Source organism: Lonchura striata, chromosome 2, assembly GCF_050655825.1.
Source record: "Lonchura striata isolate lonStrDom1 chromosome 2, ASM5065582v1, whole genome shotgun sequence".
NCBI classification, from domain to species: Eukaryota; Metazoa; Chordata; class Aves; order Passeriformes; family Estrildidae; genus Lonchura; species Lonchura striata.
The window spans coordinates 89820283-89892371 of record NC_140704.1 but is presented as its reverse complement, the minus strand read 5'-3'; the positions used below and the strand labels follow the sequence as shown (position 1 = coordinate 89892371).

The following is a 72089-nucleotide window of genomic DNA, read 5'->3' as shown; positions in this document are numbered from 1 at the left end:
TGATGCTTGTGCAGTGTTTGTTTTGGTTTTGTTTTTGTTGGGTTTTTTTTTGTTGTTGTTTTTTTTTTATGTGCTCTTGCAGTGGCAGTGTTTTGTTTACAGGTATAGATGTTGAAGCTTTCCCCTTCTTTCTTGAGTAGTATTTCAACATAAAGTGGGATAGCTTGACCCAAAATATAAATTATGATGACAGTAAACGCACTGAATAGACTACACCATTTCCCTGCCATCCTGCAGAATATGTAGATCATGGATGCAAAAAACAACCAAACTTGTTTTTCTTTCCCTTGTGAGGTAACTGAGCAATTCTGGTATGATATTGAAGTGTCCTAAGTGGGAGTGGCTTCCCTGACACATATTGAACAAACTCCTGGATTTATATGAAGATCATATAAACTGTTCTACTATCTCTGTTCAATCATCCAAGAACCCAGATACTTATCCTGGCATACATTAGAGCATCAAATCCTCAAGAAATATTGTAGCAGTTAAAAAAAAAAAAAGCTGCTGACCATTGTAGCATGGCTATGAGAAAAAAGTTGTAGGGTGGTAAGAAATAGTGCACCATTTTTAATTACTTAGTTTAGAAGAGCTAAATTTGTAATCCATCCATCACCAAAAATCTTAACCCAAACTCTTAATAAACCATAGCTCTTGCTTTTCTTATTATCCTTCTGAAATTGTTCTTATTTATTTGCCGAGCAGTACACTTTTATACTATTTTCCATTGTAACAGCATAGAAAGCAAACTGAAATTACTGTCCTATTAACCTACTAAGGCTATAATAATCAATATGACTTATGCCTGTAAATTCTTGGGTTTGTCCTGAAAGCCTCTCTACATTAATTCATCTCCTTGCTCTCATGAGAGAAATTGATAGCTGCTGCTGTTATTTTAAAAAAATGTTAGAAGACTTTGCCTATTGCTTTGAAATGGTGATAATTTAGAGGGAAAAAAGAATATTCAATGCAGAAGAAACAAATCTTTAAAATACATAAATGGATGCCAGTGCTATGCCTTTGTTGGATCCCTGAAATATTCTGTCTGGAAACATAGTTAGCATGTTGCTATCTATTGCTGTTTACCAGTGTAGGGCTCTTTTTAAATGCATTTCCTGCTCTGTCTTCATGTTTCTTTTTTCATTAGTTATAATTTATGAGCCATTAAAGATGTTGTTTGATGTAGGTGCAGCATAGAACAGATTAACTGTGGCTATAAAGCACAAATTTTGGCAGTGTCAATCAAATTATGCTTTCTGCATAGTAATGTGAGTTTTAGGGGTATCTATGAGAAATTTGTTTAACTCATTGCCTCTGTGAATGCCAATAACCGTATAACTAAGATACAGGTAATTGTGATGAAAATCAGAGTTTTGATTCTCATCAGTTGTCAAGAAACTGGCTCTGATTGTGTAGGTGATGTGTATGTGGTGACAAAACTCTTTTAAAACTCCAGCTATTTTCTTGATACTGAAAATATTCAGAGATGAGAATTATCAGAATACTTCTTCAATGATGCACAACAGTAGCTCATCAAATCAAGGCCATTCTCTACCCACAAATAGTTTATAATAGAAGACTTAAGCTAAAAGTGTTTTGATAGAAGAAACAGTAGAATAGAAGAGAGTGGAAGTGGACAATTACCTTTTTGGGATGACCCTGACTTCATCTGTTCCTGAGCAGGAGCAGTAACTTGCATCTAAACCAGCTGATTCCCAAGTAACCACTTGTTAGCTCAAGCTTGCATCTATTACTTTTTCACTGACTGTGGCAGCAGCTCTCTGGCCACAGAGAGCAGGCACAGACATTCCCAGTCATTTTCCTGGGGAAGGCTGTGAGAAGATCAGAGAAAAGAATGAGAAACAATTCTATCACCACTTGTTGCACCTGCTGTTGTGCACATGTGGAATGTGTCATGGAAATTTGCTTACCAAAGGGTGATTTCTTAATTGGACACTGGATGGTGTTTGGATTCATTGACCAATTAGGTCAAAGCTGTATTGGACTGGTGGTAAGGGTTACTGGGTTTCTTATTAAGTATAGTATAATATAGTATAAGATGAAAGCAAATAAAGCAATTGATCAGTCTTCTGCAATCTGGGAGTCAATGCTAATTATTCCCCAGCTGAGGGCCTGTGGCGACAACTGGCCTGATTGAAAACAGTCACTTTCATCATTCATGTCTATAAAGAGGTTCAGTGAGTAACATTTAGAGCTGATCAGGTTAAATCATGTACCTCAAGGACTGCTGCCCTTTTCCTCTGTTCTGTGTGCACTTACCCAGCACATCACTGAGGATATTACCATTTTAGTGTTTAGAATCTCTTGTTTTCTCTGTTTCCTGATGTGTCAAACAACATATGCTTTTTTTTCCGTTACCTTGAAAAGAAATAAACTTAAACATATACAATCACTAAATGATAGAGTTTTTGGTTCTTGGAGAAGTAAGGAGGGGGTTCAGCAGAACTGCCACACTGGATTTCCAGAAGGCACACTTTGGCCTTTTTAGAAGGCTGGTTGAGAATCCCTTGGGAGGCAGCCCTGTAGGGCAGAGTCCCAGAACACTAGTTATGCCTCAAAAAGGTATAGGACATACCTTAAAAGTACAGGAGCAGGTTGTCCCCATGTGCTGAATAATGAGCTGTAGAGGAAGAAGACCAGACTGGCTGAAAAGAAAGCTTTGGCTGAAACTTGGGGTAAAAAGAAGAAAGAAGTGAGGAGGGGCAGGCAACTCAAGAGGGCAATAAGATTGTCATGAGGTTATGCAGGTAGAAAGTTAGAATGGTCAAAGCTCAACTAGAACTTAATCCTGATACTACAGTAAAAGACACGGTAAGTTTTTGTAAATTCATCAGGAACAAAATGCGTGATAATCTACATCTTCTCATCCAGTCTGTAATAATAAGATTAATTCTCAGACTATTCAGTATCCTGAGATGGAAGGCAAGGAAGGGAGCAAATGAAGCTGCCATAATCCAAGTGAAAGTGGTTTGGGACCACACACAAGCCTATGGGAACAGATGGGATCCACCCATGCATACTGAGGCAACTGATGGAAGTGCTCACTGATCATTTACCAGCAGTCCTGGCTAGCCAGGAAGGTCCTAGATGATGGAAGGCTAGCCAATGTGCACCCATCTACATGAAGAGTCAGAAGGAGGATCCAGTCAGTGGATCTGTTGGAGCAGTCAGTCTGTCAGCCCGGCCTGTCAGTCTGACTTCAGTGCCAGGGAAAGTCAAAGAGCAGATCAGCCTGAGTGCCATCATGCACCCCATACAGAACAAGAGGATCAGACACAGCCAGCATGGGCCTGAAAGAGAGGTCCCGCTTGACCAACATGATCTTCTTCTGTAACAAGATAATCTGTTTAGTGGATGAGGGAATGCCTACTTGGACTTCAGTAATGCCTTTGACACTCTTTCCCACAGCATTCTCCTGGAGAAACTGGCTGCTCAGGGATTGGACAGGTGCACTGTTTGCTGGATTAAAAACTGTCTGGATGGCCCAGAGAGCGGTGATGAATGGTGATACATTCACCTGACAGCTCATCAGTAGTGATGTTCTCCAGGGCTAAGTATTTGGGCCAGCCCTATTTATGTCTTTGGCAAACATCTGGATGAGTGGATCAAGTGCACCTATAGTAAATTTGCAGATAACACCAAATTGGTTGTGACTGTTGATCTACTGGAGACACTCCTACCCAATACCTGGAGGGTAGGAAGGCCCTACAGAGGGATCTGGACAGGGTGGATCAATGGCTGAGGCCAATTGAATGAGATTCAAGGCCAAAGGGCAAATCCTGCCCCTCAGTCACAACAACCCCCTGCAGTGATACAGCCTGTAGTGGTTAGAAATCAGCCCACTGGAAAGGGACCTTTGGGCATGTCCTAGATTGCAAGGCAAGATGCATTCTATTTGCCTTCTGTTGGAGGTGTGGAAGTTATTTTTTATTAATTGGGCAGTTTTCTTTATCTCTTCCACAAACCAATCCTCCCCCACGGGGAGACATCTGATGCTAATGGCCTATTGAATGTCACTGCATGACTGATAAAAGTTACAGCATCCCATTGTGAAATGCTCTGCCCAGAGGGAGGAGCCAAGCATACCTAACTGTATATAATCTGAGTTTTTGGGACACCAGAATCAGTCTTTTCAAAGAGGAACAGCTGGGTTTTTCCACTGGATCTTCAAAGGAAGACAACACCCTTCTACAGGATCACTGCTTCGACAGAACCACATCTGGAGGACTGCGGCCATTCCAATTTGGACTGCTACCCTGAACAAGAGTTGAAAACTTTCTGAACATAATCCAGGGTGTACCCAGATGGCCAAGATGGCCAACACCATACCAGTTTGTATCAAAAATAGTGCGGCCATCAGGACAGTGATAGTTATTTCACCCTTGTGATCGGTGAGGCTGCAACTCAAAACCTGTGTTCAGTTTTGAGCCCTTCACTGTAAGAAAGGTTTGAGGTTCTGGAGCATGTCCTGAAAAGGACAATGGAGTTGGTGAAGGGGTGGAACAGAAGTCTTATGAGGGCGGGCTGAAGGAGCTGGTGTTGTTTCGACTCTAGAAAAGGAGGCTCGGAGAGGACATTATCAATCTCTACAGCTGCCTGAAAGGAGGCTGTAGCCAGGTGGGGTTTGGACTCTTCTCCCAGGTAACAAGTGGCAGGACCAGTAGAAAAGACCACACATTGCACAAGGGGGGGTTAGATTGGAGAGTAGGAAAAATTTTTAGTGAAAAATGTTGTCAGGCATCAGTGGAGACTGTGCAGGGAAGTGGTGAAGAAACCATCCCCAGAGGTATTTAAGTGGCATGGTTTAGAGGTAGACTTAGAAGGACTGGGTAACAATTAGACTCAATGTGCTTAAGGGTCTTTCCCTAACTAAATGATTCTATGATTCTATTCATAACTAATATGCTAGGTTTTTAAATATAGGCTTGGGGGAAGTAAAGGCCCATGAGTTTCAAGCAAGAAGAAAAACTTTTCCTTTTATTATTGATTGTATTATGACACACTGTTAAAAATGTGTAAAGAGATTCAGATTAAAACCTGCTTTTGCCAATCCAGTCCCATCTATGCAAAAATTGCTAGCAATAAAAATATTTCTTAAGAGGGAGCTCTCAATATATCTCTTTTATGTCCTTTATAAGTGTAGATTCCTTCATTGTGCCATCTAAAAATACCATAAATATCCCTAATTTATTTTGCATCTCCCTTTCCTCTTTTATATATTAGTTCTTTAACAATTACTCCCTCAGTCATAATACTAGGAAAAAAAAAAAACAAAAACCAAAAAACTGCCAACATATAAAGTGGCAACTAAATAGGTCAAAGTGAAAGATTTTTTTTTTCATTGTCTCATGAAGTTCATATTGTAATTTAACTAAAAAAAAATATAAATTGCTCCTTAAAATAAAGTTTTAGCAGACTATCAGTGGGAAAGAATACTACCTGTATTCTGCCAGCTGTGCTCTCTCTAAATCAATCTCTTGAGTGATTACAGAGGTGATGAAGATTCCTGCCTCTATCTTTATACAGTGCCCTCTCTTCAAAAGTGCAGCAGAAATGGGACTAGAGCAGGGCTGGGGCTTTGTGATCCACCTGGCCTTGGTCCCTGTAGAGGGACACAAATGTCACAGCCACAGCCCTACCAAATTAATGCAGCAAAGGCATTGAGCTGATGCTGTCAGTGACCATTTTCATGATCCAGAGGGGAAAATTGTCACAAATTTTGAATGCAAAAATGTGGAGCCACCTACTCACAAGGACAGTGTTTCTCAGCTCTTTCGGTAAAAGGCTGAAAAGTGAGATATGAACTTTTTTTTCTAAGTGTTCTAATCTTTCTCTGGTTCAACACTTTCCTGAGTCCTTAAGTTTTACATAACTTCTGCATTTCATTCTTTTCAGCTGCAGAGAATTTTCTTTGGCATGCAAATATATCTCTCAAAATTCAAGCACAGAGAGTCATGCATCAGCTGGTCCATGAATTGTGCATTAGCTTTGTGCATGCTGAAGTTGTTGGCAAATTGTTGATTTATTATTTATTGAAGTAATAATGGCCAACAGTTTTAAATAGACCTTCAATTTGCATTGCTTTGTGTGCCTTGGAAAAAAATCTTCGCCATTTAAATTGCTGTAATGTATTTTAGACATATCTTCCTATGTATCCTGTATTTCATATGGAAAAAAAAAGAATAATATGGATGTATAAAATGTACTTACATTATATTCCAGTTTCCTTGATGAGAGGCTAGTTCCTTTATAATTGTTGTGAAGGATTCCATTTTATTGTATTTATTTTCAGTAAAATTGATCTTTCTACTAATTTTTCATTTTTCTGATCCTTAAGCATCCTAATTATCCTTTTCAGCGAATATAAGTTGTTTCTTTTCTTGTTTTATATTGTCTATTTCATCCTACTTACTTTTTTATTACTTTTGAACAAACTACAGCACTTACAGTTTGCCATCTGTTATGATATTTTTCTTCAAAAAACTATTTTTCTTTACAATGTGCTAAATGGTCTTGCATTCTTCTGTGAATCTTCCATTTATTTATGTATCTGCTTCAAACCTGAGAAAAAGGGCTGGTTCATGCTTTATCTCTCCATTGTCTTCCTTCCTTCTCTCTCCTTTCCTCTTTTGCCTCCCCCCTGCCTTTTGTTTTAATTTTATTTTGTACCTTATTATGGTTTATATTTCAATTATTAATCTGTTTGTAGTTCAACCCCATGTTTTCTTACTTTTACACTTCTAATTCTTAGCCTTGTCCATCTTCGTTGGGGGGGGAACTCAATGAAAGGCTGTGTAGTGCTTAGTTGTTTGCTGGGGTTGCACAGCAGCATGAAGAAATTGTGCTCCCTTTTCAGCTATTTCGCTAAACTAATCTGTCTGCTATGTTTTCAACCCTCTTGAGAACCTAGAATATGAAGCAAAACAAAGCTAGTGGGCAAAATCTTAAAATTCTTATAGCACATCCAGTATTTTCCATTCTTTGAGTGGGATTAGAAGCTGACCTGCAGTAATTTTTATTAAGAAAAAGAGAAAACAAAATCTCAAGTCCAAGACATTTCCAGGATAAAAGCTTGAATGGCAGATATAGCTTTTTCTCTTACTACATATATTTTTCCAGGGTCTCCACATTCTCTAATTCAGGGAAAATATTGAAATGCTACACCTAATTGTCCATATTTCATTACATTAAATGTATATGCTCTTTTATGTTTTTAGTCCAAATTCATGTATACTAAAGAATACAGGACTGAGTTCTATATGTGAGCACCCTGATGCCTGACTCAAAGCCAATGATCAATACCTGTAAGGCTACTCTCAAGGAAGACCATAACCTCTCTTCTATTGCAAATTAAGGAGTCACAAAAGAGAAAATATTAATTTAATGGTGTCTTGAGTAGGAAAACATTGCATTACCCTTATGCAGGACAGTCATCTTTCTAAGTAACATAGCATCTGTAGCCAGCTGACTTGCACAAATGTTTGGACACAAGATGCAACGATAAAAAGCAGCTTGCAGAATGGATTTGTAACTATTCTTGGCTCACTAAAAGGTGTTAAGCAATACAGAATGAGGAAATTAGCCATTTTTGTTGTTGATAATCTAGTTGCTGTGAACAACTAATAATACTAACTCTTGGTAGTTTTTACTGGATATTCCAGAAGATCGTGGCATCCACTCAGGTAGAAGTGAACTGGGCCTCATGGCTATTGGGAAAAGTATAATTTATTATCCAAATTTTACAGATGGGAAGGCTGAAATGTGGAGTGCCAACAGCAAATGTGTCTTTCAGTGCTGTAGCCAAGAACAGAGCCCAGACCTTCTTAATCACATCTGTGCTTTCACCTGGACACAGAGTGATGGGGATGTCAAGTTCTTGTCACTGATTTAAGTGACAATATGTTTTTAAATCTTGGTCACAGTGTACCTCAACCTCTCTGTACTGACAAAAGAGGTATTTCTTCATATAGAGGCATTGAAGGTGTCTGTAGTTGTTGCTGAGAAACTGAAGAAAAGCCATGGATATATTCATTATTGTGAGAATGTTCAAAGCTGTCAAAACCTTTTGAGGCTTTCTGGGAAATGTTTAAATTAGGGTTTTTTCTGAGTGCTTGGCATTATTATTATCAAACACTTTGTCATTTAAAGATGATCAATGAAGAAGCTGCTTTCTTGAATTTGCCCCTTAATAAAGACTAGGGCTATAAAAAATTCCTCCATTTACCTCTCTCCTCTGGGAGAGGTAAATGAGGGACATTATCCACCAAGACAAAGTTCTGGTGAGCAAATTATATTACAGTGTGCAATCACAAGATGGATTGAATCAATTTATGGGCACTTCAGTATTTTGGTTTGTTCCATCTGTTCAGTACACAAATTACAAATTCAGACACAAACACTGTTTGGAGGCATATCATAAAAAGTTAGCTGAAAGTGATTTGTATCACTGTATACTATATGTGCTTTATTCTGCACACCATGCAGCTGTTACATTTGATGGTTGTTCCAGACCCAAAATGCAGCCAAGTGGTGATTTTTATGTAGCTGTTTATTGAAATAAGTGCCGTAATAATTTTGATGTTTTGTGTGGTTATACAATGACATTTGGGTACTGTTTGAAGGACAGAAATGTAAAGTGGGACTACATTGACACTATCTTAAAAATATCCAAGGCCTAGCTAATTCTGTACAAATGCATTTAAAAATCTTGTAACTATTACTCCCAATATTTTCAGGAATAAGTTAAAATAATTCTTTAATGAATAAATTATTAAATTAAGAAATTAACCAGAGTGTGGAGGGTGGGCATGTTAAGAGTTACAGTGTTTCATGAAGACAGAGGTAAGTGCAATTTTTACGTTAATACACAGGTACAAATATCGGCCTGGAGCATTCCAGCACTCCAGAAAAGATATTTTTTTTCTCCCCCAAGATCTGTTATTTTGTCCTTCATTAACAACACCCTCGAAAACACAGAAGCAATTATTTGAAAATAGCTTGTCATTTGCATCTCTAACTCTTATCACTCCTAGATAATTTATTTAAACACTAGTTAGGAATACTTTGTCTCTTTCTTCTATCTATTCCACTTAGTGAGTAGAATCTTGATCTAACAGACACAACACAAAATGTTTGATAATATGTATTTCTTAACCTCTGCTCATCCTGTATACAAATATACCTGTGTCCTTTACCAGAACAAAGGTGTGGGCTGGACATATTTGCCAAAGAAAGGATCTGGACATTGAATCCCATAGGGAGGGGTTTACCTTTCAGCAAGGTGAACCTGCATAAAGTACCTGAACTCTGTAGAGAGGCTGGATTTGTAAAGCATATGTCTTGCATTTCAGTAGGCATGCTGGATCACATCCAGATGTGTTAACATTTTCCTGTAGCCATGGCAGGGGCTCCAGGTACACAGTGCAAGACTGTGCTGTAGGGCACAAGCACTGAAGAGCCTGGACAACAACAATACATTTTACTTAAAATACTTAGTGAGTGTCTAAGTTGGCTCACTTTTACATTGGAAAGTCCATGAAGGAGGCAATTGCCCTTCTCTTGCACAACTCATGTGTTGTGCCCATTTTTCTTCTGTGTAGCTCTCCACCAGGCTTTCAAACATATGACTTCTATCTCTTGAGTGAAAGTCTCTAATTCCAATCTATTACATACTTCACAATGTTGTTTGTTTGAAGACACTCCTAGGTTCAGTAAATATTGAAATATTTCACATCTAAACTGAAAATGCTAACTTCAGAGGATGGAAGTGGTACAACCACTTCACATTACTCTTTAAGAAAAGTTACCAATAAAGTCAAATGTTGAATTTGTTACTTCCCATCTTCTGCCTCAGAAATATGCTATCATTGATGTGTCCCTTCAAAAACTGGAGGATTTATTTTGAAGAGCACTAAATTCCAGCTCATGTTTCATCCCCTACTTGTTTTTCTAAAACATGCTCAGGGGGAGATAGCATTTTGTGACTCATTATTTAGCCTGGTACAAAACACATTACTATTTATAGTTCATTCTATCACTACAAAGAAATTAAAATATCAATTTAAAGATATGCTTGTCATATTATGGAGACATATTTTTACAAGTCTACAGGATGACCTATTATATGGTTATCCAAGTGTGCAATAAATAAATCTCATTGTAAGAAATTTCTCTTTATCTTGAAAAGAAAAAAACCCCTAACAGTTATATTTGGATTAGCTAAACTAACTAGAAGTGTCCCAAATGTTAAAACATATTTTCATATGAAATGAGAAAATTTCTGTTGGAAACCTTCAAAATTCCATTTCCAATTTGATATTATTTATAATTAATTGAAATAATCTCTGTATCAATTACCAGGAGTTGGTATAAAAGGTACTTTGATTTTGATCTTGAGTATTTATCTGGAGCTATGTGTGAAAATGCAAAACAACAAAAAAATGATTGATGTAGATAGAAATAAACTGAGAAATGCCTTAGCATGTCAGAAAGTTCTTATAGAGATTAAGAAAAAGAGAAATCATCTAAATGAGAGCATGCTGAAATAAGGATGGCAAAAAAAACCCTAATATGTAAGAACTTCAGAGAAGTACCTAATACTTTTTTCCATTTTCATTTTTTTATTTACATTATCTGAACTGGCACTTCTAACCTGAATTTCCAACAAGCCAGAGCACTTCAGCAGGAAATACTCAGTGTCTAGAGCTGTTCAAAGTCATATAAGCATGGAACATCTTGAATTATTCACTTCCTTCACTCTTTTGCAAATTGTAGCCAACAGTTGACTTCACACTTGTGTTTTATACAAAATTCTTCTACCCTTATCCTCTCAACAACAGCAAATGAGAAAATGTTTAGAAATGGAGAAAAAGGGCAGAAAAATTTTTGGAAACTTCCAGAGCAAAAAAAATTGCTTCAATTCTAGTATTCTTCTGTTTATAGCTTAAATATGCTGAAATAAAAGTTACATAGAAACTGGTTCATCCCATCTAAGTGTAGACGTTTATTCTCAAATATCTAAATTTTCTAAATAAAGCACAACAGTCACTTAGGGAGTGAAATTGAACCTGTGTCCCAAATCCCCAAACAAATAGTGTGGAAAAGCCTATGGAGTTTGTTTTACTGATAACATAGTAGAGGTTGAAGATAGAGCTGCAGTTGGCTATCAGGACTGTGCACAGGTGCCTGTGCAGTGTGCATTCTCATCACTTCATTGGGTGGGTCAGGTGTTTGCCAGCTGTTCTGCACACAAAGGAAGCAATGGGCTGACTTGAGACAGGGTCACTCACTGAATTTCTGACTAGCTTCCCAAGGAACTATGCTTAGAGGGGGCACTTGAAGTGGGAATTTGAAACAGTCCTGTAGATTCCCCTAGTTAGTTCCTGCTGTCCACAAGCCAATTGACAGGCATGATTTATATGCTTAAACATGCTGATTAACATCCTGAGTGGAGGACCTAGCTGTTACAGCAACTTCCCCAGGCAGCTCATACTGTAGAATTATGCAGGTAGTACACACGAAAGCTGCTTGTCAATACTTTGCAGAAACTGTTTTTGTACTTGCAGACATGCTCACATAGAACAATCTTTGGCACAGAGAAAATTAAAATATTTTGTTTATAGTTTAAGTTAATTAAGAGAAATTGATCATGCATTCCCTGGAGTGGTCACATAGGACCACAGCTCAGCTTGCTTATAAAAATTTAGTAGTACTAAGAGAAGTCTTCTATGGACTCTAAAAAGGGACTCCCATCACCACCTGGACAGACTGACCAGGAGGTAAAATTCCCCACTTGAGTACAATCTTATGTTAAACGTCCCAACAGTATATATGGATTTTTTTTGCTGATGGGTGTTTTGTTGTTGCTGTTCAATTTGGTTTAGTTCTTTTGCAGTTTTGTGGGTTTTTTTTTTTTTGGTTGCTATTGTTGGGTTTGATTTAGTTCTTTTGCAGTTTTGTGGGGTTTTTTTGGAGGTGGTAGATTTTATTTGAATAGTCTGTCTGCAGCTGCCATTGGAATAGTATCCTTTTCTGACCTTTTTCCAAATTCTAATTGGCATAAATCACAATAATTCATCTTATGTTTTACTTATGCTTTAATTTCTGTGGGGAGGAGATCTATACTTGAAGCTAGCAGTCGTGGTGGTCTTCAATGACTATTGATGTGTTATAATGCAGATGGAGAGAGGAAGATGAAACACCTGCACAGGGTGGCTCAGACAGGTGGACAAACATCTCGCCTAATAAGACTATGACAGAAAGGCCCCTGCCCTTAGGGGAGCAGATCACATATTTGGGATGGGGTGGGAATAGGCTGGTGTGAGAAATAGTGACTTTGATTGATAATGAGTGGAAAAAAAAACCCAAAATTGTCCATCTCCTTGGGTCAGCAAAATTTGGTTTTGCCTCCTGCCAGCAGAGAATGGAGCATTGACCAGGATTGTCTGGATGAGAGTGCTTCATCAAAGTGGCTGAAATTATGTTATTTGGACCAGTGCCTTATTTAACCTAAGGTCATATCCCATCCTAAGGCAAATCTTCCCTCCCTTACAACATAGCAGTTTGTGGCAGAGAAATATGAAGATCCTTTGCCTACATAATATTGATAGAAATATTCATAGAAATATTCAGATACCAAAAGAGGACATTTTGTGTAGGAAAGGACTAATCAAATTAAGATAAGAGCTTCACAAACATTTTCACAAAGAATAATGTAAATGTTGTGTGTATTTTTTATACACTGTCTAAGAATTATCAAAATTTCAAGGATTCCAAAACAATGCAAAACAACAAAAAATGTAAAGTCTGGAGCAAATGTTAATGTAATACGAAGCTCAGTAGAAGATGTGTTTGAGTGTTTGTGGTTTGATTTGTCAGTCCATGTTTGTGGTTTAATTTGTCAGTCCACGTCATCCTACTTTCAAATATTTAAAAATTCCAAGATAGGAGAAAAACAAATTCATATGACCAAAAGCAGTCAATAGTGAACTGTCAAAGCTGACATTTCATGGACAATCATAAGATGGCATTTAAATTAATAAACTACTTGGAACATGTTTACTTATCAAAAATATCCACAGAAATCAGAATTTATTATTTAATCATATGCAAAGAAAAGATAAGCACTATATTTACACTGTAATACAGTTTGACTAGCTCTAAAATAAAACCTGATATCTAGGGAGATTTGGATAAGATTAATTATGAGGAAAAAAAAAAGGAGAAAAAACAAGAAAGAAAAATCTCTTAAAGCAACTGAATTTATTGTAGGCAAAAAAGGAGCAGAGCTCCAGGTCAAATGTTGTACTAATGCCCAGTCTGGCCCCAGTGCCATAATTCCAGTAGTCAAATACTCTTTATTTATACCATGTCTCTTTTCCACTAGTCTCATGCATACTAAATATTTACAATTCAGTTCTCAATTTATAGCTGTACATTGGCAACAGCTTTTTAAAATATTTAATAAACAAATCTATTTAGCAATTCATATGTCATTTGGGAATAATGCAACAGAATTTCTGGCAAATAATACCACCTCCTAGGGTGCTTCTTCATTGCAGAACAAACCAGACTGTTATGACTCCAGTCAGTATTATAATCTTATATGACCTCTGAGAACACATTGAACTGTTGTTGCTCATAACTGTGGATTCCCTATTCTGATATACTTGTGCATGTTGTGTAAAATGGCTGTGTAATTCATACTACTCTTTTTCTTAAGCAAATATAGACTCTGTTTTTATTAGAATATATAAGATTCAGACATACACCTGAACAGTATCTTTAAAACTAAATTCAGCAATATTTCAGTGTAGAGTCAAGGTTTAGTTTTGTATGCAGAACCTTTAACTTTACATATTGTAGAGACATTATTAATTGAGCAATTGCAATAATAAATTTTGACTAGAAGGGAGCACTTGCTAAACTCTTGAATTCTGTTAGACTGCTCATTCCAAATTATTTCCTTTCTAGAGCTGCAGCATGAATGGAAACATGGAAAGCGACAGAGCACCATATGCAGTAATCTAATAATGTAAAGGCACCTGTCCTCTGCCTTGCTGTGGAGAACAGCCGAATTTTAAGAGCAGAAAATCATCCTGTTCTCAATACTTGCTAATTGGTTGAGCATTTGACTGGTGGTCCACAGGAAGAAAGAAAATAAAAAGGCGGGATTGGGAAAGACTATGCAGAAAAGACATATGCAAATCAACTACAGTTTTTAATTTGTTGGAAGTAGAAATTTTAATGCTCATGACGTATCTATCAGCTCTACAGTATTCTAACAGGTCTTTCAGCTGTAAATTCCTTTTGCCATGAAATCAATTCAAAGTTCAATATTTTACTTGCAAAAGGCCAAATCACAGCAGAACTTTGTTGCCTTCTGCTTACTTTGGAGGGGAAAGCCTGATTCTGCAAATAATTTGTGCCTACCAAGCTGTGGAAGAAAGAGTCTTCAAATGTAGAGTAATAATAAAAATCAGAATCAGGGACTATTAAAAATTAAATTTAGTCATTTTTCAAAAGCTTTAAAAAGCTTAATTTAGCCATTCTTGCACATGTTAAATGTTGGACATGTTTTGCATCTGAAATATTATTTTGCTTCTGGCTCCTTTTAATAAGTCATGATGAATGTTTAATGATGTTTCTTAAAAATATCCACATTAACTAACCATGACCCCTTATCTAGGGCAAAAAAAGAGAACACTTAAGTTAATGACCCAATGCCTGGGAAACCCTATATTCTTTAAAGTACAGAACAAGTAAGGACATTTATAGATCTGGTGGGAGATAATAAAAAGTGCCCGATTTACATTGAAAGTCAACAGCAGTCCTCTTCGGACCTCTAAAACCCTCACCATTTGTCAAGTAATGGGAGTGCACACAGGTTATGTCATAAAGTTAAGTGCACAGATAAAGGTATTTGGGAGGAGAAAAAAGTATCCTGTGCTCTTCCTAGACAAATTTTGACTTGGATGAATTATTTTTTGCTTCGACATATAAAATGCCCCATCAGGTGTCAATAGAGTAATCTAAGATTGCTCCATTTGTGTCCTGAGAACGCATGTAGCATGATTAATCACTGCTGTGTTTCACTGAAGTTTTAGCTTCTCAGTCTGAACTTTCTGCAAAACAAAAGCTGGTAGTTTTTGTGGGGAGAAATAAAAACATGGTTCTTTGGGGTTATAGGCAGCCTTTCCTATCCTGAGGCACTGTTGTCCTCGTGTGTATTCCTTACCCTTTTCTTCAGGAGCTTCAAGAAGAGGTCCAAGCTAGAAGCCTGGTTGCCCTGTGTCTGTTGGCTATGGGCACTGGAGAGAGAGAGGCTCCTCTGTGGGCACAGCAGCCCACAGGTGAGCTTTGACACTTTTTCTGCATGTCTGTCACTCTGGCTTGTTCATGGAGGACTACTTTGGCAATGGCCATGGGAATAACTAAGTTTGATGTATGATGCAGGGTGACACTGGACCTGCTATTCCTCTCCTGGATGACTATAGAGAAAGGTAGGAGGGAGTAACTGATTCAACTTCCTGCTGAACTTTTGGCTTTTACATGTTCAAAACAAGAGTTTAATGGAAATTTACTTCAGAGAATAAAACCGTAACTCTGCTTGTTGTTGCAAAGCACTGCATAAAACTAATGTTTTATTCATCAAAATAACAGCAACCTTTTCTATTTTTTGTCATAGAAAACATACTTTCTTTTCTGCTTATTCCTTATGAAACAATCTGTGGCTCTGTGATTCTAAACTCATTCCATTATTTATTTTGAAGACGGATGTGTATTATTGCTAGTTCCCTTTCCAACAACTTTTCTTTTAGGTCTCATTCTTCATTATTGATTAATTTTAAGATTGAAGTTAACTTATTTAGAAAGTTCTTTGTGATTTCTAAATGGTTTTGCAATTTTTGGGAGATATCAATACCTATACAATCTGTAGGTGGTGGTTTTGATCTATAAAATCTATAGATTTATAAAATCTATAAAAATATCAAGACCACAAATATGGTCAAGAGTATTTAACCTATCTCACATTAACTTTGCTCATGAAGGGCAATGAGAAATATACATAAAGCAATTGAGGGATTTCTCTTCATCTTTACGATCCTGATAAGGTCTATAAATCCATTAATGTACAAGTTCAACAGCCTATTTTAGTTACAATGTATTGAATGGTACCTTAGCAGGACAGAATCCTTTCTTTAAGAGATATATACAAGGTTTTCAGGTTTTTTCTCATCCAGAAAACAGATGTTTTCAGACAGAAACAGAATGTTGAGTTTCATTAGAAACACATACAGTAACTAAGCTGTTTCAAATAAGTAATTCACAGCCAAATAGACCATGTGTCTCTTGTCTTGGTAATTAGACATTTGGGGCAATACTTTCAGAAGTATCTTTAAAAATAGGAAAAAAAAATCAGGACACTCTGTTTTGTCAGGATAGTTACTCCTTTCCTAATAGTTGATTAGAAGTTAATTATAAGTTCACTATTCTGACCAAATGGAATTAATTGAAAACTTTGTCAAAGCATTTTCTTCTTAATGATAAGACAATATATAGTTTGTTTTTCATAGGCATGAAATTTCAAAGCCAGATCTCAAAACTATTTACTGCTTTTATTCCAGCAATTGGCCTCAACACATTATTCATGCACACACTTGCTCATATTTTTTAGGATACATGCTAACACACATGTATATGATATGTCTTTGTCCAAATACGTGTACCACATGTGAACCCTCTTCAGAGTTTAGAGCTATGGTTGTACTCAATAATTTAATGCTCTGTGTTTGAAAGGGTTAAAAAGCTGTAATTTGGTGTTTAGTTTTTGACATGGAGTACTGCATCCAGCTCTAGGGTCCCCAGCCCAGCAAAGACATGGACCTTTTGAAGAAAGTGTAGAGCAGGGTCACAAAGGTGATCAGGGGGCTGAAGCATCTCTCCTATGAGAAAGGCTGAGAAAGTTGGGAATGCTCAGCCTGGGGAAGACAAGGCTCAGGAAAGAATTTAGAGCAGCCTTCCAGTACTTTAAGGGAGCTGAGAAGAAAGATGGAGAGGGAAAATTAGCAAGGAAATGTAGTGATAGGGAAAGGGGGAATGGCTTTAAACTGAGAGTGGGTTAAGACTGGATATTAGGAAGAAACTCTTTGTTCTCAGGGTGAAGCACTGTAACAGGTTGCCCAGAGAAATTGTGGATGTCCCATACCTGGAAGTATTCAAGGCCAGGTAGGATGGGGCTTTAAGCAATGTACTTTAGTAGAAGTCATCCCTGCCTATGGCTAGGGATATGGAAAGAGATGATCTTTAAGGTCCCTTCCAACCCAAACCAATCTATAACTTGACATTTCTGGTTGGTTTTCACTTTCATTAAGGTCAGCTCAGTTAAAAAATTTGTTGTAATACTAGCTGGCATCCATGGAATTTAGCATTTCTTTTAATAAGGCCTTTTTGAATTTTCAGGATTTTCTTTGTCTCTTTCCTCCCTCTTTTCTATTCTGTTGAAGAAAACATGGATATGAACTTGAAGACATCTATGAACTTGAATGGTGCAAAGTTGAAAAACCTGTAAGAGAAGCTCTGGTGAGTCAGACTGAAACCTCATTCCTTTTCTTTGGTATTTAATCTCTGACAGTGGCCATACATAGATACCAAAAAAAAAAAAAAAAAGTAAAAAGAAGAGGGCAAGGATATAGCAAAAAAATTTCTAAATGCTTTCTCAGCCTTCATGTACATGTCTCCATATGGTCATATGTTTAATAATTCCCAGTAGTTTTAATTTCTCTGAATCCACCCATCTGCCTTCTACCCATGCATAAATTTAGCAACTATTATATTGGTGTCAAAACCTACCAGATTCATTTTACATTAAATTATAAATATTTTGCAGTTATGTTCAGCCCTTCCCTGTAGACAGTCTGTAATTTTCTTCTCAAGGGCAACCAGATCGAATGTCACATTCTTGAAAGACTAATATATTATGTAGATAATCAACATGTTCTTTAGAAATCAGCCAGAGTTAAGTCAACAGGTTATGTTAAGGTATCCTGAGGTGATCAATTACAAGGTTATTTTCTGAAATGTAATGGGTTTGAAATATTTCAACAGTTTTAATGTATTTATGTGACTTACAAAATTCAGTTTCTAGATTTCTATCAATTTAGAGGGTTTTAGTATAATTTCATCCATTCCATTTACTTACATTTAAAAGAATACATATGTAAGTTGGCAATACACTTAGAAACTAGTACAAATTCAATTGGATTATGCATAATGTAATTATATCATTTACCTATTGCTTTTTTGTTCCTTTGGGTCCATTTTTCTGTTCATCTACTTTTCAGCCTAGAAATTAAACACATTCTTGCTCTTTTTCATGCGAATACACAAGACAAACTTAAAGAGTGGGATGTAACAAATTGATAAATTCATGGAAATGAGAGGAAAAAATTATAGAATTGCCTGGGGAAATCTGAAGAGAATATAAAGGGAGTTTAGATTAGTGCAATATGCATATTAATAAGTCAGAATAAGGTATCCATTTATATAATTCCAATGCCTTCAATCCATTTCTGAAGTTGGTCCCTGGTGAGGAGGCTTAATTTAAAATACAGAAATGCTCTCCAAGTTCCTGAACTCAAAAAGAATGCAATTAACATCACTTGCCAAATGAGCCCATTGCTATTTTTTGAGACTGTTGGCAGAAACACAGGAGCTTATACTGAATCTTTGAGATCAGAACACAACAGAAAGTGTCCTGTCCATTGCTCCTTCCCACCAGAATTCTCAGTTACTGAGGATGTTTAGTGGCCAATGGCTTTTATATGTAAACTATGAAGTGCATAACATTTATTTATATGTAAAATATGAAAAAAACAACATCAATTCTTATTTAAATAAAAATAACACACACCAAAATATGCAGTGAGAACTACTATTATAAAGTAATGGCCTACAGTGTAACCAATGATGTTTCCATAATTATTTCATATGCTAATGATAAATGAAAATGTTGTTTCCTGTTTAAAGATAAATATTGAAAAATTTTGGCATTGCAATATTGACCTCCATGGCTCTGTTATCAAGAATTTGCATTTAAATTAGAGACATTATTCCTCATATTGGGAAATGAGCAATGGAATAAGTTTTTCTTTTCATCTCTCTGTTCCCACTTTCAAACCAATTCATATCATTACTGATTAAAAGTAAGTTTGTTCTGAGATGTTAATACCCTCTTAAAAAGAAGTTTACAGCAGTTTCTTGAAAGCTGCTGAAAAAAATTGAGAATGATTTTTTACATTAAATCACTTTCATATTGTATATTTTTCTAGGATGTTCCTGACAGAAGTGCTACTGGTTTGAATGGAAGATGAGTAGTTATTCAAAATGTTTTTGTAAAAGAATTTTAAGTTAACGCTAGATGAGAGCAGTCATTTTTACTCTGTGATGTAAGTGTTGTTTTTTCAGGTTATCTGAGATTTCAGTCATTTGATCAAGTAGCAGAAATAGTACTCTCATTTGGTTAAATGGTGACCTAGGTTCACCATAATCTCCAGTTTTGCCATCACACAATATCTCCACAGCTGCTTCTCTTCAGTTTCCTTTAAAGTGAGAGGAAAAATATATTTAATTTTAGCAGAGACATTACCATAAGGTCAAGGTAAAAATGTGAACTAGACTAGGTATAATAAATAGTTATATGTATAGACTTGCCTTTATTCATCCAGGCATATTATTACAGGCAATATCAAAATGGTTGGTTTGTAATGTTTGCCAGATTGAAATCTTATTTGCATAATGTGTTTAAAAAGTTATACTCAATATTTGCAAAGAAGTCAATATTTGTTGCAGGATGATTTGCATAAATGAAATAAGATTAAATTAAATTGATTAAAAGACTTACTAGCCTATAGCATAAAGTTTCTGCACATCCTCAGCAATACCATGTGAACTGGTAATAATCAAGAATCTCAGAAAAAGTGTCAAGGACAATATAGATATAGATTAAATGTTATCCATTTTCTGTAATGGTGATTCCTTTTCTTCATGCTTAATATAAGCTGGAGGATTAAGGATAAAGACATTTACAGACTGTCTTTGCATTAATTATGTTGATATCCTTCATGTCATTATGAATCATCATGTAAGTTTTCCTGTGCAGTACTCTCTCTTTTCTAAAACTGTCTCTTTTGTCTTGGGCAACATTTGCAATTTGTTTTTACTGAAGACAGAATTGGTAAGATTGGGAGTGATCCATCTCCTTGCTAGGGCAGGGTCATCCTACAGGACATTTCACAGAATCATATGCAGACAGTTCTTGAAGATCCCCAGTAAGGGAGATTCCACAACCTCTCTGAGTATCTTATGCCAGTGCTCAGTCACCTGCACAGTAAGGAAGTAAAATAATCTTCTTCACATTCAGGTGGAGCTTCCCCAGGCATAAGTTTCTGCCTGTTCCCTCTTGTCTTGTTGCTTGGCACCACCAATTTTCACTTAGTTTACCTCCTTCGTTATTTCTGAAGTCTGACAGAAAATTCTTTCTGTCCCCAGCTGTTTACGTTGAAGAATCTGACTTCCACTTTGCATTTGACTCCATCTGTAGAAATACCTGTAAGTAGCACTTTCAATATGTTTATTTATTTATTTTGACCAACTAGAGTACTGTTTAATCAAACTGCTGGAGGTAATGACTTTGAAATAAAACAAAGAACATACAAGAAATGTAAAAGTTTGATGCACTTGAAAAGTTAGTGTTTTCTTTGAAAATACATACAGGTACTTTCTTCTCTTTTTTCTTTTATTCTTTTTCTGGTTTTCTTTTCCTTTGTTTGATTAGGTTTTTTGTGTGTTTCTTTGTGTTTTGTTCTTTCTTTGTTTTTAGTAATCTTAAAAATGGTCTTTTTTTACAATGTAAAACTATTGTTGCTTTGTCATTTTTCTGTATAACTTCAAAATACTCCTCTCTGTCTTTGAAAGCATGGGACAAGCTTATTGTTATATTACCCCCCAAGTGCCAGACTTACTTGGCTGACATGTCTTTGTGTTTCTCATGTTATTAAAAATCTATCCTTAAGTGTATTAGGCTATTGTAAGAGGAATCATGTAAATACTTTTACACAGTAATTTTCTGCATTTAAAATGTCTTTCTGTTACATGTCAAAATGTTGGGTTCTATCCATATTTGTAGTAAAGAAATTGCAATAAAAATTGTAGAAACAATCCAGCATTAACAGTAATAGATTGTTTTCTTAGGGAACTATTTCAGGATTCCTGGAACTAGCTCATCTTCCTCATTGGTACAGTGAGGCTTTTCCACATCCTGAAGTCAGATGGCTCTTGTTTTCTTAGGGAACTATTTCAGGATTCCTGGAACTAGCTCATCTTCCTCATTGGTACAGTGAGGCTTTTCCACATCCTGAAGTCAGATGGCTCTTTCTTCTTGCCAAAGTGTCAGATGGTGCTGTGCTTTGTGTCTTGCAGTGGTGTTGAGGGAAGAACACAGCTTTTTTTGCAGCTCAGACCTACCCATTAACAGAAGATGATATTAGTTGGGCATCTTTCTGCTGTTTCTAGGTAAGCTTTTTTTTTCCTTTTTTGTAGGGAACAAATAAGTATTGTTTGTCTGAACTGACATTCGTATAATTGTAAGTTGTCAAAACACACTGAAGGCATTTATAAAGGTCCTTGTATTATGAAGCACACACCCACCCACCTCAAATGTGCTTTGAGAATCTTCTGATAAGAAGTTGTAGTAGCACAGGGGTGGAAGAATGATTTAAAATGACAGGTTGAATAAAGTTTTTAGTGCTGAAGGGAATTATTATTTTGATGTCTAAGCTTGAAAACATCGCACATTGTATCTGTGTAAGAAATTCTCACTGAAAATCAGTTCTATCCTTCTTTGGACTGACTAGTCTGCAGATGAAGACTGAGTCCACCAGTGATGTTGCTGTTGCCATGAAGATGTACCATTACTACCCTTTAATAAGCTAGCTCACGTTCTTGAAACAGTATGGCCACATTAGAATAAATGTCCCCAGGCTGTTTTGTCCTGCTGAGAAGCCTGGACAGAGCATGGTTACTGCTTCCACAACTTCATTTATCTCCTTCAGCTTCACTGAAATGTGCCAAATAAATGTCCAGCTGTCTAATTCTATAAGAAAACTGCCCTTATCCTTAAAAAAAGGCATTTCAATTGTACTTACTGTGTAATTCACTGTTAAAAAATATCCCCAGATATGTGTATATGAACCACAGCTAGTTGAGGGTCATGTTGAATTTAATTTTGAAAACATTGATTTATCAAAGGGATCTGGTTAGGGTTAAAGGAGGAGAAAATATATGATTTCAAGATTCTTTTCACTCATTATGAGAGCTTCTTTCCTCTTTCTACAGCTTGAAGGCCCTATTGCCATTGATCCCTGCAAAGCTATTGAAGTGTTTTTTCTTTATTATAATTTTCATATTATCATTCTTTATTACCATTTTCTTTATTATTTTTGCCTCAATGCTAAGAACCTGGAGCTAACCAATAGAAATGAAATTACTTATTTTGGATTTTTGGCAGATAAACCAAAAAATGCTAGTGTACCTTTTTCTGGCAAGAGCACTTGGTGATGCATGCAAACAAGGTCTGTTATAATGAGCTGCTGGCCAAGAGGAGGCATCAGAATTGAATCTTAAGACTTATGTCCTTTTAAGCATATGGTGCTTAACGAGTGTCTTTCACAGCCCAACTAGTAATGAGAACTAATCTAAAATGAGCTAGCAGCAAACTGCAGCAGACCAAATAGGAGAGTCATATTCCATACTTTCACTGTAGATTTAATAGCATTTCTAAAATTTAAAGTGCATTGTTGACATTTCAAAGGGTGGATATGAACCAGTGGAATGTCATAAACCAAAAAAAAGCTAGGAGGGGTCAAACAGTAGAAGGTTTTGGCATAATAAACATTACCACTATGATTTTGTTTATATCATGCTTCACTTGTACTCATCCATATCATGACCACTGCAGCCTAATCAAAAATCTGTTTCTAAGATGTTTTGGAAGCCCTTAAAACATTTGCATCTTCCATATATTATACCACTGAGACTCGAATGTGAAGGCTGAATGGAATGAAATAAGCTAATGTCTGGATATTAGATGACTATTTAAACCACTCCACATACAGATAGAAATTATGAAGGAAAGGGGAAAAAGGAAGAATTAATTGCTATACATACTAAAGCTGAGCAAATTCCACATAATTGAATCTGTTTCAAAAAAGTAGGAATACCTGACACCTGAGTTGCATGGATAACGTATTTTACCCAAGTGCTGTTGGCACAGGTCCTTGTCACAACATTGTTCAAAGGGAAGACCTGGCATATAGTCAAAATTTATACCCAATGTGCTGCAAAATTAGGAAAAAGCCATCCTGACATTAAATTAAGTATTTTGTAGACATCCAGTATAAAATACTAAATGTTTGCAGGAACGTATGCTTGATCATTGTGTTCCACTTATAGACCAGGTGTGGTACTGCCTTCTGCACTGACTGCTAAAAGCAGCTGAGAGCCCTGCTCTTAAAGATTTTATCTTGATAGTTATGAGGAATAGAAGTATTTCTTCTATGCCAGGATTTCAAAAACATCATAGAACCAATAGAGGCATACTTAGGCAAACCACAGAGGTGACAGCACTTGTATAAGTATACACTGACAATCTGGATGTGTTTGCAGGACAAACACCTACTGCCTTGGGGAAGGGGAAGAAACACACACACAGAGACATATATTTTATAAATATATAATCTTTTTGTTCCAGATAGGTTCCAATCTTTGTAAAATTTGTCTTCCTACTAGAACTTAAATTCTTTCTAGGTCAATTTCTGGTGAAAATAATTTATAGGTTTATTGTGGCTTGTTTTTTTTTTTTTCATTTTTGACAGACTTTAAAAAAGGGGGATTGAGATACAGTAATTTTGCATTTTATGAAATTGCATAATAAAAAAATTAAAAAGCATTTTCAGCAACTTGCTTTCTAAAATGCAGGCCCAACTGTGATTATTGTGGTCATTTCATGCTGCTGGGATAAAATAGAAAATAAGAAAAGATTAATACTGGTGATACATGCTAGATGAAAACAAAGGGGTGACAGAAAGGGGGATGAACTGGATGTGTAACATATTATGCCTGCTTCCATGGAAATCTTATGTTCTTTGCATTTAAAAATATATGCACAAATAATTTATGTAACACTCTCTAGCTAGTTACTTTAGAAGTGTAACATTTCGGTATCTCGAATTCCTTATTTGTCTTGCTTCTTTTTTTTTTTTCTTTTTGTTTTTTTTTAGTATCTGGTTTATGTTCTTTGAGTCTACTTGGCAAGTAGAAGATATTAAACTTTAAAAAAAATTAGCTGTAACCTTATTAAAACCATAGGAATATTTGTGCTCCTGTAAGTAGCTGAACTACACCTAGGGCTTAAATATGTGTATTTAGTGAATACCTGTGTGGCACAACTTCATGCCAGTTCCTCTTGTTTCATCATTAGTTGCCTGAGAAAGAAGTATATCCCCACCTAGCTACAGCCCCCTTTCAGATGGTTGTGGAAAGTGGTAAGATCATTCCTGGCCCTCTTTTTCTCCACGCCAAACAACCCTAGTTCCCACAGCTGCTTGTCATGGGACTTGTGCTGCAGACCTTTCACCAGCTCCATTGCCCTTCTCTGTCCTTCTTATAGTTGGGGGCCCAAAACTCAATGCAGGATTTGAGGTGGTTTTTGTCCCAGTTGGACAAGGTCCTCTGACCTTAACCAAATAGCACGGGGTTGTTCTGTTATCTTTTGGAGGTTTCTTTTATAATTTTTATCCATGCAAACATATTTTAATTTGGATGCATTCCAGGAAGGCAATTAAAGTACTGCATAACTTTTGGTATATTTTAATTTGTTCTTCAAAGCAGAACTTGCTGATGTAGACTAATCAGCTTTTATGTGCCAGTGAAAGCATGGAACATGATGACAGATGGTAAGCCAGAAAAATTCATGTAGCTAAATATCCACTGTCATTGTTAACCTAGACAGTGACAACTTTGGTGTCATTTTGTACAGGATATGACAGTTTTCCTTCAACTCTAGCTAAGTGTTCAAGATTTACAGGCCTGCCTGCATTATGGCACATTTGAACACAAAACATCCAACTGATAGATCAATGAGATAGTCTTGATGAATGCTCCGAGTTCAGTTAGGCACAACATAAGGTTTGTGGCAATATCACTATCAATATTTAATTTCTTAATCAGTGCATCTCTCTTTCCTTGCACTCTCATAATGTCCATCCATAGCCATTTATTCACGTTAAACTTGTGGGAGATATTTCAGGTGTCTAATTAACACTGTAGGGGAAAAAGAATCAAGCAAGTTCTGCTGATATTTCTGTTCAATATTTTAAGGGACCTACAAAAGACACAATAAATAAGTTTTATTTAAACTAAGAAATATGTGCCTAAAAATCTTTTCAAGCACTTGAGCTCTTGGTATCAGGAACACCAAAGGAGAAATGCACTTCAAATTAATGTTCCTCCATAAAACCAGAATTTAATGTAACTGCAAAGGTTTAAAACTCTGAGATATTTTAAGATCTCTGTAGTAAAAAGTCAATTCTACTGTAAGAATTAAAATGACTAAAATTTTATTTTTAAAATAATGCTTCTTTTATTGGGATGTTTTAATTGTATTTTAGTTTATGTATTACATAGCTTATCATGCCAGCAATAGGGAAACACTGCCATGTCAATATTTACTAGAAAGAACATGTTAAGATTTAGGGTAGGAGAGTGGGAAAGAGGAGAGTGGCATGATTTCAAAACAAAGCCAGTTTGAACACCTATCTTCCACTCAAACTACCAGTTTTACTCCAGATATATGGTTCCTAAACAGGCAGTCATATTTGGCACATTGAAATTAAAAACAGTTTTTGGTAATTGATGGTAAAGTTTCTTTTGAGGTGAAGTTTCATAACTTGCATAAGTAAACTTTTCACAGGGCATTGTAGAGAAATCCTTATCTCCACTGAATGTGTTGAGATTCTTTTATTATTTGTGAATATTTGATATGTTTTGTGCTTTTTGATCACCTCTTTCTCTCCGATACTGTTTTTCCAAATGCTTTCTTGCCTCAACCCATAAGTGACAAAAGGTTTTTCAAAGAAATCACACATATATGAAAACCAGTTAAATAAATGAATGGCTTGCCATTGTTACGACCTGAAAAATTTTCAATGAAAATTGCTTTTATGTATCCTAATGTCTTTTAAACACAACACCCCCCCCCCCCCCCCCCGCAAATTAGGGCAATATTAGTACATAAATTATTAAGTATATTGAGGTAAACAGAATTCAGGCAACAGCCTAATCTTCAGTCCTTATTCTGAGAAGCTGACGAAAATACAAGCAAGAGCAACATCAGGTAAAGTCCCCTTCCATTAATACGAAATGGTTCTCTGATTTTCATATTGACTGATTTTTATGCAGCAGTCTAGGGGAAATATACTTTATTTATGCCACTCAATTGCAGAACTGACTCCACATGAGAAAAAAAAGGAACAGAAAAGGAGCATTTTGCAGACATTGCTTTTAAGCTGTGTTTTTCCAGCTTAAGTGTCCACAATAAGGTCTCTCTCATTTTCATATATAAAAGATCTTCATGGATTCTTCACGTATATATTCTTGGCTTTTCTTGAAATATGGCCCTATCATAGGGCTCACATGGCTCAAATGGCAATCCTGTATTTAAGAATTTCTAGTCAGAAAATTTCCTGACTGCAAGATTTCAATATCTTGTGTTCCGACCTAAGAACAGCTGACTTATTCCTCATCACCCAGTTTGCATCCTTCCTTTTTATTAAATTCCAGCTGTCTGTTGTACTTCTGCACATTCAGCTATATCGAAAAACTATGGAGCAGCTCTAATTCTCATATTCAGGACTGAATGTCTATATTATCCTGTTCCCTAGACACTATTGAATTGCCACAGCACTTTTTATGCTTTGCTTAATGCATGTTTTGTTTGTTTTTAAATACATGCAATTTTCTGGAGGGTTCTTTTTTACACTTCACAGTAGGGTGCACACCTCAAAAGAAACAATTCACACACACAAACCTAATGTAGCCAGTCAACAGTAAAAAGAGAAAACCTGCATGGTACTGGCTAATTGCAAAGTAAAATATAAAAAGAAATTCCAAAATATTTCAAACAGATTGTCTGAATGTATAAAACATTGTCTTCTCCCTCTGTGATGTATTACAGGTCTATCAAAAATGTCATACTTAGAAATTGTATTCTACCCCCTTAAGGGTCTTCACATTTTCTGATAAAATGATAAAAGAGTTTCAAACAATGACTTATTTTACTTATGAGGACCATTTTTTTTCTCCAAAATTACAAGGCTTGCAGGATGGAGGACGGTACAGAAATCCCAACAAAAGAAGAAGAATGTCTGATGAGAAGAGCTAGATGGAGAAGAAATAGAGGAGCAAAATATGCTGTGTATTGAAATGAAGACTGATTTGATATTTTAAACAAGATCTAGAGCTGAACACCTTTTTCACATGTTCAGCCTGCTGTTGTGCTTACCAGAGTGCTGCTTGCTGAGAAACATCACATCCAGATTTGCCGCTCAATAGTCTGATACCTCTTTCCTTGGAACAGTCAGTTCATTTCAGCTGTCAGCCCAGTAACAGTGCCAATAATTTCTTAGAGTAGATCAGTAACAATATCTAGATAAGGATGGATGTTTGAGCCTACTGAGTCTGGAGTTCTATTGCATGGGATTATTTTACTGGTTATTCTTGTTTTTCAGCAAGATTTTATATTTAACCCATGTGCCTTATCCGCACTTCTGACACCCTTCCGCATCATTTGCTTAACTTAACCTCCTCCTGATCTTATATTCTTCTGCATGATACAGTATTCTTGATGATCAGCCCAACTCCAACTTCTTTTTCATTTTGATTTTAGAGCTAGAACAATAGAACAACTACTTACTTATTTTCTTTCATTTGAAACTGGGTAAAATTTTAAAGTATTTTTAACCTCCATGTTTCTTCCTCTGAATTACTTCCTACAATGATAAAATATAAAATACATCTCTGAATGACTGATCTGTTGACTTCAGAGAACTTTATAATGTGTTTAACATTCCAACACTTGAAAATTGCAACAAGGCTTCAACAAAATCTTGAAAACAGCTTAAGTTTTTATAAAAGAAATATCCTTTGTTTTCCTTGCAAATTATTTTGGAATGCCATAACTATAAGAAGCAATGAGGGCATCAAAATATTACCGGGTACTAGGTGCATCAAAATTTCATCTATATTATTATGTCAAAATTGTTGAGCAGTGATATGTCAGTCTGGAGGGTTAATCAAAGAATTATTTTTGAAGTTCATCATAAGACTGGAGAAAAATGTTTTTCCTTCATTCTGATGGTAGTCACTTTCTGGATATGTCTAAATCATCTCTGCTCAAGGTTGACCTTTAAAAGCCACATGTCACAATAACATCATCCTGGGCCCCATTTCCCTGCTATTGCAAGCCAACAGAAAACGTTTTTTAAGAAAGTGTAAGAACAGTGTCAAAATATCTTTGTCCTTGTATTTACTGAGCATTCAGTTTTACCTCTGCTTTGGAAAAAATAATGGAGAGGTGACCATACCTAACGATTATCAGAAACATTAGACCTAAGGATTTTTCTCAAGGACCAATTTTTAATAACTAATTGAATTTTGTGTTAAACATGTGGGTAACATTTTCCTTAAAAAGAAAAAGATGGTAGGAAGTTTTCTCCCCTTATATAGAAACAGCCGACTTTAGTTTTAAATTCAGTGGATCTTTTAGTACGTGTTTGCTGCAGTCCAGAAAAAGATATATTATCAACCACTAGCACTCCAGCTTTTAAAGAAAGGCAATAAATACACGGCCTTTTGAAGAAATAAAAATGTTTTCCTCTTTATCATCCAAAAATAACAACTCAGATTGAAGACATGAGGGCACTTGACTTGAACGTTTTTTGTTCCTGATGACTTTTGGTTTTTACAGGTTACTTAATCAGCTACAACCTGAAAAATCAATATCTTCATATTTTACCTTAGCTACCCAGTGCTTGCCTCTATATATCTTCCTGTCAGATAGAGGGCTGTGAAGGTGATAAAGAGTCTTGAACTTGGATTAGTACATTTCACAATGTAGATGTGTGATAAAAAAAAATGTCACTATAGGTCAATCAGTCTCCTGCAGAGAAGTGAACTGCATTTAATTTTGGATTTGCAAGATCTTGAGCTGACCAGTTTGGTGGGAGAACCTAGCCCATTTCCACATATTTGTACTTGAATGAAAAAAATATGACAAAAATAAGAAGACAGTGTTTACTGAACCTCGTTGCAGCTAGACTTTTATTTTAGATAAGTGAGTAGAGATTCAAAAGTAATGAAAAAGTAATGATCACAATATGTGAACAGACTTGAAAGATTGCATAAGTTTCCTGCAATCTTTCCCTCTATCCTGCTGTATAACAAAGACAGTAGCAACAGCCAGTAAAGAGAAAATATGCCAAAACATCTTCTCAGAGTACTTTGTGCAATTTCTACAGCTGTATTTTTTGTGTACAGTTTTTCATATGTGTCTGGTAAACTCACAATAATCTGTGTTACATTGTGAAAGCATGAGTATTGTTTTTTTTCAGGAAATATATATGACTGCCACAAACTCAGGATCAATAAAATGAGATCTAAATGTTCAAATTTACTTAATCTCAAAAATCTATCAGTTGAAAGAGATAAGGGAACTTGTTTCCAATGCTAGTGCATGAAACAATAGCCAATATAGATATGTATGTGTAGCTGTGTAGCTGTGTTGCTACAAAATGTGTTAAGGGCCATAAAAAGCGAATAATTCTTTAGAGAGATAATTATTTAACTCAGTAATTCTTTAGGTAGAAGTTTGATATAAATACAAATTATTTGTTTGTGTCTTAATTTGCAAGTTTGAATAGACTCTGCCAATAGGACTGTTATTTCCCCAAAAGTATTTTTCTGCTAAAGGACTTAATATTTGTTCTCATCACTGCAGTAAAACCTCCCTTATTTTGAATAGTGGTCAGCAATCTTATCCAAACCATTCATGATTAAATGTGAGAGCCTTTTCATATTTCCACTATGGTTTTCTCAGCCTCTGTGATTTAGTAAATACAAATCTCTTAGTAAATTATGCACCTCTGAATAGTCAGTTTCAATCATAAGAATCACTATTTCTTTGTGGATATGTAAATCATATACCCAGCTCTCATAGTAGAAGCCTGAAGTAGAGGCCAGATGTAATGCAGTATTTAAGATATTCACACTTGTTTATCGTAAGTTCAGTATTCAATGAAAGATTTGTTAATGTTCATTCCCTTCTAAAAAGTGGTAATTGTATTAATTTCCCAACTAGTGACTTAGTTTGCAATAGATTTAGAAAGATTTTAGTTGAACAAACACACTACCCCTTCAGTAGTTATTCATACAAGTTGGCATGAAGGTGACACTAGCTCTGGCATTCTCATCAGATTTTACATTGACTGAAACTGCCTACAGCTATAAATTTAAATCTGTAAATGTAGAGGTACTCATGTAAAAGACAGTTATTCACAATGCTAATTTGGGGTATAGTTGCTGCTGATTTTCCTTTTCTGGTACCAAAAAAAACTAGATTTTAATTTTCAAAATAGTAAGTATTTAAATTTTTCAGTGATTATTCTAGGAAAATTATTGAAATCTCACTTTTTCTTGTGCTAATATGCAATGTTTGATAGCTAGTTTTCTTGGAAGGAAGGGGAGGGAGAATCTGTTCCTTTCCTGCATAACCAGAGATTTATTATTGATAGATGAACTCTACACATATGGTGCCATGTAAAATACAGAGTTTAAATCATCCAGCTCCCATATAGTTTCTTCCACAAATTGTCAGAAACTGGATCTCAACTGTAGTATTGTTTTGATCATTATCATAATTACAAATATTTTGTCCAATCTGCAGTACATATACAGACTGATAGTATATTTCAGGATGAAAATATTCTTCTTGTATTAATCCTCAAAAAGTATCTCTTGAGAGGTTTTATTGAATATTAACATCTGCTGATGTCTCAATTTTTTTTTTTTCTGTATATTTTTATGTCTATATTGGTAGAAATCTTTAAAAAGCCTATAAGATTTTAGCAGTAAGTTTTAGAAGTAATGGAGAACTGTAGTCTTGTGAATCACACAACTATAGTTACTAATTCTCAAGTATTTGTTTTTCAAAACTTATTTTTCAAAAATATTTAAGTATTTAGCTTAAATTTCTCTTCAGTTTTCCAGCTCTACCCTTTCTATTCAAATATCGTGAACTGACATTTCTAAATCCTAGAACAAAAATTAGAATCAACTTTGTGCTCAGGCCAAGTGACTAAGAGCTTTACAGTTTCCGTCACATGAAAACCTAAATATGAAAACATATTTAAAAAAACATTCAGGTTGTATCATAAACCTGTTTTAACAGCATGTTGCTTTCTTAATACTTTTGCAAGAGATTGTTCTTCTTATTGAATTTTAGATGCAGTTCCACATTATACAGATGCTGCACTTTTGTTTTCCTCTCAAATGCACATTTGAGGGCTTTTTATTTTTAATCAGGATTTTTTTAAAGGAAAATATCTTTTTCCTAGCAAGCTAACAACAGGTGTTACTGTGGAAATGCAGTCAAATGGGATTCCTCCTGTTTCAAAAATATTTTTACAAGCGTATTGTGCCTATTCATGACTCAATCAGTTCTTCTAAATGACATTTTTATAGCTGTGTATTTGTATTCCAGGTTTATATTTTCATCCAGTTAAGTTTTTTTCCATATTTTTTAAAATTTCAATTATAAATTATTGTCATTTTAATACAACCTAAGACAGAAAAAATAGCAAAATATTAGCATTATTTATCTAATAATCTCAAACTGGTTTGTAACATTAATGAATGCTAGTATTATTTTCTAATATAGATAGTCCTTGTCATTTCAAACAATTTAGCAAACTGGAAAGTACATGTATAGTAGGATTAAGTAACTTCCCCCAGGATTAAACAAAGAGTTACACAGCTATTTTCTTGCAAGCAGGATGAGCACAGCTAGATATATTTCCTCTGGTATTTGGGGTGAACAATTTATGTCTCATGCGAGTCCAGGCTTGATGGACTGTGGGCTTTTTTGTCTACATTCTTTAATGGGTATTTATAAACCACAAGTGGTTGGTAGACTGCAGCCTGGGATCTATGACTTCAGGGTGCTTTTACACCACAGGTCATGGAACAACTGAAGATTGCATTTACTGATAAAAATTTGAATCCCCTGTCCATGACACTGAAGAACAGTATTGTGGGAGGGGACTTAGGAGAAAGTCCCCCTGAGTTGCCATGGGAGGTGACAAACGTGTAATTTCCCGCCTCCCCTGTTGTCAGTCTTTTGTTGTACCTTCCCCTCATTCCTGTCCATCATTATGTAAGCCATCCCCCAGTTCTAGAAAGTTCTTCGTTCTCTGTACTCCCATTGGTTCCTTCCCTGTAACCACTCCTTCCCCTTGTCCCCATTGGTTGTAACCCTATCACTCATTCTCTACTCCGCCCCTAAACCCTTCCCTCATTGGATGTTTCCTACCCTGACCCGCCTTCCCTGCTACAGCTATATTCCTCACCCTGCACTCAGCTCAGGGCTCTCAGTGCGAGCTCCTTTCCAGAGAGGTTGTTTCCCCATGCTCCCCAACCTATCTTTTCCTACAATAAACCCTCTTGGAAACAACACCGCCTGAGTGTCATCCTGCCGTCGAGAGAAAGCTGTTTTAGTGCTATCCGGCTCCCGAGGACCTGACCCTGTGGCATACCTGGAGCACATAGGACCCCGGCTCATCACAGTATAGCCATGGAAACTGGTCTGGCTCTGTGCCTGTTGAGCAGGTTTACAGAGGGTGCTGAAGTGTGATGTGTACACAACTGGAAATGTGAGCATTTGGCAAAAACTACACCACATGTATCTACACTGGGGACAGTCCTTGGACAGTCCTTGGACTGAGGAGAAGAGGTGTGCTATCCCTCTTAGAGCTCTTTCTCTGAGAGAGCCCAAAGTGCCCATGAAACTCTCCTCATGCACGAGTGAAATGCAACAAAACTACAGCAAAGTCTTGTTGTACATCTCCATGGGCTACCTTGTAAAGATGCTCCAATGACCAAGTCCTAAATATACTGTCGCAAAAAACCCCAACCCAAAACCACACCACACCCCCTCCAAACCCACAAACAAAAGCTATAAGTTAGTTTTTGGATTCTTTTGTTGTCTTTTCTTCTATTTGTAAATTTATTTTCTTTTAGATATTCATTGTAATGCATAAAGATATTGTTTTTTTAATTTCAAAAATATTTAAATCAAGGCAGAGGCTAAGTAAGAATGATTATTTTTGCAGTATCTACTAGAAACACACAATAAATAGAAAATAGAAGCACGTGGATGGATGCATGGATGGATGGATGGACATAATGATTATGTTTAGCTCTTACTATGACATCCGATGCTTGGCAAAGTGAAATTATGGAGGACATGATAATTATTTTGATAGGAGGAATTATCTAGTTTCTATTTATATTACAATCTTTCCAAAGATTAATGGGCCAGCATTATCCTATGGACTAAAATCCAGATCCAGCTTTATCTTTGAAATCTAAATACAAGGGATTTTTCTATTCATTTTTTTTGCCAATGTTCTGAAAAAGGGAACATCCAAAGTAAAAAATGTGTAAATACAGAAAGACTTTAATGAGGATACAGGTTGTTAGGAAATATAATTTTGTGCCTCAGAAAATTATTGTGATACTGATACTATCTTTCAGAAATGGATACTGATGAAAGCAAAAAAAAAGGAATTTACTAATGGCTGTAGGTCAGAGAAATGCCATACTGAAATGGAGATGTTTATCTCCCAATCTCCTGCACTTATTGTCTGGCAGAACTGGCCAAGCTGCAGCATCCTTTGCTTAGTAGAGGTATACAGTCATGTGGATGTATATGCTACCTTTCCAAGTGCCTCACTTTATAGCACTTTGCAGACTCTAAAATGTGTGCCAGCTGATAAACAAGGAAAAAAAGCAGCAAAAATTTTGAACTACTATCTTTCTTCTTAGTAGTATTTGCATACTAATTCTGACTTCTACTCTTTACTTTCTTGTAAAAAGCAAGCTTGTATGTGTCTTGGGACTTGATCAAAAGCATCTGGAGTAACTATCAACAGATGGAAAACATGTAAGGAGAATTCTTCTGACAGCTTTTCATCATTACCTTTGTCTTAATTTTTAGTAGTTTAAGAGAATGCAAGCATATTTAACTGTGAAAGACTGCAAGTCAAGCCAAAAAGAGGTTGTGGTGTATGAGGGCAAAAGCCAGAAGTTTTTTTGAAAGAGAAGTTGAATTATTTCTGCCTTCTGGTGCTCGAGCAGGGGATGCCTAGGACTGAAAAGATTAATGACTAGGCACAGACACTGCAATGGACAGAATCCATTATGCAAACCAGGCACACTTTGCTACAGAAAGGTAAGAATTCTTAGTATATTGCCATGAACCTCTTGAGCATTGTGACTTGCCAGTGCAGGGAAAGTAGACCTGTGAAAATAAGTTATTTTTTAATCTATGAATCATCAGAATATTCTAATCAAAGTCAAAAGGACTGCATAAATGTAGCACATTTCTTAAATATACAGTGTATATTATATGAGTTGCTCAGTGAATTAAATCTGACCAAGCTGCTTCAGGCTTTATATAAACTCTGTTTTAAACTTAACTCTTGGAGATAGTCAATCTAACCTGAAGTATGAAGTACTTCATAGAGAGCTCTCATCACCCTAAGCTATCCCTCTAATAAGTGTGCTTCCATATTATGAGACTGATGGCCTGAATTACCTGGAGGACATGCTTTCTTCTCTCTGCTGACTCTCTAGAGACCCTGTAGAAGCCAGGCATCTCAATTAAGTGCCTACAGTTAGATGAAAGCAACTGAAATTTGAATGCACCAAAAATTTGCATATGCATAATGATACACGGTGTATAGCTGACTCTACATCCTATCCAGACATTTTTTAAGATGGGGACAGGGTCGGTTTTCTGAACCTCTACATAGAGCAAAATAAGATGCCCTCTCAGATTTCACAATGATAATCTATATTTGCCCACGAGTCAGTTTATATCAGAAATTAAATTCTAAATTATGGAGGCAGATGATTTTTTTATTTTCATGGTATGGTTTAGCACTGATTAAAACTGTATTAAATATGTCTTTGGAACATTGCTGATCTAAAACTTTTTATTCCAACACTTGCATTTCCTTGAGAGGAGGATTTGTAATCTTCTTCTACTACCAGGCTCTTCCACTCTACTAACTAATTTCTCCTTATCTTCAAGATGTCAAAGAACAGTTCAAGAAGCTGTGTCTCATTTTTGGAGGGCTTATGCCATTTTAGACAGCTTATTGAAGAACTGTTAGCCAGTTTCTGTGGTATTGGCCAGAAATAAACTAATTTTTTTGAAAAAAATACTATCTAATTTCAGCACTTAGAGCTCCAGTTCAACTCTAAAATTAGAATTTTGACAAAGCTTCAGAATTCTTTCTATTTTAATTGAAATAATTTAGTCATTCCTGTACTCTAGTGCTACAACCTAAGGCAAAATGAAGCCATGGTCTTATGGTCATGTAAGTTGTCCCTTTTGTCACCCTGTTTTGATAAAAAAGTGGAGGTAGAGGATGATAGTGAGAAGGGAGAGAGAGAAATAAAATCTATGGAAGCTACTATTACTGTTATGCAGATGCATGTTAACTGTTTTATGAGCTACCTCAAGCATATTAAACTAGAATATAAGTAAAGTCCTGAGAGTGACTAATTCTTAATATATGTGAAAAGAGAGACACAGACTAATGAAAGTATATAATAAAGAAAATGTCAATAACATAAATTAAATTGGTAATTTAAAAAATAAAGATATTATTAATTTCTAAATAAAATTTAAGAGATTTTTCAGACTATCAAATTGTTTTCTGAAAAAACCTTCCACATTTGAAAAAGACAGTTGCAGTTCTGCAGCAGAGAGCAATAATGTTTCTGTGTGAACATCACTCAAAGTTTGTTCTTAATCACATAATTGGGTAGTTCCCTTGAAATTGTGCTGATCCTTTTTTGCAATGCCAAGGGACCATCAGCACTTAAGATTAATTTAGCTTAATTTTGAAATTTATGTGTTTGCACTTAAATCAATTACTTGGATTACTTCAAGATCTCCTAATTAGAAAAAAAAATACCTTGGAATTGTTTATTTTTTAGCTGGTTTCATAGATATTGCTTGGACACCTTTTAAAAGAACTTTTTCGACTTTAAATAAATAAATAAATGGAATTGGGATAATAAGACCTCTGAAAGTGTTTATTCAAAGCAATAATTTAACTCCTGAATCAATTCAGGACACTGACAGTGAGAATATCATGAAACACACTGAGGAGCACTGCTGCTAATTGTTTACTCATCTAGTACCACAATGAAAAAGGACTGCTTGAGAAAATAACAGAAACATTGGCCAAGTAACAGGAGAAAAGAAAAACTGCAATACATAAAATTTAATGTTGGCTTACCAAAATTTCACAAACGTGAGGAAAAAAAAATTTCCAGAAATCTAATATTTTGCAGCAATTTGAATCCCCTGAAAATTTCTCTCACATGGGTTTTTTCCTAGACAGGTTAGTTCACTGTTCTGCTCTGTTGACTGAAATGTCATTTTCATTTGGCCTTCTTTAGACTATGTAATAATTATATAGAGAATTTAGAAATGTTGGCATATTACAGTTGTATTCAAAATATGTAATTGAAACACTTAATAGGATCATAATTTTGTTTCAGTAATAGCAAGATATTGAATCAATTGCTAAAAAAAATCTATAATTTTTAACATATTTATTATGTGCTGTGTTGCATAAAAAAGTAAAGAAAATGTTTGAATTTATTGAAATATATATTTTAAGAATATTTATCTTTGAAAGTATAATTGAAAATTTCACCTTACCAAAAAAACAAAATATGGGTTTTATCAATCTTTTTCTAACAAAAAAAAAATATTTTACCATTTTAAATTCTCTCATGAATTGTTTTTTTGGATGGTCTTCATGTGTTTCAATATATCATGAAGCCTGATTTGCAGAAGCTGCAGCCTGCTAAAATGAATTATTTCTGTCTTAGCAAAGCAGTAATAAAGGTACTGAAGAGCAGTGGGAACTCTACCATGACAAAATGTTCAAGTCAGAAAGTTATGGATTAGACAGGGTCTTTTACAAGAGTGGCTTGACTACATCACTATCTGGGAGATACCTAAGACATGCACCATCAATTTCTATTAAGTTATTAAATCTAGAGGCAATTTAACTCCGACACTTTCCTGTGGCTACTTTCAGAATTATTCACTGACAGTAGTTTAATTACTGGCATGTTAAGCTTCTAGGATTGTCTGAGTTCAGGGCAATATCGTGCTTTTCTTTCATGAACTTCACTATCAGTACAGAACAAAATATGTGAATCGAGACTTTTTTTATCTCTGTGACAATAATATAATCTTCCAACTTACAGAGAAAGAATTTGGGCACATTTACCTTTAGTCAAAGAAAATACAGTGTTTATTGATAAACCATTAGAAACATTACAGCTATTTCACTATATGAAATAAACATATATCTTTCGTGTTGTTCATGCTTCCTGGTAAGGACATGGTGTCCATGTCTAGGATCAGGCCAGAAAGAAACTGAAAAGTCTTTGGACAGCAGCTGTAATTTACACATTTCATTTTCAATCTTTGAAAAGACAACATTATGAACATTATTGGTGCACCTTAAAAATGGCAAACTGTGGGCAAAAACATAGTGCTAATTCTACTGATACACACTTCCAGCATCAGATTTTTCATATTCTTCTGTAAATGTGTGTGGAACTTTTGAGTAAGATAATAAGAAGTAAAATAAAGCCTTAAAAACACTTTTTCCCCCAACCCTCCCCTCTTCCCAGCCCTATTTCGTCCCCCAGCAGTACAGAGAGACAGGAAATGGGGGTTATGGTCAGTTCATCACAGGTTGTTTTCCTCCACTGCTTAGGGAGGAAACATTTATTCCACTGCCCCAATCCAGGGTCTTCCATGAGCAACAGCTTTCCATGAACTTCTCCTACATGAGTCCATCCCATGGGCTACAGTCCCTCACAAACTGCTGAAGTGTGGGGACTGCACTCATCCATGGGTGCAGTCCTTCAAGGACAGCAGATGCTCCTCTCTCCATGGACCTTGTGCAGGGTCATAGCCTCATCTCAGGTTCCAGCATGGATGTCCTCTATGGGGCATGGGTAGATTTCTGCATCCCCACTGATATCCAAGGGCTATAGGGGCACAGCTGCCTCACCGTGGTCTTCATCATGGGCTAAAGTGGAATCCCACCTCAGGTGCCTGGAGCACCTCCTCCCCCTCCTTCTCCACTGACCTTGGTGTCTGCAGAGTTTTCTCTCACATGTTCTCCCCCCACTCTTCTCTGGCTGCAATTGCAACTTTGCAAAAACTTTGGTTTTTATTTCTTGTTAAATCTATTATCACATTTCTGTTGCCACCACTTTTAATTGGCCCTGCCTCAACCAGTGGCACATCCATCTTTGGTCCTGACACTGATTGGCTCTGTCAGACAAGGGGGCAGCTTCTGACAGCATCCCACAGAAGCCACTCCTGTATCCCCTGCTACCAAAACCCAGGCCATGCAAACCCAATACACAATCCAAACTTAATTTAACCTTGGATGAAACAACATTTTCAGCTCTAAGATTTTTTTCCATAATCAATATTTTCCATGGGAAATATGTAATCTATTAATAGAACATGAAATGCAGCAATACTTATGAAATCCGTGCAAAGTCTGATTAATGCATTTACCATGTAAACAAAAAGCTGACAAAAGAAGGGAAGATAATAAATGCATGACAAAAATGCTCAGCTCTAATAATCAGTGTGAGTCTTTCAACTTCATTTGATTTGTGTGTTGCATTCTAGACTTAGCACCCAAATAAGTACAAATTATGTTTCTGATAAATCAGGGAAATTTTAAAAATAATTTAAAATATATGCTTTCATTACATCTTTTGAAAAGAAGGAAGAATGAAAGAAAGGACATCTGGAAGAACAATTTTTTTTCTTTTAGAGAAACTTGTAACATAGTGAAACACTTGAATTTTCAAAGAGAAGACTGCTGGGATAAAGAAAAAAGTCCTGAACTGTGAAAACTGTAGGAAATTAATATGTGTCTTCAATGTCTGTCATTAATAGTGCAGCTCTAGACATAGACAAGTCTCTTGGCTAGATTTTGCCTAAAAAATTCTGTTGTTCTAAGAAAGCTTCAGAAAATAACACGTGTATTTGACCCATACTGATTATTCTTGGTTTTTTATTAGCTAAACAATGTTAAAGCCCTCAAAGTTTGCTTGGCAGCAGTAGGTACCTGTATTTGTATTCACAGTCTCATTAGAGTCAAAGAATAATTTACCTTCAGAAAAGCTGGTGCAGTGGGTTATGTTGTATCTTAAATTGTTGTGATTGCAGTCTAATATAAACTTACAGAAAACAACAGGGATTATAGCTTTCATTCTCTAATCAAAGACATTTGAAACATCTGGCGCTGATTATTATATCAGCAAATACAATTATATTTTCTTGAAGTTAAGTGAAAAATTGTACCAGAATTACTATGCCACAGTCATAAAAATGCATTTTTCTATTTTCTTAATGGAAGTCACCTTGTACAGGGTATGAATAGGAGTAAACTACAATTGATTTTTTGAGTTTTTTTCTACAAAAAAGAGACTGATCCTGTAAAATCATCTGCTGGGAACCACATAATACAGTAGCAGTACTTATAACAATATTTCTGAAATGAAAGATTTTACACTTTTGAGAAATATTTCCTTAATTCTCTCAACTTACCAAGATGCAAATGCAGAGCAGAATGTGCAATAAAAATGAAAATTAGATCTGTAAAACAATTACGAGCACAAAAACTATAAAACACTGAGAATTGTTAGTTTTGTAGAAATAGCTCCATTCTTATCACTTCCATTGCACGAACATTTTTTATTCCATGAGAAATTCTCTGCAGGGAATGCTAAGAAACAACAAATTGGCGAAGACCATATTAATTATAAGAATGCAATGAGGAATATGATATATATGGGAATTGTTTAAGTTGGAAAATAATAATAAAAAAAGATATAACACTTCAGACCAGAAAATAAAGAACATGTCAAGGTATGCCCACTTTGAAAAAAAAAAAAATCTCTTGTTTTCCTCAGATTCCTTCCCAAGACACGCTCCTTTCATGGCTAAATATGACAAATTCTGGGCAGCTATTAAAAGGCTCTACTATTTGAGGACAAAGACCAGTCAAAATAATATGCTACCATGTATCAGACAGAAAATTCTTTGATGTGACAATATAATTTTAAAGATTAAGATTATTGAGAGATTCTGTTTATGCTCACATTCTTGTCTCTCATGATGGGTGAGTGCAGAGCTATAAATAAAAGGCATCTGTTTAAAAAGTACAACTTTAATACAGTCTAATAAAAACTTATCTAGAAAGTTATCAAGGAAGCATTCTGAAGCAACTGGGAAAAGTATATATCTAATTAGATTAGTTTGAACAGTTTAAAAGTATTGTCAAATGTTCAGGCTAAACAGTAATTTACAGCAGTGAAAGGTGGGAGAGGAAGCATAAGCTGCAGCACAGCTTAAATGCAAGAAGTTCAGATGTTTATATCTACTAAGATCTAAGAGGATTGGACCACCACACTGGTTTGCTTTTCATTTCCATCCCTATCCAGTGAGAAGGCACACTGGTGTACTGAAGGGACCTAGCCATTTTTCAAGAGAGATTCTTTCCACAACAGCAATTAATCCAAGAATACACTGTGTAGGGCAGTACTAATGTGTTTGCACTTCAGCCCAGGTAGAACAGGTAAATTGAACTTTGCCAGATTTTGATGTTCTCAAAAGAGAACCAATAGTGACCCTAATTTAGAAGTATGTCACTACAGTTCAAAAACCAGTTTGACTGGTATAAAGTTTACTTTGACTTTGAAATGGCTATGAAGGAAGAGGAAAATGAACTCTTTCTGTAGGAAATGCAACTCACACTTTTCAATAGTTGATCACTCCATTATGGGAAAGGGAGTTTTTATACTCAAGGAAATAAAAATTTTGGTTTTGATAGCCACTTTATTTGTCTAACAGAAGAGCACTAGACCATGTACCCTGAGCAACTTTGCCCATTTTGTGAAGTAAATGCATCCTCATTGGATGTAATTACCTAAATGTATGAAATAATAGAAACAGAAGAAAATATCTTTAACTTTACAAGCATGAGAGATCCCACTTTGGACATTCAAGATAAGGGTTTATGAAGCCTAAAAAGCTATGTGAGTATGGAAATAAGGTGGCATGGGTATATGAAAACCTCAAATAGCTTGTAGAAAATGTCCTTTAATTCTAATGCTGAAGACAGTTATAACCCAAATATTCTGGCATTCTTTCATTTTGATGCAGAAGAATTTTGACTGTTGGGATTTTCTGCCCTTGACTTTAAATGTATAATGATTTTATAGCAACAGTTTGTTTTTTTCTTCTTGCTGTAGCAATAGTAAGACCTGATTGAGCTGTGTACAAAGTACTTCTCAACAATTCTGTTTACTTCACTCTATGAAAATCATGAAATCATAGAATCATAAAATGGTTTGGACTGAAAGCAACCTTAGAGACTACCTAATTCCTACCCCCCAGAATGGGCCAGGACACCTTTCACTAGACCAGGTTGCTCAAAGTCCCATCCAACTTGGTCTTGAATACTTCCAGGGATAGGACATTCACACCTTCTCTGGGCAACATACTTCATTGCCCAACCACACTCACAATAAAGCATTCATTTTTAATATCTAATCTAAGCCTACCCATGTTCATTTTAAAACAATTCCCCCTTGTTCTATCACTACCTGCTCTTGTACAAAGTCCTTCTCCAGCTCTCCTATGGGCCCCTCTTCAGACACTGGAAGGCTTCTGTAATGTCCTTCTTGAGCCTTTTCTTCTCCAGACTGAATAACCCCAAATTCTTGCAGCCTGTTTTCATAGCAGAGGTTCTCCAGCCCTCTCTGATCATCAACATGGTTCCTATGTGTGCTTGTGTATGGATACAGAAATATATGCCCAATTAAAAACTCACGTAGTTTTTTTTACTGAAACACAGATGTCATATCAACCTGGAAAGTGTGTTTGTATATGACAAAGGAAAAAGCTTCAAAACTGATTAATGCCTAAGAGAAAATAGCAGAACATGCTGTGAGTAGGCACAATGTATCCTTACACATACATTTAGGCAAACAGTAAATACCAGAACAGCTTGCAATAACTAAAAAAGCCTGAGCTACTTCAGTGCTTAATCTTCCTTCACATGTAGCCTTTTACTGTGCTCTATACATGTTGTATGGTAATTTTAACCTCCAGTAATATATTTTTCAACCTATACCACATGAAGGTTCCAGTACTGGACTTCCTCACAGAGTGCCTTCACTGTTCCTTATTTCTGACTTTATTGTGAGACACAAAACATATATGATGCTTCTTCAGAGATGCCAGTCATGCGACTTCTTTCAGTAAAAGAAAGCCATGGGACTTCTTTCAGTAAAAACAGCTTTTTCATCCCTCTGCAAATGTAGTTTCTGTATTTTCTGAATGTGTTGCCAAAATGTGTGAAAGTGTCAATCAATGAAGAAACCCAAATAAATACAATCCCTTTTTCACAGACTTTCTTGCCAATAGGAAAGTGTGCAGTGTGTATTTTCTGACCATTACAAATTTCAGAATAATTTCAATAACCATACCAATAAGGATTTCCCTGCATGTTAGACACCATTAATTATATGATTTCAAGACATCTTCTAGTGCCTTCTCTGGCATTCATTTTCTTTCCTATCAGAACCTCAGCTGATCAGAACCTCAAGAGTAAACTGCCTACTGGAACAAAGGTTATGTTGCTACGCATAACCTACCTGCACCCATCTTGGAGCATGTGTCAATATCTCAGCATGAGAACCATGTGTATCTCACCCTGCCCATGTACCTCAGTGCATACTCCTCTCTTTGTCCTCCTGCAGGCATTTTCTACTTAGAAAAAATGTATTGGGAAAGTTTACACTAGGGATCAAAAAATCAATAAGAGGCAACCCTTAATTTTGTTGGTATCCTTTCTGTTGCATATTCATAGTTGCTATTTATTCACTAATTAGAGACCATTTTCAGTTGCTAAAGAATTCTAGAGAACTGCAATACTGCTGATGATGGAGTTTGCTGATACCTTGATCCTGAAGTTGATGTTTAGTCAATGAGGTCTTATAAGCTTTTCATGCACCAAATGCTGTTCATGCTCTTCAGGTTTCTTATGACATCTTACCATTTCACTGATTTACAGAAAATCGTTTTGTTAAGCCCTCCACCTTTAGACAGTTAACATTCAATGTATCCTGAGTGTTCTGGGGTAAGAATACATCCTTCCATACCCTTGTTTTTGGAGATCTGTATCATGTATCATGATGTAAATTGCTTGCTTGGACTAAAAATATGATATAAAATTATATTTCATACTGATATACCAGAAAGAAACATTGACATGCAAACATTTTTTTTCTGCTTTGCATCATACCACAAAAGAGAAAAGGATTATATCCTTATTTTCCTTTCTTTACATCCCCCATTTCAACATCAAAACACTAGTCCAAAGGAGTGGGAAAAAGTATAGAAAAGCTTTTAGTTCTTGACACCTTAAAGTGAGAGGATTAAGTGAGTTTTCCCTTGCCACCTCATTATCATCACAACCTCTTTTAGACTCTGTCAGGTACTTATGATGTGCATAGGTTGTCCTACGCTGGAGCCAGTCCTTATCTTCTGAAATAGCATTAGTTTTAATTTTATCAGATGTTTGGGATTTCAGATATCTCTTTGATCTCTAAAACAACCTTTTTTTGAAGAGGTGATAAAACTAATGAATTGCAAATCACTTTTCATAATTCTGAAATTTTAGTACAGGTATTAGGAAGGATAACACAATACTCCACAGGAAGTTGAAGCTCTTTGAAAACCACTGTGAAGCTTCTTATTAGGAATAATATTCCTAGAGAAGACCTAATTGTATGAGGAATTGGTGTTTGCATTCAGATGCACGTGAAGCATTATGAAAAGATTTATTTCTAACATTGCAAAATGTTTCTGTACAACAAATGTAAGTGTATAGGCTGTAAGCACACTGTAGGACCTACTCTCCTTGTCCCTTAGGGCTCCCTAATCCTGCCCATGGCCTAGGATCCCATTTCACCCTCTCAGGACATGAGCTCTTGCCTCAGTGACAGCACAGCAGGGCCAGTTTCCAGCTTGTTGCAGCTCTGGCCTTTGTGGCTATGGGCTTCCCTGAGCCAGGACTGTTGTGGGTCCCCATCCCAGCCTACCCTGACTGGTTCCCATCCCCGTGACCTGCTCAGTGCCCCTTACTGCCCTGCTCCTGGCTAGGCTGGTATGTTGGGCACCTGGCCCTTGTGGCACCCTGACCATATACTTTCATTGGCTTTAAATTGTTCACTCAACTTTTTCAGTCAACTTTAAAATTTTTCACTCAAATATTCAGTCAACTTTTTAGATGAGCAGCTGAAAAAGTTTTAAGAGAAGAATGAAAAAACAGAGTTAAATTCAAGGGGAGAGAAGAAAGTATTTTTAATTCTTTCACTGTTACCAAACCTACAAAAACATCTTAGAAAAGTGAATATTAAAAGCTTAGTTTTCAGATGGAAGGGGATTTTGTGCAGCACAGATGGAGATCTCTGCAGAAATCTTCTGTAAAGAAATAAGCTGTTCTGTCATACAGCACATTTTTTACATGTTAACAGAATACTTTACTGATTTACTATGTACTGTCTCCACAGATTGCTTTCTGAATTAGCTCTTCTTAACAGTGCTTCTCCAGTTCATTTATGATTCTTTTTCTCAGTTACTTGAACATACTTTGTAAAGCTCAGACTGATCACATTGATATTTTTCTTAATGAAGATTAAGGCAGTCCCAGAGTATTTTTATTTAGTGGCATGGTAATGCTTTCATGTCTTCATTATTATCTTTAAATAAAATTTCAGTGTTCCAAGTACAACACAGAACAATACCATGACAAATTTGACTTTTCCTCAATATGGTGTTCAAGATTTCAACCGGATTTTTTTATTCAAAAGTTTGCACCAGATTTTGTATTAACCCAAAGATTCAGAATCCTGTATTTCTGTTCCTGGTGTTCTAGATCAGTCTAAGGAATGTTAAGATTAATCTATATAAAGAAATTTATATTTTCTTACAACTTTTGCCTTTCAATTTCACTGTTTTTTTTTTCTCAGAATGAGAGAAGCAAGTCCTGAGTACATAACCCTGTCATTTAATCCATATAAAAAATCATAAAATATTCTTGGAGCCCATCAAAAGCAACAGAGATGCAACTTTTTTTTTTTTTTTTATGTCTGTCACTGTAATAATGTTTTCATGTCCCCTCAAATGCATTTAGACTCCCAGTGACAGGTCCCCAAACAGCATTTAATTCCTGCAGATCAAACATTGTGGTGTTCAAACCAAACTAAAAAAAGCTGTACATCTTATTAAAGTGAGACACATCTGACTGTGCAGACTCAGTCTCTTAATCTCGCTGCTATCTCTTGTGTCCTTTGGGCATCAACCCTCAGGCAGGGCTCAAAGCGGGCCTGTGCTGAAATTTTTTCCACCAACCTGTCTGCTATAAATCAATTTGCTTCTTCTAAGGACTCCACACCTCTTTGCAGCAGTGGACATTGGAGAGAAATGGGAAATAGAAACAAGAGGCTTCATGAACAGATTGTTAACTCCATCATCACAATGAGTGCTTTACAAATGCACTCAGCATTTCAGTGGTGCTGCAGAGAGACAGAGAACAGAGAAATGACTGCAAATAATCTGATGAGCTCATATGAGGTTGCTCATGATAGAAGGTTGTGCTGTTCCTCAGCAATCCTATAGCCACTGAGAGTTTGACGCTGCCCAATTAAGAGGTGCAAAAAATAACTCTTCAAACATTCTGATTTGACTTACAAGAACAAAACCAAAAGAGATAGACACCTCCACAACTGGCACAAGTCTAGAAAGATAGAAGAAAATCTCATAGGGAAGCACTGGCCCCTCAGAGAAGACTGCCTCCTCTACATTGCTAATGGCAAGTCCTGTCCAGCAGTCATCATGTTTCCCCTCACTACAACATGTCATGGTTACAGTAGTGAACAACATCTATTTTACTTTCTGTTTCCTCCATTGTGTGCTGTTTCTTAAAGAAAAACAGGTCAAGAACACTGCTGTAAACAGACACATATTGTTTCCCCCAATAGGACCTACCAAGCATACAGAGGGAGAAGAAAATTTCAAGGATGATCTTGAGGACATACATTTCTTTTATCCTGGGACCAGAGGGATTTTGTGGGTTTGTCAGAAAGCCATTAAGTATACTGAAATTACTCCTGGTAGCAAATGCATGCCTTCACTGACACAGTCAAAACGTTATATTCTTATATCTATCCCATATGACATTTTTAATTTCTCTTTTTAAAAAGTTAAAAATTCTATTTATACTCCAATCAGTCTGGTCTTTTTTAGTTTTAAAGGCCTCTTACTTTTTTGGAATTCTTCTTGCATTAAAAGTACTAGAAACATCTCTTGAATGCTTTACTGACTTAAAATGTTGTCCAAGTTATCAAAGCAAAAAGGGAGCTGTAGCCCCCGTGCAAGACTACTGTGAATGAACCCAAGTGATTTTCAGCTGTTTCCTTTGAAATGGTGCTGTTCCACTAGATCAGAACCATAATTCTTTATACATCCTTCTCAACACATCCTTCTCAGAGGTTTTTGCAGGGCACAAAGTAACCTTAAAAAACTCAGTTTTGCACCATTTCTTCTTCCTGATGGTTTAGTATTGTAATAAGTCCCTCATTTCCTCCTAGTATTGCCCACCAGTCTTCTGTTTCAGAAGTCTATGCATAGGCCATGTCTTCCTCTTCAAAGTTAGTTACCCTTATTGACCATCCATGTCACAACTGTGGGACAGTCCCAGCCCCAGAAGGACTCTTCACTTTCACTTATGTCTGCTACTTCCTCCTGGACCTTGAGAGTAGTAGATTTTAAGAGAAGTATATATTTTGCACAATACAAAATATAACAGGCTTCCCAGAAGACATCCCAGAGAGCTCCTAGACTGCAGGTTTCTGACACCAACCTTTAAGATTTACAGAGATCTGATATCTTGTGTTTGGAAGGACTCACTAGAAATGAAGAATGAAAGTGAAAGGAAAAGATTGCAGTGTTTTGTGAAGAGAGGAAATGATTTAGAGATAAAATGCAGAGGATGCACATAGGGGAGTGTATATATAGAGGATGACAAGTGGGACAGATTACCTGCTTCATCCAGGCAATTATCAAACAGCAGTTGCAAGAACAGAGAGATGTTGGATTTTTTTAGGTGCAGTATGAGCTGAGGCTAAGCGGGTGTATGTTTGATACATGATTTTGGTGCCTGGAACAGGCCCTGGAAACTTTTAAAGGGTGTTAAATTCTACATTAATGTCACAGATGTCCAAATTTATGACACAGACCTTCTGGCACCTCACAATATACAGTCCTATTAGCTACTTACATCCTTCTACAAATTCTCTCTTTTCAGATGAAGTCATATTTGGTCTAGCTTTCAACTTATTACTCTTTGGGGAAAATTATGACCATGGCTGTTCAAATGCAGATGATCTTCCTGAACTTGCACAGGGTCTGGTTTATGTGGACTGGCTGCCCATGTATGGAGAGTAGTTGGTAAGTGTTCCAGATATGTTTACATGTTTTCATGGTTTCCGCACCAACAATGACATGCAAAAAAAAAAAAATCATACTGTAAAGTTTCAGATTTGGGACAGTGTTTCTTGCTTCTGGCTGCATCCATTAACTCCTGGAAGCTGAAGCAATATCAGAGGAATGTGGTTTTTAGGACAATGTATGGATGCCTCAGTGACTAAGGTAGGCACTCAAGACACCAGTTTCCAGTCTTCCCTCCTCCCCTGTGTTCATGGCTCTTCCCTGATCTCTAGCCTATGCTCCAGTGTAGAGTTGTGTTTGCACTGTATATCCCCTCATAATGGTTTGCCCCTCCATATGCCCTCTTTGTACCTGTTTGGTTCATTCCAGCTTTCCCATCAGAACCTGTATGTCCATCAAACCCCAACCCATCCCCCTGTCTCCTCCCAGGTGATGTGTCCATCACCTGGTGACCCTTCCCCTTTGTCCAGATCCTTTCCCCAGGATCACCAGGTAACTGGACCCTGGCTGGGACTCCTCCCAGACCCCCTCCTCAGTGGTCACTCTGAGGCCTTGCCCCCAGAGAGCCGCTCCCATGTCCTTCCCCACTGGCCGTTCGGTTTTCCCCACCCCCCTATATCTGGCAGCTCCGGGAAGGGACCTCCCTCTCTTGCTCTGGATGTCCTTCGAGGTCAGATGTGGCCTGGGACCTCTCCAGGCCCTCATTAAACTTTGGAACTAATCCTGAGGGAGAGTGCCTCTTTCCTTTGCTTGTGGGACCAGCTCATCTTTGGACTCACGAGGGAGCTTCTCCAAGCCCCCCGGGATCCAAGGAGAAGTTCCTTCCCTCTGTCCGCCTCGCCCCACTGCCCAGCTGGCCGGGCTCCACAGGGGATCTGTTTCCGTGGATGTGAGGGGGAGACGCAGTACTCCAGCTTTCTCTTTCATTTCCATAGTGGCAGGAGAAATGTCCCCATCCCCCATTGTGACCAGTAAGCCCCATCTCAACACTTGCTGTACTCTTAATAGCTATTGAAAAACAAACTGGATCAACTCTCCCAAGGACAGAGACAAGTGAAAAGGGACTGAAAGTTTTTATATAGACAGTTTAAGTGCTACATTATCTGTGAATCTCAGGTTGGGTTTTACTAAGTGGGAGTAGGTTTGGCTGCCAGGTTTATTTGGTCATGGAACTGGGCTTGCGATTTTGTTCTGATACAGCATTTAAACACAGTTTGGGTGAACTTTCAGAGGGTAAAAATCTATGGAAGAAATCTGTGGAAGAAGTATCTTAAACAACTTAAACAGCACAGATTCTGATGAGATGACTAAAGAAAGAGGACCTAATTTACCTTCCTAAACAAGTAGATTACACCAAATAAAGGTGTAATGTATTCTTTAAAGTTATATCAGACTGATTAAATCAAATAATTATTACTAGATTATATAATCTCCTAAAACATTGAGACCACTTTCTCCACCAGAAAATATATGGCACAGCTGAAGATTAAATTTTCCTGAGACCCTGAAAAAGTTTGACCTCCATGCCTTCCACACAAGAAAAATCTAAATAGTAATCCAACCAGAAAGATAAAAATAGAGACTCCTCTTAGGCTAGGTCCCTAAAGTATAACTAAAAGTGTGGCTGCCTTTAAATAAATAAATAAATACATACACACATAAAGAGACAAAAACAAGCAGTTAGACTTACTGTATTAAGTAGATTTTTATTTTATTTAGGTTTCCCTATCTGAACCAAGCTAGTTAAATATTTTCACTTCAGGGAATTGCCTTATTGCTGAACTGTTACATAATGTTCCTCCTAACTAATGAGTTTGAAATATAAAACTTTGTAGAATTGAATAGTATAAGTTTACCCTTCTAGCATAGTTTAGGTTTTTGCTAAAATTTCTGTGAACATCATTTTACACTTAAAAGTTTACAATATATTTTCTTCTCTGTATTTCCATCTATTAATTTACTCATCCATTATTTTGCCATTTTTTGCAAATGTATTTTGCAGTTATCTATTAATGGCCAGTTGTGGAGCCTTTTCAACCTGAGGAGGCTGTAACCTGATTTTAAGACTCCTCCCATGGGACACCTGATAAAACCCCATGGCCCTGGGTCTGCTCTTTGCTCTTGGGCTCTCTGGTCTTTGCTCAGGCTCCCAGGCCTCCACTCCCTGCTCCCCCTGGCATGGGGTGGGGGGGAATAAAATGGATTCTCCTGCTAAACAACAACTGAGACTTAACCGAGATGTGTCTCCTCTGTTTTTCCTGCTGTCGCCAGTGGCCTCCCTGGATCACAATTGTGTCACTGCTGCTACAGGCTGCTACAGACAGTGATTTAAATATCTATAGATATCTGTTTCTTACCTTTAAGAGGATGATTTGCTGAATGAAAGGATTATTTCATCTAACCATCTGCCAGTTTTTTTTCTTTATTCAAACCCCATTTGTATTGACTGATCTGAATCTTACTTTCTGTTGGGGTTCACTATTTTACCCAGAGACATGAGATTGTGACTTCTCAAACGTGAGACAGCAATTTAAACCTTTGATGAACAAACTACTCAACATACAACTGTATCACTCATTTAGGAATGATACAAATAACATCTGAATTTATTTTAGATAGAAAGCTTGTTTATATATGTTCCCTTATGATGTAGTATTTGAGGTCCATCAGCTGGTGATGCTTAAATATGACTGTGTGCTATGCTACCAAATGCCAAATATGCACTTCACATACAATTTTTCTGATAGTCTGTAACAAAAAAAAACATACATTTTTGGTAAACTTAAAAAATTCATTGCAAAAAGACATTGTCATTGAAGTGACATTCAAGTCTATCACACGACTTCAAAGACAAGTCTAACTGGAGGATATATTTGACTGTACAGTAAGGAAAAACAGATATGGCAAAATAAACAAGCCTTGTCACATTACATTTTCCACAAATAAATCACAATAATGAGGGCTTGTCTCTCCTGTTCTCACAGACAGGAAAATGTTCACTTAGAGACACAGTCATCAACAGTGAATAAATAAATAAATATATAAATGCATAAGCATTTTCTTTTTGATCTTTGTAAGATCAAGGAGGATTTTCCATACCTGCAGTAATCTCTTTCACTGTTAATAAAACTTCACTCTGACTCACTGAGTCAGTGGAAAGAATAAATGTTAAGATATTATTTCAGCGAATATGCTTAGAAAGTGTCCTGTTTCTCTGATAAAATAGAGCCAGATGATACCAGTTTTGTACTTATGCAACCGTAGGTAAGCTCTACAAGAGTTGGCAAGACATCTTTGCTGTAAGCTGACAAAGATGAGTTTATGTTCATGTTTTCCCTTATTTTTAAAATGTAACTCTCAGAAAATTATTAGACTTACATTGTGTTCCTTCTACTTTTCTTAAAAGTTAATTTTCAAAGTGCAGTTTAGTTACAGATGTACTGCAGTTGATCTGATTCTGCTCTCACCCACACCAGTGTTAAACCATTGAAAAAAATAGTTTCAGCATTGTGTTTTTTTCTTAATAATATTTCCATTCATGAAGATCAGTTAATAAGTCAATGGTATTGAATGAGATCCATGAGATAATATTAGTTATTTTCTGCGTGATCAGGTGTAAAAATGCTACTGTTTTTTGACACATATCTCTAAATTCAATTGAGATGGAGACATATCACAGGATTCACTAGCACAGAATCACTGAAAACTCAGAGTTGGACGGGACCCACAAGGATCATCAAGTTGAACTCTGAAGTGAAATACTCAGCAATTAATCTAATTTTCTGTATATTCTATGGTGCCATTTCCCTGTGGGCATACATCATACCACAGAGGTAGTTGGTCATCACCTTCCAGCCACAAACATAGCCAAAGGATGTGGGAGTTGCAGTTAAGGGAGATATTCTTAACAAAAGGCGTAATTGTTTCAGGGGTATTAAAATCTCTATAAGGTACTTCCCCATATGAGAAAATACAATTATATCAATTGCTTTTGTTGACTTATTGTCTCAGAAATCTCCTTTTGCTCTCAAAAAAAAAAAAATCATTGAAAAAGATCCACTTTTATTTTCTCCTATTGTAGTCTTTTTCTCATTTTTCCTTAATCAGGATGAGAATAAGAAATGTGTTTCTCATTTTTCAGTCTGACAGAGAAAAGTCAGTGATAAATTTCAGAAGAGCTGCAGATATTTGTATTTGACAAAAATAATTTTTTTTATTAACAATAATGGGTTAGTTCTTTCTTTGTTTTTAATTTTGATATGGATGATGCACTTTGTGGAGTTGTTTAAATGGAATAAAAGACAGCTGAATTATTTACTTAATAGAAAAATAAAATTTTCTTAGTGGTCAGGTATAATTTTGTCAACATTATTTTCTCCTTGAATAGAGCTCTGGAAACCAGAGAACTTATAAATATTTTCTGATATATGTTGCTATTTATCTGTACTAATTGTCAGTATTCTGGATGATGGTTTAGAAATAGGCATCTTTAGAGCTTCTGTCAATTTTATTAATTCAATGTCTGAAGAAGGGATTTGGAATATAAATGGAAATTTTTGTATTGCCCAAGAGTAAGACTATTATAGTTAGCAATGAAAAAAGTAGTAAGCTAGATCTGAGTTCCTTTCCTTCCCATGGACTCACTTCAGGACATATTTACACTTAGGAATAGTTCCTCTTTCAGCTTTCCTCCAACAAATCTAAGCAATCCAAACCCATCTGGTCTCTTACTGCATGAGTCACTTAATAATACATATAAAATTATAGGTCTTATTGAAATAAAAAGTACAGATGCCTGAGCTCTCTTCAAGTTTGTAAATTGCCATGAGTTAATTTTATAGTTTCTGCTTTGGAATATGAAAAAGAACATTTATTACATTATTTTTTTTTACTTTTTCTTTTTTTTTAGGAATTCAATATGCCTTTATCCTGGTAATTCAGGCAATTTTATAAAGCAAATAAAGAAAATCAACCTTTTAAAAAGATTGAAATTTAAACAAACATACATGGATGATCTCTATTTGAGCAGAAGAAAACAATTTGTTGTACATGAGTTACCAAGCAAGTAAGAAAGGCCTTTTGCTAGTATTTGTGTATATTATAATGTACAAACAGTTCATTTCTTTTCTTTTCAAATGGATGTAATAAAAATTACCCTCGAAGGTTGCCTGGGGCTTTCCCATTCCTCTCACGGAGTTTGTCCAGTTACAGCTGTAATAAAAAGGAAAGTTTAATAGTATTTTTCTTGCAAATGAAGATCAATTGCAGATTACTAAAGACTACACTATCATGTGCTTTAATTGCTGTACTGATTGTTTGAAAGATACTTTATAAGAAATGTAAATGTATAGGTTCTCTAAATATGAGCTTGTATTCCCAAACCAGACATTCCCAGATGCTGGTGTCTACTAATGGTAAACATTAATCTAGATTGCCTATGAAATCACCACAGCAATAAGATTAATTTTAACTGTCTCAAAAAGGATGAAGGCAATATAACAGTGCACTAAAAATTACTCTTATTTCTAAAAATTGAAAGTATTATTATTTTTGGTTCTGCAAATGCATTAGCTGTTACTCACTCCTATTTTTAAATATGCAGACTGGATTAGAAATAGCTAATATTTGCTAGAAGTAGGACAACACCTGTGTTCTTCCACAGAATTTGATTTGCTTACTATTTGTGGAATAGGGTAGCTCAGCCTAACCATCCCAATTTGCGTTCAAATACAGAATTAAGATGAAAACATTTTTAAGTCCTTAATCTACTTTGATAGAGGAATATTCATGGTTTTGAAGTAACATCTTTCTTCTCACATGTCAGTAGGGAAGTACTTAGGCTGGAAAGTGATCCCTTGAAATCTCTATTAGGATGGGAGATAGTCCTCGAGGCCCTAATTTGAACTAGGGCATGACTAAACTAAATGATGTACAAAATTTCTAGCCACAAATTACACTGACCCAGAGAACTGACACTTTATAGTCCCTGTAGTATTTTTTTATTCTTAAAAAGTACTGTCCCTATAGAGTTTCCAGTACATTCAATGTGTGTTCAATAAAATAATGAAAAGCAGTAAGAAGTGTATAATGGAATCTTACTATTTCAATATTCTAGAATTCATATGAGTGAATAAAATCAGTCATTTGTTATTTATTGCAAGAGTATTTAATGATTAAACTTGAAAATGTATTTCAAGTTCTAACTTTTTGTCTTATTCTAAAATAGGTATTTTCTACTTTTAGAAAAATAATTCAGTACTACACCTCCAAACCTCTAGTAACAATAGCACTGATATAATACAAATTTAATGATTCTAAAAATGGTGCAAACATGTTGGATTTGGAATAATGTGGTTCCAATAAAATATTTTTGTCTTTCAAAATTCATTATCTTAATTTTTTATGTTACTGTGTGAGAAAAACAATTGCAAGGATGACTATATTTCTATTCTCTTTGTGATATGTGTCTTTTAACATGTATTTAAAGAGCTACCCAAGCAATTTTAGCCTGCCGTGCATTCAGAAACACAGATAAGTATTTAAAACTAAGTAAGTTCATTTTTTTCCCAGTAAGCCTTTGCTAAAATAAAGGTTCTCTTACCATATACTATAAATAGATACTATTGCTACTAATAACATAAGCAACATGAAAAAGAAAATGTTTGAACACCCCTTACTAACAAACACCAGTCAGAATGTAGTCTCTGACCAACAATGTGTCTAGGAGTTCAGATGCTCATTAAATCATAAAAATGTAAAGTTTGAAGATAAAATTCTTGAATAATCATAAAAAACCCCAGATTTTTTTCAATGTAAAGATTTCAAACAGTTCTGCAAGTACTTAAGATTTTTTTATGTCATTGTAATATTCCACAGGGAGCTAGAGTTTATGTTTCTTCTCCCCTACAGACTTGGTTTTCCATTAGCATATTTTCTGTGCTATAGTACCTCTCTCCATGAAAGAAGGCAAAAAAAAATTTCAAAAGTCCTGTCATGAAAAATACAGATTTTGTACAGAGTAAAGATGCCAATATGGTCTGTGTAATTCCCATAAAATAAACAAATTAGCACTGGAGAATTGCTACAAGTTTAAGATTTCAGGATAATGGCAACTTTTCCAGGGAAAGGCAGTGATCAATTGTTTGAAAGCCAGCTTTGGTGTGGTGAAGTAAAACACCAGGCTAAATCCAAGGGAACCAGAAAAGGCCAATGAAAAACTTCAATCCTAGTAAACAATGACACTTATCTGTTGCCTAGGTATTTCAGTTCTAAATGCTATTTGATTTACCATGGAATAAAAATGTTAAGCCAAAAACAGGACATTTAGAGGAACCATACTCTAGGCTGCTGTAGGAAAGCAGCTGCTGCATTTCTGCATCAGGCCCGTAACAACTTTGGGGGTGATGGAGAGGAGGCTGCCTAAGAAATTTGTCTTTGTGGTGGACAGGTGTAGGGATTCAGAGGAAGAAAGTCAGTCAAGGCAAAGACGCTTCCGTTTTTTGTCTTTCTTCTTGAAATATATTATTTCATTCACACATTTGTTTAGATAAGATTACTTTGTTATTAAATTTATGGAAAAGATGCAGATAAAATATTTTGAATGCACTTGGATTATAATGCAACAAAAGGGAAATACTCTATTACTGAATTCTAGCAATTAAATTATAATTGATGAAACTTTTTTCTATTATAGTAACTTATTCAGCAGATGATCTCTGGGGTGCAGTAGAGGAACTCTGAACATGCTCAAAATGGTAGGTGATGTAAGGTTGTGCTGGTTTGAGCTAGGGTAGAGTTAATTCTCTTAGTAACTGAAATGGGACCAGGTTTTGGACTTGTTCTGGAAACGATGATAACACAGAGACATTTTCATTACTGCTGAGCAGCACTTACACAGAGTTAAGGTCTTTTCTGCTCTTCACCCCACCTCACCAGTGAAGAGGCTGGGGGTCCTCAAGAAGCTGGGAGGGCACTCAGCCAGGATGGCTGACACCAACTGACCAAAGGGAAATTCCATACCATATGGACTCATACTCAACTAGGGGGACAAGAAGAAGGAAGAGGGTGATGTTCAGAGTGATGGTGTTTGTTTTCCTAAATCATGGTTATGTGTGATGGAGTGCCTCTTTCCTGGGAATGGCTGAACATCTGTCTCCCATGGGAAGTGGTGAATTAATTCCTTGTTTGATTTGATTGTGTGTGGCTTTTGCTTTCCTTATTGAACTGTTTAAAACTCAACCCACAAAGACAATTCTTTTGCTATTCTCTTCCCAAACCCAGTGAGGGAGAGTACTCAGCTGCATGAGGCTGTTCCTGGATAGTGTTAAGCCCCAGTAAAGATATACCAGTAGTATTTGGAATAAAAAAATTACAAGTATGTAACTGAAAAATTAAATATATTTGAAACAGATCCACAGCATGCTGAAGTAAATATTTTCTGCCAAAAAAAATTTGTTTGGTCTTGTTGCGTTTCTTAATTTGCTTTTATATTACTGTGGTAAACAAATCTTTTTATAAAGCCTGTTGGAACAGTCTACATAAAACACTGAAAACCAAAACAGGTAACTGTAGTTTAAACAATGGCAGAGTGTATGTTCATGTTTGTTTCCTTATCTTTATGCAAAATGCATTTTTCTGTCATAACTTATTTACACACAAAAAGCCATCCTAAGCTGTATTTATCTGGCTTGACTGGATAGAAGTATACAAAATATGAAGTAAAGATGTTTATAACCCATTCTACCACATGTGTGTTTTTCAGAGTAGAAAATAGCAAGGCACTTATCATTGGTAACCCAGGACTTTTTTTTTTTTTTAATGTCTTGACTCTTATTTTTCATATTTTTCTATGTCAAAAGTGTATTTTGGAGAGTATCCTACACCACATATAATGAGTTAGATGAACAACTGCTGTTACAGACAAAAACCTGACTGCCTGACTGGATTATTCCTTTGTGTGGAAGATTGATAATATGACCTTAGACAGGACTTAAAAGAGCTTTTAAAACCTCTGCACTTACAAAAGGGAATAGAGCATTTATTATGGGCATCAGTTTCTTAGAAAGGTTCTCTTTACCCATTAATAAGAGAATTCTTGAATATATATATATATGCGTATATATATATCTGATACCTCCTCAGTGGTATCTGGCAGAAGGTAGGAAAGATGGTAGACGTAGAAACCCCATGTTGTCTTCCTGCCAGAGGTGTTGAGAAGCTGCAGTAGCTCTAAGGGCACACACTAAGATAGCTGGAAAAGTACAGTGAATTAATAAAGTTAAATCCTGATAAAATCCGTGATTGCAATGAACTAATGAACTTTAAAAAGTCATTTGGCTTCTTCCTTTTCTTAGAAATGTAAAAGTATTTCATATATTCCATCAAATGAGTAAGAAAACCTGTTCCTTGATAATGATACTGTGCTTCTATTGCTATCAATAGCAAAAGTAAAATTTATTGCAGCACTAATTGCATTATTACCACATCACTCTGATAATTTTAGCAGTCAGAGAAAACTTATTTTTTGATGGAACAATTTATCTCTGCCTTGGAGTCGATATATCCTTCTTAGCCTGGATGTCTAAGATTAAAGTAAGGTTAAGTAAAGGATTACTGCCCCCAGTTATAGACTACTACAACCTGGTAAATTCTCTCTCCACAACTTGCACATAAATATTAAAAAAATCCACTATTTTTTATGCAGCCCACTCCACACTTATACTATTGCTGATTCTTATTGCATGCATAAATATTACCTCCTCTTTCAAATTTTGCCACACAATATCTCAAATATAGGATGGCATTTACATCTTATTTCTCTTATTTACATCTTATGCATCTGTTCATCTCTTATAATAACCAAACATTCTAGATCTAAAGATGCAGTTGGCTTTCTCTTCAAAAGTCCATCAGGGATCATGGCCAGAAACTTAAATATTGAGGGATTTAAGTGTGAAGGAGAGTACCAAGGGTAACGTTTCTGACCAAAGGCCCACCATGCTCATGAGAGTGAAGCAGAGAAGCCTTGTTCACAAAGCATTACCTGCTCAATATGGGCGACTCACTGGCACAGAATCCAGTCTCATGTGCTGAGTAAGGAGTAGGGACTGTCACTGCCGTGACTGTTCATTAAGAAGTCTTTACCCAACACTCTCAGGCTTGTGTAGTACCTCTGTTGGATTTTTTGTTGTTTGAATCTGTCCCTGATACTTTGTGAGTGAAGACTGTTTGTAGAGCTTCTTAATGGGTCTAAGCCCTAGACTCTGATAGAGACTTAAAGACTCAGAAAATACTGAAGGCAACATCAAATACTGTCAACAGAGTCACTGAAAATTATCTCATCTGCCATGACCAAAAACGACCTCTAAAAAATATAAAACATCAAACAAAGTGAAAAACTGTAGCCAATAGTAACTCACAACACTTTATAATTAGTCATCTTTTCAAGTGATACTGCCATGCGGCCTGTTAAAACATAGTTGAAATAATTTAGAAAATGAAGCAATATAAGTTTATAATGTTAATTTTATTTTTAAAAGATAGATTCCAGAACTACTGCTTTAAAAGCCTTTTAAATCCAAATCTTTAATAAACTAGGAATTGACAACTTGAGACAGCATATTTTGTTGCTGATTCTAGGATGGCAATTTAGTATTGCTAACACTTCTTCTGGCTTTCTACTCATTTTATGTGCCTTTGAATTAATTTATGGCTATTGTTGAGAGTGGATTAATCACCTTGATAATATTAAATTTATTTGGACTTTCAGCAGGGAAGATGTTTAAAGTTAATATCCCTTGAATAATTTACTAAGGAAGTTTTATATAATATAGCATATCAGGTGTCATAGCTAGAAGTATCTTTGCTTTTCTTTTATGATGTGTGCAAAGTAGAACTGTGTCAAATTACTTGCAAGAGGGTAAATTTCTTCATGAGACTTCCTAAGGACACATAGGTAGTAAAGTTGTCATATCTGTTATTTATTGGTAAGTGTAGCAATGCCTATTGCAAGAATTAAACATACTTTTCAAAATCTTTTTTCACCCACATCATATTCTGATAAAAGAACGGCTCAGACCTCACTGAATATCACTGCTCATTGAATTGGTCATCCTATTTTATAAAGCTCTCCTGAGATCTCCTGCTTTTAGTTTCCAGATTTTCCATGTAAAGCCCAATGTGATATGGTGTCAAACACCTTAGCTCTATTACATAATTGTTTAATATTCAACCAGGCAGATATAGACTTAATCCAAAGAAGGACTTACCAGGATTTACCTATGCTTGCCATACCAATGTCGAACTTCCAGGTTCCAAAATCAATATTACACTAGAAACAAAACTTTATGTTTCATCTAACATGGTCTTTTCATTTCTTGAGATGCAGTCTCATCACAGCACAGCTATGAGACCTTACGATTTAGCTTATGGATTTATACATTATGTTCCATTTGAAAAAAAAGCTCTGCTGGGAATAGACTAATGTATAAGTTGAGCACCGAAAAATCGAAAGTTTCTCTGGAGAGACAGAGACGGAGAAGATATCAGCCAAAACAGTGGTTAAAAATTTTAATTAATTTCAAACTTCTTTTACTGAATATAATGTAATTTTGTCCAACAGGTGAAAATAGAATAGATTTTACATATTAAAAGCAGTTGGGATTAATAAAACAGAAAGAAAAAAACATGGTATATTACATTTCTATCAAAAGTTCCTGATCAAGGCAATTGCTCTGTGCAAAAAGAAAAGAAATAAGTTTTCAACAGAATGTATTTTATCTGGTCAGTGTGGTCAGTTCACCAAACCATGTTTATACACCTTTACAAAATCAGGGTGTCTTTTTTTCTGCCAGACCAACCCTACTTCAACTCCCTGTGCAGACTGTTCTTTATATGAATTAAACTGAGTATGCTCTTATGCCTTGTAACAACAAATAAAGATGTTATATTGAACACTAAAAAAGGTGCTAACATTTATTTCCCTTCCATTTGTTTCCTGCAGTTTTCTAGCTTATTTTCAGTATGTGTGTCCATGTTGCATCCCACCCTTAATGGGAAGAGAGCACACAATATAAACAGATGCTCTTGGTTGAAATGAACTTCAAAAGTCAGAAGGTGTGCAGAAGTTTACCAAGTTTTTTTAGTAAATTACACTTGGCATGGAAATTGCTGATCTCCCAGCACTGATGCCTAGAAATAGAACACAATTTTTTTTCCACACAACATTAGACTGATAATATAAAAGACAACCTTAACTAGAAAGCCTTCAGGTACACACTATGGTGAAAAACCATGCTAGGAATTAGATCTATACAATTTGATAAGATCAAGAATTTGAATATCTAGCCAATATAGTCCAATTAAAGGAGCACTTGGTTAAGTAGTCTCCCCTCTAGGTTTTTCCACATTGGAGCTCTCCCTCCAAACTCTTACCCTACCTGTATTATGTCTATGATTACATGGTGCAAAATAAAATGTCACTGGTGAACAAACAAGCAAGACTAAGCAAAATTTTAAGAACACATCAATAAATGTTTGTTTACTATGGGAAAGAAAGACGGAAAAGTACTAGAAGTTATACCTAGGCATTTAACAGTCTGCAAAATTGTAAATACATAAAGAATACACAGAAAGCTAAAAATATTGAGGCATCAGAATAAGCACATTGAAGGTGGGGGGGTTGGATAAAGACGTTAAGTTGAAAGCAAAAAGAGGACTAGAGAGATTTATTAATAAAAATATGAAAGGGAAAGAAAGGAAGAAAGGGAGAAAGAGGGAGATCACCGATCCTGGCTCCAGAATTGATCAGCTGGTGGGACGTCCAAGGCCCTGGGGCATGTGCACTCCCAGGCCTCAATGGGGTACCTTTTCATAGAGAAGTTTTCCTCACCTTCTCTGCAAATGAGTTATCATGTTCAGTCAATTCTTCTAGACCTTTTGACACCTTGAATTTTAACTTTCATATTTTTTAGATTCTATGTTGTCTAGGTATGTAGCTCTGAGCTTCATATTAAATGTCAGTAAGTTCTCTTTACAGGGCAGGTAGACAAAACAATCCTTTTCCAGCTTGAGACCAAGGGCAACTGTTAGAAGCTGCAGGTCCAAAAGTATAAACAACGAAGAACTGAAGGGAGCAAACAAGAAGGATGGGACTGCATAACCTGAAGATATAATCGGACAATTAACCCCAAGATGCAAACAAACAAAAACTTACAAAAATGTGAAACCTTGTGGCCAGTCATCCATTTTCTGACCATATTGGGTCCATCTTGGGTGCAGTCCTGGTCATGATCTTGTGTTTCCCAAAGTGTATAATTTAAGGCCTTTCAATAAATATTTATTCTCTTAGGTCTGTCTAGTCTCTCTTCCATGTTCAGCCTCTCAAGGCATCACTTTCTAGAAATGGCTGAGTGCTTTAAGGGTCCTCAGTGGTCTTGATCCTCCCATACAGTCCATACCTGCATCTCAACCTTATTTGCATACTTGCACTTACTTACACAGAACATACTTGTTGTGTGCTTGTCTCCAGGAGGCAGAAAAAGGATATCTGTCCCAGAAAAGGGCTGCCCTACCTCCATATGCTCCCACTTTCCAGCTACATCCTGGTCTTTCTCACACTGTGTCATTACTGACAATCCTTGATTGGTTCTGCAGCCATCTGGGCATTGGTGTGTAAGACATTATCCCCTTTATGTTCTAGGCTTCTACAGTCCACAGGGAAGAATTTCTGGCTCATATTCAACTTTTACACTCCATCTCCAGCAGAAAAACAAAGCAGAATGAGGCTAATAATAATGTGTATTTTAAATAAGAAAGTCTAAGTACTGGTTCAGATTTAAATTCTACCACATTTACTGGATTACTCATCAGACTGCTGTTGACATTTGAGTACATAGTTCAGTTAATTTTTTTTTTTTTTAAGCAATTAAGGATGAATAGTTTTGGAAAAGAATAAAAATTGATGTAAAAATTTGCTGGCGAAAAGGACATAAGGTTATTTTGGCAATGATTAGCTCCTGGTACTACAGGCATTCTGCACTTAGTCTCCCAAGGCTGTTGCCGGTATGCCTATAGATAGTTTATTTACCTACTCCTTGCTCTAAAAGGGGCACAGATATTGGTGGAAAGTTTCTTATACTTATCGTTAATCCAGCTGATTCACTCATACAAATCCTGAACTGCAGCAGTAAGAAGACACTGGTATAGATCATAAAGATGACTCCTGGAATCTGGTCTAAGCCCAGATTCTATTAAGATTTGGCCATTTTAATTATTTTCCTTTTGAGTAAAATTGGGATGCTTAGTTACATAGCAGACAAGTTTGAACAGTGAGTTTCATCCTAATGGCTGCAGTGAAGAGCAGGGCTGAGAACAGGGCAGAACAGCAGAATTAATTACATGACATGCCTTTTTTCCCCGGTAGTGCATATCCGCTGCAAAATGAGTAAGAAGAAAAGGCATATTAATTGTAACACAGTAGGGCTTTGGTGAAGGAATATTTAGTCTTGTACCCAAACGTGTACACAAGCAGGCTGGCTGCATGGCTGTACTCTCACAACAGGCTTACAGTGAAGGATGGTCACTGGCTTCCAGAGAATGGAGAGTTCCCTTTGCTTAACCCTGGTTTTTTTTTTTTATCTTTTCTTTTCTTTTTTGTTTATAGTGTTCAGCATTCATCAGTGATATTGTGATCCCATTTGGAAGAGGCAACAAATTTCCATGCATGGACACTAGACTCCTTAAGTTATCTGCGCCAAAATACACTCACTAGCAATGATGTGAAGTTATAACTATATGACTTAGACCCTTACTTAAGAATCCTCAAAAACATCTGTTGTCACAGTGGCCCTGCCAAACCTTGTTTGGTGATTGAACAAAGTGGTGATATTGTGTGGCTTGCGGTGAGCAGAGCAGGAATGACCTCTTCCGTGTACTGCCAAATTGATTGATTACTCAAGCAAGATAAATGAAGCTGGATGAAGAGCATCAAGCTAAATACTAGGTCAATACTGGATCCAAGAAGATGAAATTCATGAGCATGAAGAGGAACTTCTTTAAGAAGACAGGGCCTATAGGGGTTACTTTAAATGACAGTAGAGAAAATACAACATACAACAGTCAAAAATTTTGAGGTGCTATCCAAAGCACACACACAAATAAACTGTTATTTTTCTATAAACCTTTATAATTTTTTCATATGTTTTTGTGTTTCAGGAATTTTACTTCTATGAATCCATTAACTAAAAAAATATAAAATATCTTGATGAGAGAAATACAGAGAATGAGAGGGAATCATGACAAAGATTTGCTAAATTGCTTAGTGAGTAACATAATAATGCTAACATACTACAGGAAAAGTTAATAGAACAGAAGTATGCCAACATGTTATCTTTTTTTCTTGAAAGGCTGGATAATTCTATGGTTAAGAGTATTTATAGCAAATTAGGCAAAAAAATATATTCTCTAACAATAACAGGAAAAAATTTCACTAATTTCATGTCTCATTTCTTTAAATAGTTTCATAATTATCTAAATGTTTTGGTGGGCTTGAGTTTTGGTTTTCATTTTGTAATTTTAAACTTTTTATTACATTTTGGTTGGTTTATATTTGTCACTTAATACAAGTGAAGATTGGTCAAAATCAAGATGCATAATTTAGACATACAAAATTCATGAGTCAGTGAACCAGCTAATTGAATCTGAAAATAAACAAGGTCTTCCAGAATGTTATTGTTGTCCTGAAGATGAGAAACTTTGTACTTATATTTTCTGAGCTACTCTGGAGAAACACAAACAAACAAAACATCTTAGTCTGTTTTGTGGTTTTCTTATTTCTCCACATTTTTTTTCTTATGTAAGGCACTGTTTCCTTATAGAAAAAAAATTACTACAAAGACAGTCATGCTTGTACCTAATTATCAGTCTAGTCAGAAGAAGAAGCATGTGTGAATTAGAAGGCAGTGATATGCTGCAACATTTGTGAAAACAAACTACTAATAAAGAAAGAATCTTATGCAACTTCTGGGATTGATCCTGCCATACCCCTTTTCCCGCACCACATGGTTTATGCTGAAACAGTATAACCTGTGGTTATAATAAGTGGCTAGGTTGGACCCCCAACACCCCATGAACAGACCCAAACATAAACTGTAGTGAGAGAAGCTTTCCCTTCACTCAGACATGAGAGGGAATAAGCCCCAGTTCTGTTGAAGTGAGATGATGCGAAGTTCATACTGGTCTCAGTGAAAATTAACATGCTGAGTGCCTTTCAGGACTGGCAGCATTTGTTTTGATCTTCTTCACACTTTCCGTGTCTTGAAAGAGACACAAAACAGTTTTAATTTTGTATTTTCCTACCCTCCATACATTTTCTCTCAGCTGGGAGCACTCTTTGTTCAGTTGATTGTTCCCACCCATCCCCAGGGCTAAACCCATGCAAGGAGAGGACCAAACATCTCACTTGTCAAGTCTGCCTGAAGGCTGTGAAACCAAATTCATTTTAAGTTCTTACTGGGGGTGAAGCTAAAGAATTTTACAAAGTTATTTCTTAATTAGGGATACTTTTTGAAAATACAAATTTTCATTTTTTATTGTGCACATTTATATATACACATGCGCATATATACCTGTGTGTTTTTACATAAACATTCACATTTATATATTGTCATGGGTTGGCACTGGCACAGTGCCAGTGCACCCTTGAAAATGTATTTTTCTCAAATGGCTGCTGTGTGGTGTGACCAGAAACAGAGCAGAGCAGGCTCAAACTTAGAAAAAAAGAAAAAAACTTTGTTAACCTATGCAGCGGCTACCTGCTATGGCTACGAGCGGATGAAATGCACCGGCTAGCACAGCTCATATAGGGCCAAGTGGCCACCACGAGAGAGGGCACTCCAGGGGAATGGCTCCTGCCACCCTAGTAGTGCTGAGTGCTGCAGCGTGGGTTACACAGCTTTGGTAGCCAAACACACTGGGAGGAGATGAAGAGATGAAGGAACAGCCAGTTGTTTGCATGCCCAAAAGATCTTTATTCCAAGAAAATGATCCCCCCTGTGTGAGAGCAGAGACTAGTGCCAGCAAAATTGGGGGGGGAGGGGGGGAGGGGTTACAGCAACTTAAATATGGAGTGGAGGGACAGGGGTGTAAACCTGCCCTGTCCAATTGGGGTAAACCAAAAGAGGAGTACACAGATCATAATAACCAATAACAGCATGACAGGGGTGGGTACAAAATCAGGGAACAAATAGACAAGTTAAACTGGGGTGATTGACACAGAAACTTCTCGAAGAAACTTGGGGTGGTTACAGGATTGACAGCTGGGGGAGTGTTGACAATTTTGAGTGGCAGAACCAAACAAGGAAAGAGCAGGGAGGAGTGAGGAGATTGACAGATAACTGGGGAGCCAAGTGGTGGAATTTTTGGGGTAAACAACTTGGACTAAACCAACTGAGAGAGAAAGAAATGGAGGGGGAGGTACAAGGAACATACCATTCTAACCTAGCATTAATAAAACAACTAGCTCAATCCAACCCTTAAGAACATAAAAACACACCACAACAAACCTACACTCTAATAAAAGGAACACACAAAATTCAGAATGAAAACCTTCCAAAATATTCCTCCTCCTCCCACCCAATTTCCACCAAAGCACAGTGAGACAAAACCTTGGATTCTTGATCAAATTACCACCTCTCAGATAATCAATTCTCAGTTCATCAAGAGAGAGAGGAGTCTCTCTTGTACCATAGTCTTCCACGGGAAACGCAGGTGCAATCTCCTAATGTTTCCATGTCACACATGGCACCGCCCAGAGAAAATCTACCATCATGACATCTTCTTTCCATGTACAGTGCTCTCACCACCAGGCATGGACCAAAACTGCTTATAGGGTTCCTTTTAAGGATGCTTTGCCAAGTACCAAAAAACAATTTCTCATTTTGGGGCAACAGTTCCCCCCATTTTCTCTTCCCTTGGGGCCAAGAGTCTTGAGAACAGAGATCTTCTTCTTCCCTGAAGATAGAGGGCACCACCAAACCCTCTTCATCTTTTTTTGTTCACTTCACTCCTGCACATGACGTCACTGCAGCAGGTCACTCTCACTCCTGCACTGGCAATCACTGCAGCAAGTCACTTTCTTGGCTCAAACTACTGCATCCCCTTAAATCCAGTCTCTGTGTTACAGGAAAATTAGTTCAGTCTATGGCTACACAAGAAAACGTTCAGCCAAGGCCACTCTATCATCTCTTCCCATTGACAATTCCTTCTCATCTTCTGACATCTCAGGCCCTAGGCTGTCTTTCTTCTCTTTTAGATCAAGGGTGATTAGTATTTTGAAATGCCTTCTTTGTTTAAGAAAGAGTCTTGGCCTCTGCTGCCCATCAGGATGCCTGAAACCTCACAGCAGGCTGCCCAGGATGCCCATGGCTGGGCACTTTCCCCTGCCCCCTTCTCTTTCTCCTCTGCAGGTGTACTGCCAGCATATGATATCAAATTTCCAGGTGGTACAGGCTCTCTCTCTCTCCCCCTCTGAAGGGAGAACAAAGACATCTCAGTTTTTCTTCACCCTTCTGTCCTGCAGGGGCTGACCTGGTTCCATTCCCTTCATCCCCTTCTCTGTCTGGGGCTCCTGGCTTACCTCTCCTGGCTGCATGGCTTCCTCTCCTGCACCCAGCCTGTGGCTGGGCAGGGGAGGTTTGAACTCTTCACTGACCAGAACAAAAGAGAGAGTTCCCCTGGGAGTTCTCTGCTTTTAACCCCGTGTTCTCAGAGGTGTGTCCACATATCCAGTGGTCACACCAGGTGTCAATATTCAAATCTGACCAATGGTTTAGCTATAACTTCCCAAGAAAACTCACTTCCTTGTCAACCTATGACAAGGTTGATAACCTGTGACAACCTATGTCAACCTATATATATATATATATATATATATATATATATATATGTATACACGTATATTGTTGTGTGGAAAAGAAATGAAATCTTTGTATGATGGCAGAGAGATCCAAGAAAAAAAAAAGTAAAAAATAACACCACCTTAGTGCCACTGGATCCTAATAACAGTTGTTATCTCTCAGACAAAATGTAATACACTTTAAAAATGAAGAATGTCAAGATGGGACATGTCTGTTTTAAAAAGTGCAGTTATTTTTAGCTCTGACACCAGCTATTAATTTTACAGCAAGTGGTTGAACTCAGTGGAGCAAAGAAAGTTATAAACACTTCGCTTTCTCAAGTTTCCAAAAGGAACTTAAACAGGCTCATTACCTCAAATTGTTGCTGTAAGATTACCCACGGGGGCTGGGAAGCATGGCCACAAGCAGGGATAAAAACCAGGTGAGTGGACAGAGAGTGCAGGGTCTGCTCTCAGTGAAACCAGTCGTGTGACACTACTGATAATGGGTTCTTTGGTGTATATTGGTAGCCAATGGAAGCAGATGAAACAGGCAAATTACTCAGTAATGCAGACAAGGAGAAATCAAAAAGAGGGTGTAGAGAGTGAAAAAAAAGAAAGGTGTTTCCGTGGTCTTAATGGCATATTTTACACAGTGTTTCACATGTGCCAAAAAGGCCAGACACAGGAGTTTCAGTGAGGTCTTTCAGAAAGTGATGACATGATGTAACTAAGATAGATGGCTGCTGTAAAACACCAGTGATGGACACAGTCAGAGGCCAGCAGGCTCAGTCTGGAGCTCAGGCCACTGGATGAGTTTGGGACGAGGTGGCAGGCCAGTAGCATGGGTCAGAGAGAGGTGGTGTCTGCCCAGCCATGCTCATTCTCACTGAATGAATGAGCATTGCAATATATCCTTAAAGAGCTCTTAATAAAAACCTCAAACCTCATTTTTTTTCATGTCTAAAAAACTGAGTTTCAGTGTCAGGTGTTAAGATTTGCAGATTTCAGTATTTTTTTTCCTGTTGTTAGAATAAAAAATAAGGGAAACAGCCAATAAAAGCCCTTTGAATTTGAGCATTTCTTTTGGAATTGCACCAAATTGACTCAGTCTTTGAAACTCTTTAGGGAAATTAAACTGCACAGAAAAAATGTATTAATTCCCACAGACATAACTGAGTACTTTTCATTCAGAAAGAAGCCAAAATAACACAGAAAACCTATTTTCTGCTCAACAAGCAGTTTAATGGTCCATCTAACTGGTAATTGAACATCACTCCCTCTTTACTATGGTAAAAATTAATAATACCAAAGTTTAAATAACTTTAAAATCATGTCTCAAAATATTCAAACTTAAAAGTTATCTTACACTCTGTATTTCAGAGAGGAAATACCTTATTAATATTCACAAATTACAGTTTTTAGTTTATAAGAAACAAAAAAAATATATTAGCAATTATAAATGTTAATTATTTTTTCATTGAACTACTTTTATCCTAGAATATCTTTTCAAACTTCTCTGAAAGAGCAGGAAAAGGGGAACTAACCTCTCTTCATTTCATGATAAAACTAATTCTGCCAAACACTTGAGCGCATAATTGAATCCTCAGAGATTATAACTGCTTGCCTGAGGCTAGGCATTTACTTAAGACCTTATACAAGTTGGCATGATCTTATTTCCAGGTACTGATACCACAGAGTTTTTTTCCGAGTTCATAGGAAACAAGCACATTTTGCAGAGGAGAAAATACATCATCAAATGTTCCCCTGTTATGCTAGAAGGATACGATGTCCAAAATGCTTCCCCGTTTAGTGTCTATCTTGGGATATTGAGATCTCCTTGTATTTGTTCTGGGATACTACAGTCCCAACACAATGCATTCATGGAGGGAATAAAAGAAGACAGAAGAATAATTCCTCAAATTAGTTTAATAACATTCAATAGCAAAAGAATCCAGACTTCCAAATATCCTGGTCAAAGAGAGCTAAAGAAGGTAAGAGAATAAAGAAATTAAGAATTTAACAAAATGGTTTTGTTTCGTTGAGCTTTTTGCTTACTAAGTCTCAGCAACCAAGTCCAGAGCTATTGAAAGGATACATAGCACTAAATAAGTAATAAATTGCTGTAGGGTACACATTCATCCACCTGCCATTCCCAGGCATGCAGGAGCAATTGAACACTGTTGTGTAGAGGATTTTGCTAGTGGGCAGAGAACACATGCAGCTTGTGTACTCCGCATTCATGAGAGATCTGTGGGTTAATTGATTTCTTCTTACTCTTTTTGGTGTTCTGAAAGAATTCTGTCATATAAATGTCGCTAAATTTTTTGTCTGAAGAGTAGATAAGAGATCTTTAAGGAACAAAAGTTGAGCATGTATAATTTTCACTGCAAACAACTGAATTAACTCATGTATGAGACCTTTTTATTCATGTAATAGACATCTGCTGTTTGCTTCTTCGGATTCCCTGATAAAAATGTCCACTGTCATTCTCCTTCTTACAATTATAGCACCATTAATTCACAATGTTTTTCAAAAGTTCTCTGACTCAAAAGAGTTAAGGGAAACATTACTGGAGTTTGAAGTGGCAGATAATAAAATTATAATATGTGCAAAGCAGTGCCCTCAGACTACAGGCTATAGAAAAATATATAAAACATTGGGCAAAAGAGGATTTTTAAAGCTTCATGAAAATCAAAGGAGGATTTCAATGCTGAAGGTATTTTCCTTGAAACTGGGCAAATAATAACAAAATGGATTGTATGTTTTGTCAACTGTCAGGTTTCTTTAAAAACCATACCATTCTGTACATATCAGGACACCAAGCATTCTGGTAGCTAAACTTTCTGAGGCAAATTAAATGAAAAGGATTCAGTAACTTTCTTTCTATGGTCTTTTCCTGACCCTTTTTCATATCTAACTATTAAAGAACTTCAACCAAAAAAGATTTAAGTCAGTATGACCCAAACATATATGTTAATGACTTGAATATTTCCAACTCAAAGGTCACTTTAATATGACCAAAGATGTGATAGATTATGTTTTTAAACTTGACAAGGAATGGTATTTTGCAATGGAGTTGAATAAAAGAATGTCATTTTCTTACAATTTTACAAAGCCCTCTTTCTTATTTCCCATCACACCATTAGACTGTGATCTCCTGAAGTATCTTCTTAAATCTCCAGTTTTAGGAAGTGCAGAAACATCTAATTTTTAAGTTATCTTTAGCAACACTAAGTGTTTAGACCTCAACAAACAGACTTTTTGTTTTCCTTATGCAAGTCTACAGAGGCCAGACAAATACTTTCTGACTGTTAGCCCAATTCTATCTGTGGATAAAATTACAGACATCTGGGACCAGGCAAACACTTGGCCTTCACCTGCTTATGTGACTGTCCTGATTCCTGATTTGGCCAGAATCAGTTTAATAGCCTGACAGCTGGCTGAAATTTTCATTTGTTTCAGCAGCTTGGGAACTGATTGCCTCTGTTGTGTGACAAAGACAGCTTGCCCTGGTGTTTTTTTTATGCAACCATGTCAAGCATTCATTTTTAGCAACTTAATTCTAAACTTCAGTGATTTGAATGTTGACAGCTCCTTGTACTTCCCTCTAAGTAAAAAAATCAATGGCCAAGTAACAAAAGAGGTGCCATAAATACATGTTTAAACAAGTCAACAAATTTAGTTATCCAATATGTAGAAAGATGTTCATCAACACAAATGTTCTTGAAAACAAAATGTAATTATTGGTATATTCATGAGAGGCTGTTATTATGATATATCTCAGCACTTGTCAGTCTCCACATGTGTTTTTCCTTATTTTTAATTCATTTTTGACCACTTGAGTGCCTAACTCTGGGAGTTTTAAGTTGATGTTGAATGTGTATTTTGTTTTGAGAGCTCACTGTTCACTAATGCATCAGAAAAGTCTTTGAAGCTTGATGTAAAGAACGCATCCTTAGCACCATTAAACAGTATCCTTCATAAATTCTGGTGTTTGCCAACTACCTGCATGATTTCCAGCATCTTAACCCCCAACATACAACAACTGCACTTCCCTGCTGGAGTGCAGCTGCACAGTGCTTTGTATAAAGTCAGCAAGTTTCAGCACTGATTTGAGTGAAAACTCTTGGAGAAAGTCAAACATTAGCTGGAAAGTGTAAGACAACACTCATGGCAAATGAATGAAGTTCAGTCTGTTTGGTAACACTCAAGACAAGTGGAACAACGATACCTATAGTTAAAACCGAAGTCACAAACATTTTTGGGAAAAAAAGAAAACTTCAAACACAGAGCAAAAACTAGAAAACAGTGATGCAGAACTTGTTCTGCATCCCTTTGATACAGCTTATCAATTGGCCCGTAAAGGAAATCCCAACACTCATGGAAACTCCCTCCAGCCCAGCCCTGCTGGTTAAGTACACAGGAATCCTCTTGCAAGCTGCAAAGCTTTAGCCCTGAAGATTACCAGCCACAGGTGTTCTGAATGCCTCTCAGCCCACCTGCCTGTTGACAATTAAGGCTAAGAGAGCAATGATAATGTTGACACCCACACAGTCTAATTTGGAATTTATAATACTGAACCATGATAAATTAGAAAATAATTTTAATCTAGATTTTATATATATATATGTAAAATTATCAAGGAATATTTTGTCTGAATGTTACCAACCAACTCTAAGTTTTATGTAAACCAGTGTGAAATCAGAAGATTTTAAAATTTTCTTATACAAAATGGACTTGCCTCAGAAGATTACAACTCAATTTAAAATTATATCGAAAGAAATAAGTTATGCTAGCCAAGGGTACAGAGCCATCTCTTCAAACTGAGATCAAACTAAGTTTGGCCAGATGGACTACCAGTATTTTAACAAGAACATTCTGGTTTTGTTTTTTGTTTTGTTTTGGTTTGGTTTTTTCTTTTTTGGTTTTGTTTTGCTAGCACATGGCAGATTTATCCCTTAAAAGTAGGTACTATGAAGCATAATAGCAGATATTTTAAAATTGTATGTCCTTGTCATAAAGAAAAATAAAAGCAACAAAGTTTCTAAACTTGTATTCCACCGAGGAAAATTGCTATCTGCAGGTATCTTCTTTCAAAGTTGGATCCAGAAGTCAAGAGGGATGCTGAAGGGCCAT

At 36.4% G+C, this 72089-nt stretch overlaps 1 long non-coding RNA gene across 1 annotated transcript; it reads left to right on the top strand.

Moving 5' to 3' along the window:
- Positions 1-20618: 20618 nt before the first annotated feature.
- On the top strand, positions 20619-29617 carry LOC110479522 (uncharacterized). The gene is made up of 3 exons (XR_002466935.4): positions 20619-21591; positions 24557-24620; positions 27450-29617. It is a non-coding gene; the product is annotated as an uncharacterized LOC110479522 (long non-coding RNA).
- Positions 29618-72089: the final 42472 nt, after the last annotated feature.